Raw genomic sequence first — 72,089 nt, 5'->3', positions numbered from 1 at the left:
ATACACTGGTGTTCGTACATTTATTTTGCATCAGCAAATATGTTTGCAGAAGTAACACTGCTCTACCTGTACCCCACAGCATGTCTAACCACAGCGAGGCTCCCACCTTTTCCTCCATTATTGATCAATTACACTTTCAGTCCCAACACACTCCTCGCTTGTCCTTAGCCAATCCCCATTCCTTCACCTCATTTGACAGTTAAACGTTTGCCCCGACATTCCACCATCTATCATTGGCCGTCATGCTATCCACACAAGTTTCAGAAAAGCTGGAAGCCAATTGTTAAAATAGTCTTGCTTTTCCATTCGCCCATTCCAGTCAGTCAGATCGGTCTTCGCCCAATTCAGGCAATTTCTGGAAAATCCATTCGTAAAAATGGAGTAACCAAAAGGAGCTGGTACTGCCCTCACTCCTCCCCCATAATCCACGAGGGAGTGAGCAACAGGAGGTGGGCCTGCCCTAACCGCTCCCCATCATCCACAAGGGAGTGAGCAACATGAGCTAGGACTGCCCTCTCCTCTCCCCCAATCATTCACAAGGTCGTGTGCAACAGGATCCGGGGCTGCCCTCTCCCATTCATCATCCACAAGGGAGTGAGGAATTTCTGTGTGGGTTTCCAGTCTGAGGCATGTGTGTGAGTGTGTGTCAGCGTAGGGAGGAAGGGAGGGAAGGGCCAGTAAGTTGCCGTCCATACTCAACTGTTGTGCTGATTTCTCTCTCAACAGTTAACCGCCTCCCACCCTTGTCGAGCCCACCATGCACTCATCGGGACCGTTTGGAAGAATACAAATTTAAGGAGTACATTCACATTTATTCTGCAAGAGAAGCAGAATCCAGTGGTCTCAAGGCAGATACAGGGACGCAGAGTCTACAGCACTTCAAGTAGCTGACTGACACACCATCACTTTTCATGGATAAAGTTAAGAATCACACAGCATCAGGTTATATAGTCCATCAGGTTTACTTGAAAGTATTAGCTTTCAGAGTGCTGCCACTTCAGGTAATCAGTGCAGCAGGGTCCTAATACACTGAATTTATGGTAAACTATCACAGTGGTATGCAATTGAAATGATGTATTAAACGAACATAGATTGTTATTAAGTCTTTCACCTTTTAGAATGTATTGCAGGTTTCGCTTCATTAATATGTAAATCCCAGGACTTCGTTTAAGTAACATTCTCGAGATAACTTAAGGTTTTAAAAACAAAATGACATCCCAGCTCAGACAATGTATTAAATCTGTCAGGTTCGAGTCTGTCTGAATCCCAAACTTGAGTCAGACTGGTTCAATTTCTCGAGTGGGAATTTATAAATTGTGGTAGGATTTGACTGTGTGCTTTCTGAGCAAAAATGGAATGTATCTGCATACATATATACATTATTTTCGAGATAATTAGAGATGGACATCCACTTCTGGCCTCACCTGTCACACTCCCATTCAAACATTTTCCAAAATCTTCAGACATACTCCCTGTGTAAAAGAAAAACAAATGCATCACACTGTGCCCGATTTCATTTAAATATGTGCTTTACCTGGTCATCACTTCCAGAGCCTGTCTGCCTTCTGCTGCCTCACTGTGTGTGGAGATTCTCACGGATTACCCCTGCTCATCATTTGTCCCCAGGGAACAAGAATCCTGCAATCTTTGCCGGGACAATCAATGTTTAAAGATACTTTCAAATGCTCCTAAGTAATGCGAGGGTGGTGTAGTGGATCGCACTGCTGCCGCATAGCGTCATGGATGTGGGTTCGTGGTTTGGCCTCGGGCAACTGTGTGGATTCTGTATATTTTCCATAGGAATGCGTGGGTTCCTTCCTGGTGCTCCGGTTTCCTCCCAAAATCCAAAGATGTGAGATTAGGTGAATTGGCCATGGTAAATTTTCTCGCCTTCAGGGATGTGTATGGTTGGTAAATCAGTTGTAACTATAGGGTAACAGAATGGGTCTGTGTGGGTTACTCTTCAGCGGGTCGGTGTGGATCTTTTGGACCAAAGGGTCTGTGGGGATTGTATTCGAACTGAAAGATGCACAGCACCAGAGTTGACACTGTTTAACAAAAGTGAACTTAATTATGTGACTGAAAGGTTAAACGAAGAAACATTCAAACAAAACAATGTTTGCTTCAACATTCTCTGCAATGTTTTGAATTTGTTTTACATTTACAGCCCAGGATGTTTATCTCATGAAGCCTTGAAGGTTCATTCACTTTCTATAGAGATCAACACCAACGTCTGCCATTTCCCACTTGAACTTCCGTCCATTTCTTCCCAGTTTCTCATTCTGATACTGGAGATTTACAGAGCTCTCTCTCTCTCCACAAATGCTCCACTGTCTGTTTTGTCAGAGCTCTTTGGGTAAAAGCAGTTTGTCTGTCAAAAGACCGCCAACTCTATCACAGTTGGTTGCAATCTTCATTGGTGACATTGCTCCAATGCATTTTTATACTTAATAGGCTGTTTTGAATTTTTCCTCTGATCTTCATTCACCATAAATGTTAGTTAACTCTGAGTCAACAGCTTCCTCAATTTGTCTCTACAGATTACCTTTCAACACTTTGTTTCTTCCACACCATGTTGAGGTTTAATTTGCTCTGTTCTGAACTGGTAATTGATTGTTTTATTCAGTATTAATTCAGTAGTGGCGGGCAATTTAACCTTTGATGTTAGGAATGCACAGTTGCTAATGCCTTTGTCTAGTCTTTGAAATTTTTTACTTTGCGATTTTCCCGATAGTTTTTTCCAGATTCTGCACTGTCCAATACTTCAATTTCTCGAATTTCAAGTAAGTTCCATGCTGAGCTGGAGTCCAAATGTAGAAGACTTTTCACATACAGACATAACTTCAGAACTGTGACTCTCCATCCAAGGGTGGGAAAACAGTAAATTGCCCATAAAATCATTTCCCTTTGTTGAATTCACATGATTAATAAGTAACGTGCAAACAAAAACAACAAGAGACTCTACTCACAGAATAAAATGTCAATTCACTCTGAGCAACGATCAATAAGACATAGGTACAGAAGTAGTCCATTCAGCCCATCAAGTCTGGTCAGCTATTTAATCAGATCACCGCCATTGATCGGATTGCCCTCAACTACAATGACTTGCCTTTTCTGAAAAACCGTTGATTGCCTTCCTGATTAAAATCTGTCCATCTCAGCTTTCAGTACACTTAATACACCAGGCTAAATAGTCCTCAGAGATAACAAGAAATTAATCCTCATCTCGTTCTTAAATAAGTGAACAAATATTATGAGACCATGCACTGTGGCCCGAGACAGGAGGCCTGTGACCAGTGGAGTACCACAAAAATTGTTGTTGGGTACACTACTTTTCGTCATTTACGTAAATGATTCAGATTTGAGCATAAGATGCATAGTTAGTAAGGACAAGGGACTAGTTTGCAGGACTTACACACTTAATGGTAATCTCCTAGGGAATGTTGCTGAACAAGCAGAACTTGGAGTGCAGGTTCATAACTCCTTGAAGCTGGAGTCGTAGGTTGATAGGATAGTGAAGAAGGCGTTTAGTATGCTTTCTTTTATTGGACAGAGTATTGACTACGGCAGTTGGGAGGTCATGTTGCGGCTGTAGAGGCTATTGGTTGGACCACTGTTGGAATATTGCATGCAATTCGGGTCTCCTTTCTATCGGAAAGATATTTTGAAACCTGAAAGATTTCAGAAAAGATTTACAAAGATATTGCCAGGATTGGAGGTTTTGAGCTATAGGGAGAGGCTGAACAGGCAGGGGCTGTTTTCCCTGGAGGGTCGGAGACTGAGGGGTGAACTTACAGAGGTTTAGAAAATTAAGAGGGGCATGGATAGGATAAATAGACAAAGATTAGATTAGCATATCCGTTCGGCATGGACGGATTGAACCGAAGGGTCTGTGTCCATGCTGTACATCTCTATGACTGTACATAGATCTTGTCCCAGAGAGTCTTTCCAAATAATTCCCCTCCCATCGATGTGAAACTAACAGGCCTGTAAAATCCTGGATTATCCCTGCTATCCTTTTGATATGATGGGACTATGTCATGAGCCAGTTTTGGACTGGGGTGGATAAAGTTAAAAATCACACAACATCGGATCATAGTCCAACAGGTTTAATGGTAAACAATAGCTTTCAGTGCGCTGCTCCTTCAATCGGTGGTTGTGGAGTGAAACATCACAGGACCCAGAATGCATAAAGTGTCATGATACATTGAACAAAACTGGAATTTTAATTCTTCCATCTTTTAGCATGCTTTGCAAGTTTCGATTCATTAATCAGTAAATTGCAGAACTTCTTTTAAGCCACCTCCATGTGCTAACTTAAGGTTTTCTCACAAATGGTGACATCTCAGCTCAGACAATGCTTTAAAAGTGTGAGATCAGAGTCTGTCTGTATCCCAATCTTGAGCCCGAATGGTTCTATTTGCAAAGGGGAATTTACGAGATATTATATGTGTTGATAGCCTGTATGGACTATGCGATCTATACACCAGACCTCTGTGAAAACACCTGTGGCTAAAAAGGACACAAAGATATCTGTCTGTGCTCTAGTAATACGTTTTGAGAAGATTTGTAGCTCAGGTTGATTTTTTTGGATGTAGGTTTGCTCGCTGAGCTGCAAGGTTCATTTCCAGATATTTCGATACCCAATGAGGTAACATCTTCAGTAGGTCTCTGGTGAAGCAATGCTGAAAATTCCTGCATTCTGTTTATATGTTTGCATTTGTTTGGTTTGGTGATGTCATTTGCTGTAGTGATGTTATTTTCTGTGGTGAAATCACTTCCTGTTCCTTTTCTCAGGGGGAGATCGATAAGGTCGAACTCAAAGTGTTTGTTGAGAGAGTTTTTTGATAGAATGTTACAGTAAATTGCTCTCTTGCCTCACTCAATACTCTGGGACTGATCCCATCAGAACCCGGTATCTTGTCTATCTTAATATGTTTTAAAACGCACACCTCTTCCTTTTTAGCAATAACCTGGCTAAGAAACTTGCTATTCCCTTCCCTGAGGTCATCCTCCACCAATTCCTTCTCTTTGGTGAAAACTGACATGAAGAATACGTTTATGACCTAAACTAGCACTTCTGACACTGCACATAGAACCCCTGCTTTATCGTTGAGTGGACCAGCCATTTCCCTGGCTACATCCTTGTTTCTTTTATATATGTGTGAAAAGCTTTGGGATTCTCCTTAATACTGTTTGCTGACGACTTTTCGTGGCCCCGTTTAGCACTTCTAATTCCTTTTATAAGTCCATTCCGACTTTCTTTCTTTACTTCAAGGGCATTGTCATTTCCCCTTCTCCTAAACCATTGGAAGTGAAAAATCACACAACACCAAGTTATAGTCCAACAGGTTTATTTTTAATCAATAGCTTTCTCCGCACTGCTCCTTCATCAGGTGGTTGTGGAGAATATGATCGTAGGACACGGAACGTGCAGCAAAAGTGTACAGTGTGATGTAACTGAAATTATATGTCGAAAAAGACCTGTTTTATTGATAAGTCTCATCTTTTAGAGTGGGCATGTTGGATTCATTCCTTTCATATGTAAATTCTAGTAGTTTCTTGAAGTTACAATCTCCAATGAACTTTAACCCTCGGTGCAATATCGCCCCAGATAATGCATTGAAGGTGCAAGATGCCCTGAGGCTGTCAGTGCCCCAATGTTCAGACTGATTCTCATCTAAAAAAGGATTATACAGCATCTTACATGCAGTTAAGAACTTTTCGAGCAATATTAAATGTAATTCTGCAAGCGCAAATTCTCCCCACAAACTGATGTGTGTGTGTGTGCGCGTGTGTGCATGTGGACTTGGGGGAGTGGGGTTGAGTGTCTGTGAGAAAAAGCGTGCCTGTGTTTGTGTGTGAGTGTGAGTGTAAAGGGGTATAAGTCTGTGAGAGGGTGCTTGAGTGAGTGTGGGAGTATGTGTGAGCTTCTGAGAGACAGCTTGCATATGAGAGAGGATTTGCATGAGTGTATGAGTTTGTGGAATTGTGTGTAAATTAGTCTGTAGGTGTGTGTGTCTCTGTGTGTGTGTGCGTGTGTGTGTGTCTAATGTAGTGGGGTCACCTGTACTGTGAAATGAAACCACGCCCCTGGTTGAGGCCAACCCATGGGTTCCATACTTGGCTATCAGCCTCTGCTTGGCCACGATTCGTTGTGGACTGTCCTGAAGTCTGCCTTGGAGGATGGTCACCCGAAGGTTTGAAGTCGAATGTCCTTGGACCGCTGAAGTGTTCTCCGACTGGGAGGGAACATTCCTGTCTGTTGATTGTTGTGCGGAGACCATTCACCGTTGCGGTAGCCTCTCTTTTTCTCACCAATATACCATGCCTCAGGGCATTCTTACCTGCAGTGTATGAGATAGACGACGTTGACAGAGTCACATGACTACATGACTTCCTGCCATGCACTCAGGGGGATGGCCTCAACCGGGACCTTACGTTTATGTGATCCTACAGCTGAGACACACACACACACACACACACACACACACACACACACACACATGCACACACACACACACCTCTCTTAGTTTGTGGGGTGAATGCTTACTTTCAGAATTACATTTGATATTGCTCAAAAACGGCTTAAGCCCTTGTAAGATTCTGTAGATCCTTATTTTAGATTAGTATCATTCTGAACACTAGGGCACAGATAGCCTCACACAGGGCACCTCACACCTCCAATGCATTGTCTGGGCCAACGTGGCACCGAGGGTTAAAGTTTCCGAGAAAATGCAACTTTTATTAAGTTCCGAAATTTGCATATGAAAGAACTGAAACCATCATGCCCATTCTAAAAAATAAGAGAGTTAACAAAAAATGTGTATCTTTTCCAATATATAACTTCAGTGATATCACGCTGTGAACATTTGCCCTTAATTCAGTGTCTTACAATCTTATACTCCACAACCACCTGATGAAGTAGCAGCGTGCAGAAAGCTAGACCAACCAATTCAACCTGTTGGTCTATAACCTGGTTTTGTGTGATTTTTAATATTGTCCACAATACTCCAATACTAGCACCTTCAAATCAAACCTTAGCAACGCTTTCTTTTTCTTTCTGACCATGGTCTTAATATCCTTGGTTATCCGAAGTTCATGTATCTTGTGATTCGCATCCCTCATTCTCCCAGGAATGTGGCACTCCTGAACTCTTATCAACTGCTTTTTGAAATACTCCCACATCTCTGATGCCTATTTACCCTCAAACAGCCGGCTCCGATCAAGAATGTTCTGTTCCAGCCTTGTTGTAGTTCCCCTTCCTCTAATTTAAAGCCTTCACCGGAGGGCTGCTAATCCACGAGCATCTTACGGTATTATAGTGGCTACTCCCAAAATACACCACCTCCCCCACCAACCCCCGCCACCCCCCAATGTGGCACGTTGGAACAGCGGTGGGGTAGCACGGTGATTCAACGGTGAGCACTGCTGTTCAATGGCGCTCGGAGCCCAGGTTCGATTCCTGACCCCCACTGAAACTTCACTCACCTGTCCAGGCTCATTTCCCAAATTCAGGTTCCATATAATCCCTTCCATTGTCGGGCTGTTTACATATCATGTCAAGAATCCCTCTTGAATGATCCTTACAAATTCTGCCCCATCCCATCCCCGAGCACACAGTGAGTCCCAGTCAATCTACAGGAAAGGAACATTACCCAAAACAGCAATCCTACTAATGTTACGTCTTTCCAAATCTGTCTACATGTTCTCTCCTCTGTCTCCCGCTGGCTGTTGTGTGGCCGGTCGTATACCATTCTGGTTTCACCTTTCCTATTCCTGACTTTTAAGCGATTAAACGCTGCCCTTGATCATTTATATTATTCCTCGAATTGTTGTTTTGACAGGAGCTTAAACCTCCTCCCTTCTAGCGATGCACAGCAAAGACTCGGAATTTCTCCAATCACGGCCGAGCACTGCTTTTTCTAATTTCACCTGGTTTGGGATGTTCAAGCTCCATGTGGGGTAATGTGGACCTCAGTCTCTATCTTGGACCTAGTTCTGAATATAACAATTTCATCTAATGTGGCACGGTGGATCAGTGGTGAGGTGGCACGATGGTTCAGCGGTTAGCACTGCTGCCTCATGGCGCTAGGGACGCAGGTTGGATTCCAGCCTTAGGTCACTGCTTGTGTGGCGTTTCCATGTTCTCCCTATGTCTCTGTGTGTTTCCTCCGGGCGCTCCGGGTTCGTCCCCAGTCCGAAGGTGTGCAGATTAGATAAACTGGCCATGCTCAATTGCCCACAATGTCCAGGAATGTGTGGGTCAGGTGCATTAGTCAGGGTAAATAAAGAGTACGAGTTTCGGGGAATGGGTCGATGGGTGGGATACTCATCAGAGGATCAGTGTGGATTTGTTGGATCGAAGGGCCTGTTTCCACGCTATCAGTATTCTATGAATTAATGTGGGACCTTTGAAGCCCTATGCTGAGAAATTTAGGCCTCAGGCTTCATTATCAGCATAGCACTGCATTTAATAACTCCATCCAATGTGGGAAATCTGGAGACACAGACTGGGTAATGCACGTGCAGGCTCAGTCTCAGGCCAGCTTATATCTTGGATTAATACTTCCGAGTTCACCAATCTCATTTTTAACCAGAGAGAGTAAAAACCAGTAATCCTTGGAAGTTAATGTACTGGTCCTCTCTTTTGAAGTAGACCAGGTGACCCAGATCAATATGCCTCATCTGCCAGTTCTGCTGACATTTCCTTCTCCAACTGACCAATATCCACAACGTAAGCAAACGTAAACTTGGTCTTCATCGTGTGCATAGTGCTAGCTGATCTGATGGAATAATGTGGAAACAAGGTTCCTTACCCTCCCAGCTATATATATGTGCACACAGAGCAGGAGAGTCTCAGTCTCCATTCTTGAGCACATCCCTACACTGATCTCACACTCGATGATGTGGGATGAATCGAGAAGCACAGTGTGGGGAAACCTAGGCCTAGGATTCAGATCCTGAACCAAATATTTACTGCTAATCGCGGGCTAGTTCAAACCCACAGATCAGGAAGATGTAGCCCAAGTCGAATCTTGGCCGAGGACTCGCTTAGCCAATTTCACTTCCGGTATCAGATCAGTGATTATCTCCACCATCCATACACCCAGAGCTAAAGCTGTATCTTGCTCCTCGTCAGCCAATGTGATTCATGGTGGTGGATTAAATGAGCCATATCCCACTCCTACCCTGGCCATGATGAAGGTCCAGGTTGCATCTCAAGCCTAATGCTGAGTTCGTCAATTCGCCAATATCTCCACAATGGAGGAAAATATCGGCTCAGCATGCGTCAAGGGGCGAGAGCTGGGTTAGCCAATTTCACACCCAGTTATGGATTAAATGTGGGGAAATATAGGACCAGACGGTATCATGGGCCTAATGCTGAAAGAGCCAATCCAAGTGCAGGACTTATTGAGTAGCTCAGTGCAGGGGCATTAACACTGAGGCTTCATTTTCACTTGCTTCATAAATCAGCTGTGTTTATGACTGAGGCCTCGACACTGTCTAATTGGCATAGGGGGCCACGACTGTGCCACGGGTGAGTGCAGCCTCCCCATCCCTGAGAACCATCATCCTTCCCTCCCAGCGAGTGGATCAGCAGGAGTCACCAACGATCCTTCAGGATCCCCAGATGAACAACTCCAGCTACCTATACGCGCAGCCCTCACAACGATTTGGATGTTTGGGAGCCTGCCGTCCACCTGTGTCAACATCGTGCCCCCTGCCATCACCTGGCTGCCCTTCTGCATCGTATCCTGTGTGAGTGGGGAGCTGAACAAGGCCAGGCAAAACCTCCACCAGTAGCTGCAGTGAACAATTACAGACCTCCAGGGCCTGGATGCCAAACTGCGCTGCATCGTGACCTCCCTGCGCTTGGCTTCCAGCAACCTGCTAAGAGTCAAGCAGCCCCAGGCCATGTCAACGACTGCTACATCATACACACTAGATGGGCTGAGGTGTCAAGGATCTGGAGTGACTGTAGCCTGAAGCCTAGCTCCTAGTCATCAACTGGACTGATCACAAGGGATAAAGGTGGCCAAAAGGCCTGGGCCTAGCTCCTAGTTATTAATAAGACAATTTGCATTCATGAAAAGCCGAGAACCTCGCACTTTTGACCAGTCGGCCGAATTGGCAAGGGAGTCTTAAAGTTGAGATTTGAGATGTCCCAGTAAATTTCTTGTGGACTCAGACATGCAAAGTCTCCCTCGAGGATCGTCCCAGAGATCACAGTCTTTGGAAGTCTGGAATAAATCGCTCTCACGTGCAGTTTATTTTAATTTTAGTCATCCACTTTATTTACCAATAGCTTCGCTGTGACAACATATCAAAGACACCAAGAAGTTCAGCTTATTAGTTTCGAAAGGGTGCAGAGGAGATTTACTGGGATATTGACTGGTATGGGTGGAAGATCATACGAAGAAAGGCTGAGGGACTTGAGGCTGTTTTCGTTGGAGAGAAGAAGGTTGTCTAGTGGTGAGGCAGCAGCGGTGAAGGAGGCCCAGGACCTCCATGTCCTCGGCAAAGTGGGAGGGGGAGTTGAAATGTTGGACCACGGGGCGCATGGAGACGCCTGGAGGAAGAACGCTTCATCTTCCGCCTCGGAACACTTCAACCCCAGGGCATCAATGTGGACTTGAACAGTTTCCTTATGTCCCCTTCCCCACCTCACCCTAGTTCTAAACTTCCAGCTCAGTAACTGTCCCCATGACTTGCCCGGACTTGTCCTACCTGCTTATCTTCTTTTCCACCGATCCACTCCACCCTCTCCTCCTTGACCTATCACCTTCATCCCCTCCCCCACTCACCCATTGTACTCTATGCTACTTTTTCCCCACCCCCACCCTCCTCAAGCTTATCTCTCCACGCTTCAGGCTCACTGACTTTATTCCTGATGAAGGGCTTTTTCCGCAAACGTCAAGTTCAAAGTTATTTGGATGCTGCCTGAACTGCTGTGCTCTTCCAGCACACTAATCCAGAATCTGGTTTCCAGCATCTGCAGTCATTGTTTTGACCTAGTAACAAAGGAACAGGAGAATCGACGTTTCAGACCTTCTTCAGGATTCCTGAAGAACGGCTTATGCCCGAAATATCGATTCTCCTGCTCCCTTGATGCTGCTTGACCTGCTGCGCTTTTCCAGCAACACATTTTTAAATACTTACAAAATGCCCAGCACTTCCCTGTAAAATCTGACACATTTCCCTGGACCCGCCTATTAATACCAACGCACTCCCTTGGACTACCATTTAAATACTAACACAATCCCTGGCACTCACCCCTGGAATAACTACATACTCCCAGGTACAGTCTCATAACACCGACACAGTCCCTGTGACCCATCCTGTTATGACTGTCTCACTCCCCACGATTCACCTGTAAATACTGAAACACTCCACGGGAGCCCCATATTAACACTGACATGCTCCCCGGGATCCTCACTGCATAAACTGGCACAATCCACAAGAACACCCAGTAAATACTGACAATTTCCACTGGGACATCCCTGTAAATCCTTACACTCTCCATGTGCCGTCTCTGATAAATACCAACTGTCTCTCCGGTAACCGACGCAGCCCAGGACACCAATAGATACTGATACATTCCGCGGTACACCTCTTTTAATGCTGGCACACTGCTCAAGAACTCCACTGAAAAGACTAACATATCCCCTGTTCCCCGAATAACTACCGAACACTGCACGGGAATTCACATCTGAATACTAACACATACTGCGAGGCTCCTCAATCCCCCCGTAAATACTAAAGATCTCCCGGGGTACATTCTTGTAAATGCTGACACATGCGCCGGTGCACCCCTGTAAATGCTGTTACACTGCCCAGGAACATGGATACATTCCCTGGAAACACCTATAAATACGGACTGCTGCCTGGAAGTTTCCCACTGAATACTGACACACAGCGCAGGCCCTGTGAAAACTCGAAAAACCAGGGGAACCTTCCTGTAACTCCTGACATACTCCTCGGTGCACACCTTTAAACGCCATCACAGTGCCCTGGAAACCCTCTGTATACCTTGGCACACACACCAAAACACGACCCTGTCAATAATGACACACTTCCCAGAAACTACCTGAAAATAACGACACACTCCCCTGTATACCACCCCCCCCCACCGTAAGTACTCAATTACTGCCCAGAACCCCCGTAAATACTGACCCTACCCCCGCGCTACATACCTAATTTCTCCCTTGGACTCCCCTATCAATACTGACACACATCATGAGACACACTCATAAACATTGACACACAACCCGGATTCCTCCTGCAAATACTGACACTTCCCCCTCCCCCCCCACACACACACACCTGTAAATACTGACACAATACCTGGAAACCATTCTGTTAATACCGACACAGTCCCCAAGACACCCAATCCGGAAGTTCAGCACTCTCCTCAAGCACATCTGACACACACAACATGATCACCCCGTAAATGCCGACACTTTTCACCGGGACACCACTGTGCATACTGTCATTTACCCAGTAATTCTCTGCAAATACCGACACACTCCCTCTGACCACCTCTGTAATTGTAGGCACACTCCATGGTATCCCCTATAAAAATGAACTCTCTCCCTCCAGGAGCCCTGTAAATGCTGACACATTCTTCGGCACACCCTTGTAAATGTTGTCACACTGCTCTTTTACCTCCCCGTCCATAACGACTGACACTCTTCCCGTAAATAATGACACATTCCCGGGAAACGCCCCTGTTTTTAGCGACATACTCCCCTGCACACACCCCTGTAAATATTGACCTACGCCCTGGAACTCCCACTAAATATTGAAACACTCCACGGGACACAACTGTAAATATCAATCCACTCCACGTGACTCCCGTTAACACTGACACATTCTCCAGGACCACCTGTAAATTCCGACACTTTCCCCGCCATATCCCAATAGATACTGACACATGCCCCTTTACCACCCTGCAAATACTGACGAACTCTCTGGGACCAACCCCCAGGAAGTAATGGCACCCTCCCTGAGACCACGCCTGTAAATGCAGACACTGTCTCCGGGAACCCAGCTGTAAAGATTAGATTCCCCTACAGTGTGGAAACATACCCTTCTGCCCAACAATTCCGCACTAACCAGCCAGATCCATTTCACTCTGACCAATACGCCTAAAACTACAGGCAATTTACCTTGGCCAATCCACGAATCCTACACATGTTTGTACGGTGGGAGGGAACTGGAGCATCTGGAGTAAACCTACTCAGAGACGAAGAGAATGTAGAAACTACTCAGACAGTCAGGATTCGAACCTGTGCCACTGGCCTGTGAGGCAGCAGTGCGAATCACTGAGCATTCTTGCTGCACCAAACATCGCCATATTCCCCAAGAACCCCTATAAATTCCGATACTCTCCTCTGAATCCTTTGCAAATACTGACACACTCACCAAGAAGATACCAGCATGTTGTAACACAGTTCCTGTTACGATCCTGTAAATACTGACACACTCCCCAGGATCCCCCTGTGAATAACGACACATGACCTGGGACAACCCCTGTAAATACAGATGATCTCTCTGTGACCGCACCTGTAACTACTGGCACACGCTACGAAAACACCCTTGTATATTCCGAAAAAATACACTGGGACACTCCTGTAAATACAAATACAAACCCCAGTATCCCTTGTAGATACACTCGCTGGGAACCCACACCCCCGTAAATACTGATGCACTCGTTGGGACACCCTTATAAATACTGATACTCTACTCTGGAACCCACTGTAGATACTAACGCACAGCACAGGTGTCCACTGTGAATACTGACACATTCCCCGGCATCACCCTGTATACACTGACACACTCGCTGGGCGTCCCCTGTAAGTAATGGTACGTTCTACGGGAGCACCCTGTAAATACTGAAATATTCCCCGGGAGACCTCCTGTAAATACCGGCACAGTCCATGGGAGCACCGTGTAAATACTGACATACTCCCCAGGACACCCCTGTAAACACTGACACATACCACAGGACCACACTGTAAATGGTGACACACACCCCGCATGCAGCCTTTAAATACCAATGCACTCCCTGGCGCCAAGCCCTGTAGATACTGACACACTCCACGGGACACCCCATAATTACCAATACTCAAATTGTGGAATACATGTCAATACAGACATTCTCCCTGGTATCCCCCTGCAAATCACAGCGCACTACCCGGGATGCTGTGTGTAAATACAGACACTCTCTGTGGGATGCCCCCTCTAAATGTCAACACACTTGCAAATAAGGACATCCTCACTGGGACCCCCTGTAAATACTGACACAGTCCCTAGGTCTTGTCCTGTAAATAGTGACACACTCCCCAGGACACCATCTGTAAATACTGACACACTTCTGAGGAGCCTCCTGTGAATCCTGGCAAACTCCCCAAGATCCCCCTGGGAATAACAATACCCTGGGTGGGACCCCGTCCCCGCCCAATAAATGCAGGCACTCTCCCCGGGACCACTGTGTAAGTAGTGACACTATCTCAGAACGTAACCCCTGTAAATACTGACTCCCCCAGAGACACCCCTTCTAAATACCGACACACTGGCCAGGACAAACCTGTGAATCCTGGCACACTCCCCGGGACGCCCCTGCAAATAATGAAATACTGCCTGGACCCCTTCTATAAATACAGACACTACCTGCGGACCCCCTTTTAATACCGACACTCTCCCAGGACACAACCGCTGTAAATGCCGACTCAGCCCCAGGGACACCCCGCTGTAAATATCAACACAGTCTCCAGTACTAACCTGCCAATACTGACGCGCTTCCCGGGCTCCCATGTAAATACTGACCTGCTCCACTTGACGTCCCTGTAAATACCGACAGACTCCCCAGGTCTCGCTGATAATACCGACACACTCCCCGGGACCCCATTGACTCAATACATGGGACCCCTCATGAAAATATTGATAGACTCTGCACCACACCCCAGTCAACACTGAAACACACCCCGGGACCACCCTGTAAATACTGACACATTCCCTGAGACCATCCTGCAAATTCTGATGCAATCCTTGGAACCCCACTTGAATACTGACACACTCCCTGGGAACCGCCTGCAAATACTACCACATTCCCCAGGACCCTCTTGCAAATGCCAACACACTCCTCGGGGCACCCTGTATATATCGACACACTTTCCAGGACACACATGTTAACACCGACATACTTTTCAGGGCCCCATGTAAATAAAAACACACTCCCCAGGACCCACTTGAAATACTGGCACACTGCCCAAATCACCCCTATAAATGCCGACTATGTCCTCAGGACACCACGATAAATCCAAACACGCTGCATGGAATCGCCCTTTAAATGCTGACTCATTCCCAGGCACCCCCTGGTAAATACCAACACACTCCCTAGGACCTGTATTTCCCAACACTCTCCCCGGGTCTTGACTGCAAATATTGACACACTCCCTGGTATCGCCCTGTTAATAATTACACACACGCTGGGACGCTCGTTGTAAATTCAGACACTCTACCTGGTACATCCCTGCAAATACCGACACACTCCACAGGATTCCCCTGTAAAAGTTAGATTAGATTCTCCACAACGTGGAAACAGGCCTTTCAGCCCAACAGTTCCACACCGCTCGTCCAAAGAGAAACCCACCAAACCCATTCCCCTACCCGATATTGACCCCTGACTAATGCATCTAACCCTGTGGGCACTTCAGCTGGGCCAATTCACCTGAGCTGCACATCTTTGGATTGTGGGAGGAAACCGGAGCACCCGGAGGGCACACACGCGGACCAAGGGAGAATGTGCAAACTCCACACAGACAGGAAGGAATCAAAAGAAAGGACCCTGGTGCTGTGAGGCAACAGTGCTAAACACTGAGCCACCGTGCCTCCTATACTGTTACACACTGGGATCCCCTCTAAATACTGACATGCTCCCCGGTCACACCTGTGAGTACCATCACATTGCGCCAGAACTCCACTGTAAATACTTCACACTTCCCAGGACCCCCGTTATAAATGATGAAAACACCCCAGGAAATTCCATGTGCATAATGACCACCATTCAACTAATGACAATCTCCCTGGGAACACACTGAAAATACCGCTACTCTCCCCTGGACCACCCACATACATTTCGATGGTGTCCCCCTCAGCCCCACTGTAAATACTTACATTCCACACAGGATCTACCTATAAATACCAACAGTCTCCTCTGAAACCCCCTGAAAGTAATAATGCACTGCCTACGTTAATGCACTTGCTAATGCCGATACTCAACGGAGCATACCCCCCCAACCCGTAAAAACTGACACACTCGCGAGTAGGCCCACTCCCTGGGAACCTCTGCACATGCCTCCACTCTTCTCAGAAACACCCTGTAAATACCAGCACACTCCCCGGGCACAGGGCTTACATGCCATCGCGCTCCCCGGACACCGCGTAATCACTGACACTCTCCAGGACGCCTCTGTCAATACCAAAGCACTCACCAAGACACCCTGTATACACCGACATGCTCGTCAGAACCCACCTGTAAATATGGGCAGACTTCCAAGAACCCTTCTGTAAATATTGATTGACTCCCCAGGAGTCCCCGTTAAAATGTGATACACTCCCGTCCCACACTATCTCATCCTCTCTCTCTAAGTCACCTCTCTCTGTCTCTCTTTTCCATCATCCCTGTCCCTATTTCACTCTTTATCTCCCCACTTTCGGTCTCTCAAACCCACTCACACACTCTCTCTCGACGACCTCCCACTCTCTCTCCCTACATCATCCCAATCACGCCCTACGCTCTCTCTCTCTACCCCCTCTCTTTACCCCTCCATCTCTCGCTGCAAGTATCTCCCACTCTCCCCTTCTCTTTTGCTGTACCCGTCCCACTATCTCTACCCTAATGCTCATCTCTCTCTTTACAACCTCCCACTCTGCCTGTCTCTAAACCCTCCCTCTGTTTCTCTCTCCACTCCCACTCTCTCATTGACTCCCCACTCCAACTCTCACTCTGTCTGTATACTCCCCTCTCTCTCTCCCCAATTCGACCCTCTCTCTACGCGCTCCCAACCTCTCTCTTCCCTACCAATCTCGTTCTCTACCCCCCTCACTCTCTATCGCTGTACCCCCACCCACTCTCTCTTTGCCACATCCTACTCTCGCTCTCTAAAACCTCCCTCTCTCCCTATTGCCTTCCACACTCTATATCCCCTCTCTCGAAACCCCCGACTCTTGCTACACTGAAATATTTCCCATTCTCACTATCTCTCTTTCTCTACCCCGTCCTATTCTCTCTACACTCCCCCAATTCTCTCGCTACCCTTCTCAAATCTGCCTCTCTCTATCGCCTCCCCGTCTCTCCCCACGTCCTAATCTCTCTCTCCACCTTCCCACTCTCTCTAAATCCCTCCTACATTCTCTCTACGACCGTCCAACTCTGCCAAAGTAACCTATTCCCTCTCTATTCTTACCTACCCCTCTCCCTCCATCCCACTCTTTCTATCTGCCTCCCTCCCACAGTCTCTCTCCTCCTGCCTCGCACTCTGTCTCTATCTACGACTTCGCACTCTCTCCACCACACCAACTCACTCTCTTTATCTCACTATCCCACTCCCTCTATGTCTCCTCTCTCCCTTACTCTGTCGTTTTCTCAATCTTCCCTACTCCCATTCTCTTTGTCTACCCCCCACCCATTCTCCCTCTCTCTCTTTACCCCTTTCCACTCTGTCACTTCACCCCCTCCAATTCTCTCAGCCCTCTCCATCTCTCTCTCTGTCTCTCTAATCCGCTCCCTTTCTCTCTTTCTCCTACTCTCTGTCTCCCTCCCTTTCCAACTGACAGAATCTCGCTTCCTCCCTCTCTATCTGACACACACTCTCTCGCTGCTCATTCCTCTCCCTCGGCTCCAGAGAGTAGGGAAGAGTAGGTCCGGCGGTGTTGGGGGTGGTAGCGAGGTTAGAGGGATATGGGGGTTGGGAGTTGGGAGAAAATGGAGGAGAGATGGAAAGGCGAGATGTAGACAGAGGTAGTAGGAGAGTGAGGGAGAAATAGAGGGAGGGTGAGAAGAGTTGAGGCAGGTGGAGCGAGGGGGTGAAAGTCATAGAGAGTTGGGGCAAGAGAAACTGAAAAGGAGAAGAGCAGAGGAAGAGGAAGATTGAGGAGAAAGAGAGAGGAATGTAGCGGAGAAAGAATGGGAGAGGAAATGTGGAAATCATTCAAGAGACGGGGTGAGGGGAGGAATTAGAGTGAGGGTTTGAGGTGAGAGAGAAAGAGAAGGATGCGATTGAGTGGAGGTGGCGGAAACGCAGTCGAGAGATGAACTTTGCCGAAGGCCAGGTAGGAATGGGGGCAACCTCGAGGTGAAAGCAAGGACAGGGGGAGTTACACCCAACTCCTGAGCTCATGTTTCAGTTCTCTCTGCTTCCCTGAGAACCAGGACTTCGAGCTGAGTCTGTCTCTCTCCATCTCAGCTTCTTCAACACAAAGACAAACAAGAACATCATTGACTGTGCTGCTCGTCACATTTAATGAACATTTTTATTGTTTCCAAACTGAAGTAATTGATACAGTCAGTGCGATGGCGCCTTTTCTCACTGGCCACTGAGTTGTGAGAAACATTAAAATAAGTCCCCGTGTCCCTTTAACCACACTGCTCCCCACCCGTAGGATAAGAATGGAGAAACCAACGCTATTCTCCGTCTGTTCCAATAAGGATAGGCTGCTCCATCGCTGAAACACTGAACTGAAATGAGAAAATCCTGGATGGATTGATTAATGAATGAATTTACTTGATTGGTTAATTTGGGTGAAGGGATATTTCAGCACATTCTTCAGCTGCTGTCTGAACTTAGTCTGGGTCACAGCATAAATCGCGGTGTTTGTGCAGCAACCGAGGAGCTGCAGCATGAAGCCCAATTCCTGAACGAAAGGATGGGGAATCTCAAGAGTATCCACAATCCAATACATTCGGTTCCACATAGAAAACATCATTAACGTTGACCATAACAGGATGAAATTAGCCGAGATCACAAACAGTAAAATGATAGAAATCTTTCGGTTTTTCATTTCAGTGTCAAACTGAGCGTCCCCATTGGTGTGAGCCCGGAGTCTCCTGCGGGCTCTGCTGGTGAATAAAATGTGTCTGACAGTAAACACGTTGAGCAGCAGAATCAGGACAAATGGGAGAGCCGGGGTTAGAATTTGGTGGATGAACTCATTTGTGATCCAGAAACGGGAGGAATGAGCGTCGTCTATTGCAACACAAAACCAGGGGTCATTTCCCAGCCGATACCGAGTGGTGAGCAAAAAATACCAGAAAATGTTCATTGAGCAGCTCAGCACAGCCACTGCTCCCAGAACCACAGCCGCCGTTTTCACGCGGCAATATTTACTTTTCAGCTTTTGGCAACAAATGGCCACAAACCGATCAAAGGTGAAAGTGACGGTGACCCAGACAGAACAGTCAGTGGCTGCATAAAGCAGGACGGCGTGGACATTACACACAGGGATGGAGTACAGGAAATAAAACTTTGTCCGATAAACAATGGGAATGTGTCTCAATATCAGGTCGAGGATAATAACCAATAGATCCGCCGCTGCCATAGACCCCAAGTAACATCTGACACATGGAGACAATCCACAATCTTTACATAGGAAGACGTAGATCGTCACTATGTTAACTGTGAGGAAGGAAAAGAAATATATTATCCATCTGCCTGGAGGAAAAGTCACCAGTTTGATTGAAGAGTCAGTGAGACTTTTGAAATGTGTCACTGCATTCAGAGATTAACATAAATAATTGGAGCTGAAATAACAAATGGGAAGGTCTGTGTTATGACAAAAATGTGTCATAGAACACAAGAAACCCTCCCTTCCCAAGCACACAGAGGCACATCCATAAGAACAAATGGTTTCCAGAACATTCCGACACACTCGATCACTCCAGAGCAGACCCAAGTCACTGGTTCGAGATCCTAATACCGAGGTTGAAAACGGTGCTGTCCTCAGGGATTCTCTCTCAGTTCCTTGAAGGCAAACGGAGGTTGGAAATTTCTGTCTTTCATCGAAACTGTATTTGATCCAAGTGAACAAATGGAAATACAATGAAAACGTATTCACATCTTTAACTGTCTGAGATGACTTTGGAACAGAGTCTCGTTCTCTCTGGAACGGGATCTTGTCTTTTGTTCAATTCACTGACGTTAGGCCTTTCACAAATAATGTCAGAGATGGAATGGTCCAGAGAATGTCGGTTCTAGAATGCACGGAGAGAAAGTGACGACTGCAGATGCTGGAGACTCGAGTTGAAAAGTGTGGTGCTGGTACAGCGCAGCAGGCCAGGCAGCATCCCAGGAGCAGGAGAATCGACATTTCGGACATAAGCCCTTCTTCAGTCATATGCCCGAAACGTCGATTCTACTGCTCCTCGGATGCTGCCTGGCCTGCTGTGCTTTTCCAGCACCACACTTTTCTCCTATAGAATGTACGGTACAGAATGATCTGGGGATGTGTATTATAGAATGTTGGGTACAGTATGTTCCCGAGCATTCCAGTTATGGATGGTCGGGTAGAGAATGTTCTGGGTCATATAAGTTATGGAATGTTGGATACAGAATGTTCCTGGGAATATCGCTTATAGAATGTGGAGCACAGAATGTTCCAGCAATATCATTTATAAATGTTGGGTAGAGAACATTCCTTGAAATCTATCAGTGTCTACACCGTCACGATTCCTCACCTTTTCCTCTGCTGCATCGATGACTAAATCGGTGCCACCTCATGAGCCCAAGAGGAGGATGAACAGTTCTTCAACTTCGTAAACACATTCCACCCTGACCTTAAGGTCACTTGGATCATCTCACTCACCTCACTCCCCTTCATGGATCTCTCCATCTTCAACTCTGTTGACTGACTAACCACGGACAACTACTGCAAGCCCACCGATTCCCAGAGCTACCTGTACTTCATCTCCTTCCATACTGTCTCCTGTAAAAACACCATTCTTTATTCCCAATTCCCCTGCCTCCTCCTCACATGCTTCCAGTTTGACTAATTTCACATTACATAATATTAAATTGACTCCTTCTTCCTTGACCACAAATACCTTTCCAACGTGGTCGACGATGCCATCCAGCGCATCTCCTCCATTTCCCATACTTCCCCACTTGGATACCACCGCTCCCAACGAAATAAGGACAGAAATCCACAGTCTGCACCTTCCAGCTCACCAACCAGCAGATACTTCGCCTCATACTCAGCCACTTCCGCCAACGACAGACCCCACCGCCAGAGATATATTTTCTCCGTGCAACAACAGTGTTCCCTAGACAACATTCCCTCCATGACTCTCTTGTCAGATGCACGCTAATCCACTATTCCACATCCCATTCCCGACACCTTCCCCTGCCAACGCAGGAAGTGCAAAACATGCGCCATCACGTCTCCCCTCACCTCTGTCCAAGGCCACAACGGATCCTCCCACATCGGACAGAAATTTACCTGAACTTCAACAAATCGCATTCACTGCATAAGTTGCACTCAAAGAGGTCTCCTGTTCATCCGGGCGACAGGATGCCATCTCCTGGATCCTTCCAGAGAAAATCTCTGGAAAACCCGCACTAACTAACTCCATCGCCCCGTGGCTGAACACTTTAACTCTCGCTCCCACTCCATCAATGACATTGAGGTCCTGGGTCTTCGCCAATCACCAACTCCTAACCACCCGACACCTGGAGGAAGAACTGCCTTGGGACCCTGCAACCACATGCGTTCAATGTGGATTTCAACAGATTCCTCATTTCACCACCCACTGGATTTATTCTAGATCAAACCCTACAAATCAGCACCTCCTTCCTAACTTGTCGATCACCTTTCCCATCTATCTGCTCCATCCTCCTCTCCGACGTGTCACCAACACTCCCACATTCATCGTCTATCGTATTCACATCTACCTTCTACCCAACGCCACTCCCTCCCATTTATACACTAACACCACGACCCCAAGCACTAATCCTGATTAAGGGGTTATGCCAGAAACGTCAATTCTGCTGCTCCTCGGATGCCGCCTGACCTGCTGTGCTGTTCCATCGTCATACTCACAGAATGAGACCTGCTGGATAATATTTCATGAAGCCGCATTACCACCCCGTGTATACCCTGTCACACCGTCACCGTGGAATACATTTAGTAACGGAGTTACCCTGGAATTACGCAACATTGATTTTAGAATCCGGGCAATCTCATGGTAACAGGTCAAAGTTGGTCAAGAAAATAGCCTGATGATGTACATCTACTGCCCTCCTCACCACCCCTCGTTGATAACTCAGTTCCCCATGACGTTGAAAACAATCAGATGAAGCAATGAGGCAGACAAGGACAAAGAACGTATTCTGAGTGTGGGACTAAAAGGTCCATCATCAAGAGGGTCTCTGCAGGTCCATCAAAGACTGAGCAAGGCGAGGCGAGAAATATACAGTAGCCCGACTTTGTGAAGTGATGCAGGAATCAAAAATAAGGAATCATTCTCACAAACTACTTGTCACAAATGGATGTGTCCCTCACGGTATCTGTAGGATCGGGAAGCGCACAGTCCTGAGCGCGGGGACGTCTCAGTCTCCTACTGAATATACCGTCCACTGTATTATGTTGCACTACCTCCTGTGAAGTAGGGCATACCTCTAATAGGAAGATAGAAGGTAATGTGGGCATCCATGAGGCACTGTGGGCTGTCGACAACTGCATCATCAACGGCCTTCCGTCCATGATAAAGTCAGAAATGGGCTGTTCACTGATGGTTCCAAAATATTCAGCACCATTCACACTATACCCATACTGAAGCAAGGTATTCAGGACATCAAGAGTAGTAAGCAGGGATAGAATAAGGCCATTCATCTATGCGAGGCAGTTTCTCAGCAACGTGAGCAGATCTTTTAATCTCTCATGACTGTTACACAGGAAATGGAAGGTAACATTCATCCATTCAAAACAAGCCACAAACAAATACGTTATGGACTGATTAGTAAGGCAGGTGCAGGGTTAAATTTGGTTTAAATCAGTCTTTATCAGATGAACACACATTAACAACTGCAGTGATACAGTGACCCGTGCTGGGGCCTCACATATTTGCAAACAATATCATGGTTGCCATAAGTGCAACAAACGTGCTCTATGTAAATTTGAAATGACACTAAGCGAGACAGGAACTGAAGTTATCAAGAGGAGGTAGAGAATCTCTAATTGGATAAGCAATGGACAACAATTTGACAGCTGGAATATAACGTGGGTAACCATGAATCTGTGAATGTTTCAGGCAGAATGAAACGTTGTATACTACATAAACAGAGAGAGATTACAGGAATCAATGATACAGTGTGTATCGGGGGTGTACTCTGACACTTTCAGACATTGGAAGTGTTGCTTCATCTCCCTGATGGTCTGCTCACCGATCTTCCCGGGGTCCAATTGCTCTCAGTACACACGTGGTAGTTTGAGGTGATTGGTTAACGACTGGGACTCAACCTTATTTCCTTTTGGAAAATAAGACAGTGTATGTGATTTAGCAGATACACCGATATCATTTTGGAACGAGTGAATGTCATTCCCTTAGTTTGACAATAGTTCTGGAAAAGGCTAGACCTTGTTCACAAATTTGAAATTATGGGCAATTTTGATGGCATGAGGCAGGAAAATACAAAAGATAATCAGAGAAAAACTGTTTGAGTTTGAAGGACGTCTGGGATTGGGCATCTTTCAAAAGCGAGATAATTAAAGTCCAGGGACAACGTGTTCCTGTTAGTGTGAAGAGGAGTGCTCGCAGGAGTAGGGAATAGCACATGACATGAGATGTTGTGCTTTTGTCAATGAAAAAGAAGGAGGCACATGTCTGTTGTAGGAAGCGAGGATCAAAGGAATCCCTTGAGTGTCCAGGGTGTTAGAGAACCCTTACGGCGGAAGTCAGAAGGGCAAACAGGGAACAAGCGATCATTTTGACTGATAAGTTTAAAGAGAATGGAAAAAAATCCTGCAAGTATATCAAGCGCAAAAGACAAACTAAGGAGAGAATAGGGATGCTTAAAAATCAAACTGCTATCTATGTATAATCTTACATAAAGAGGTAAACCCCACCAGCTACAGAATCTTAAGGAAAAGTGGAATAATAAAAACACCAAAGTTAAAATGTAAAACATTGCAACCCTTCATTTAACAGTGGAAATATAGAAATACAGTGAACAGTGCAACAACACAGTCCATAAGCGCTTGGCCATGCTGGGTACTCACTCCTCATAAGGACTGATAGTCCCAGACACCTCTGCCTTACAGCCTGCTCCTGTTTCATAAGTGAGATTATATACAAACATACACCGCATCAATATTTACTGTGGAGAAAAAGATGGAAGTGAGGCAACTCGGGGAAATAAATCCATGCAGTGATCTTTTGAAACGAGATCAAATTACAGAAGAGGAAATGGTGTAGTTCTTCAAATGCATAACCGTAGATAAATACCCAGGACCTGTTCAAGCGTATCCCAGATCATTGTGAGAAGCGGGGGAAGACATTGTGAAGCCCCTAGCGGAGATATTCGTATTATCCTCAGAGTTGTGATGAAGGGTCCCTGGACCCGAAACATTAATTCTGTATTCTCTGCACAGACGTTGCCAGACCAGCTGAAATTTACCAGATAATTTTTGTCTTGTTTCCGATGAAGCATTTGCAGTTCGTTCAAATTTTATTTGTATCATTGAGAACCATGGGTGACGTGATGAAGGGCTCGAAGACAGATAATGTTGCAATATTAATTTGAAAACGGCAGCAAGGAAAAGGCAGGGAACTACAGCGGGGTGAGTGTGATGTCAGGGGTGTGTAATTATTTGGAACAGATTCTCAGAAACAGGATTTACATGCAATTGTAGCGGCAAGTACTGATTTTGGAGTTATCACGGTTTTGTGTATGATAAAATGTGTCGCGCAAACTTGTTTGAATCTTTTGAAGACGTGACCAAGAACATCGATAAAGGGAAAGCAGCATACGTTGTCAAAGTGGACGCGAGTGAGGCCACGAAGGTTCTGCATGGTAGTCTGGTTAATAAGGTTAGATCACAGCAGATTAGGGAGAGCTAGCCAATTCGATAAAACAATTAGCTTGACAGCAGGCGGCAGAGTGTGGTTGGAGAGATTTGTGGTCCTAACTGAAAACCTGTGTCAGGCGGTGTGCCACAGGACCAGGCAGGTGCTGTTTGTTATCTTTATAAATGATTTGGATTAGAATATATGTACCATGGATAGTACATTTGTGGACAAAACTAAATTTTTTTGTTAGAGTGGAAGGTTGCAGGGCCATTTCAAATTAACAATGAGATCTTGATCAACTGGATCAGTGGGCGATGTAATGGCAGATGGAGCTTTATGCAGATAAATACGAGGTATTGCATTTTGATGGACAAATGAGGGCAGAATTTAATAGTTAATTGTAGGGCCGTAGGGAGTGTTGTCGAGCAGACACACCTTGAGCAGAGTTAGAAAGTTGCTTGAAAGTGGACCAGCAGGTAGATAGGGATGTGAATAAGGCGTTAGAAATTCTGACCGTCATCGGTCAGAGCATTGAGTATAGGAACTGGGACATCATGTTGTTGCTGTACAGGAGAATGATAAATCTACTTTGGGAGTATTGAGTACAGTTCATGTCACCCTTCTATCCGAAGGATGATATGAACTGGAAAGAGTACAAAATATTTAAAATGATGTCACCGAGTCTGGAAGTTTTGAGACATAAGGATAGGCTGGGATTTTGTTCCATTTGCGTAGGAGGCTGAGGGATGACCTCACAGACGTTTATAAAATCACGAGGGGCATGGATAGAATGAATATCCATGGTCTTTTCCCCAAGGTGGCGGATTCCAAAACCAGAGAGAATAAGTTTAAGGTGAGACTGAAAACATTTAAAAAGGAATTAAGGGGCATTTGTTTCTCACAGAGGGTTCTGTTTATATGTTGCGGAAGTGGTCGTGGTGAGTACAATTGCAGCATTTCAAAGATGATTGGATGGGTGCATGAACAGGAAAGTTTTGGAGAGGCATGTGCGAAAAGCAGCAACGTAGAACAAGTTCAGCTTAGCAAACCCAGTGAGGATGGGCGATTTTGGCCGAACGATGTGTTAGCATATTGCATGACTCTGAAAATTTTAGAATCTGTAACACCTCTTTCATCACTAATTCTTCACTGCCCCCAATTTACTTCCAGGTCAAATATCGTCTGTAAATGCTTTCAACAATCTGACTCTCTGAACTTCCTTTAATAGAGTATTTCTGATATGGATGTGATGCTGCAGACCACAGCAGGGAAGAATCAAAATTGTATTCAACCACAATCTGCAACTTTTCTGCAAGGGATAATCTCTCAGTCTACCACGACAATCAAGCCAATCTGTGCTTCAGTGACGAGTGTGGGTGAGCATGCCTGGGTCAGAACTGTGTGTACCCACAACGGATGACAACTCGTTAAATCTACGACACTTGACCGGTTACATTCCAAACAATATCAATTTGAATCGCTGCACTTTGACATGAAGAAACAGCAGAAGACAGTAAATACGACAAATACAATGGGCCCTGACACCATTGCTGCAAAAGGACTGAAGACTTGTGCTGCACAGCAAGCCGTGTTTCATTCCAGCTCCAACGCTGACATCTCCTTGGCAATGTAGAAAACTATTCTTCTATGTCTAATCCTTAAGAGGAGAATAATTACAATCTGACCATTTACCATACCCTCAGAACCATCACAAGTGTCAAATGGGTGGAACTTGTTTTTGACAGAGCTGTCAAGCAACACAGAAATAACCTGCTCCCCGTGGTTTCCGATAGGTCGCCATGTGGAGATGGTGCTGTTGTATGCATGCCACTTGATTACTAATCCAGACCTGGCTAATCCTCTGGCAGCTGGTGGAATTTAAAAGCAATTAATAAAAAATCGAGATCTAAAGTCTTGTGTCAGGAATTGTGACCCTGAAGCCAACGTCGTTCAAAAAAGTAAATTTGCTTCCACAAAGTACTGTCAGGAATCAAATCTCTGGTGCTTTCCTGCCCTGGCTAGAACTGACTCCAGACTCACAGACATATGATAAACTCTTCAATGGTCTCCGAAACGGCCATGAAAGACCATTAATTGTATCAAACAGCTCCGAGGACTGAAAGGATAAAACCGAAAAAAACACACGTCAATCGCCTCTATTTTGGAAAAGGGAATGGGAAACACATTCTTGTCGACTCTGCAGAGACGTCCTTCCTAGAATTTCAGAACTTGTGACAATGTTGACAGAGCTTTCCCACAGACTGCACAGAAACATCAGGAAAGGTGTAGGCCGTTCAACACATTGGGTTTTCCACATTCTCGTTCATGGCCGAACGTCTCCTGGATAAAATCCACAATGTACATATCCCTTAACTTGACTGACTTTGGGAAAATTTAAAATAGGAACTTTGGTGGGCGCTGTGTCCGTTGACGTTTCTATCGAATGCAATACAATGATGGCTGACCCATTATTACCACACCGATACCCTGCTCTCTTTCTCACCTTATGTGGGCGAGAATTACCGAGGTTCACCAGACATTTGTTGTCATCTCAATGCAGAGCGGCCTGCCTGTACTTAATACTGTCACACCGTGTTTTAGACTTCCCAGTCAGGGGAATTATCATTCCTGCTTCCAATCCCTCTCGCCCTGACAGACTTATATATATTTCACTGAGATCACCACTCATTTGCCTAAACCACATGTCCCAAACTTTGCTCCAAAACACGCTTGTCCTCCTAGAGATCAGACAAGTCATCCTTCGCTGCACTCACTGAACGTCAATTTTTTCCTTCATTAACTAAGGAGAGGAAAACTGCATACTATACTGCACAATGGTCGAAATGGGGGCTCAGCCAGGTCCTGTACAGCTACTTACTCCTGTACTCAAGTCCCGTTACGATGAGGGTCAACAGACCATTTATGTTCCAAACTACTTTCTGTTCCCGCAATATTGCTTTCAGTGACTGGTGTGCAGAGAGATCCAGATCGTTTCCAATGTTACTGCTACTCACTTGGTGCATGCATGTTCACTGCTCAGCATGACAATGCTATTCCCACTATTGACTTCAGGTTTCTAAACTCATTGCCATGAATGGACCTTGGCGACGACACAGAAGGAAACAAAAAATGAGCACCGGTCCCTTTATAGATCAACGTTTTACAAACAATCCATTTTCAAATGGTAGGCTGCCGTACTCTATTTACGCAGAAGTGCCCAATGTCACATCTACCTCCATTGATCTCCATCTGCCACATATTTGGTAGTGGAATGAAGCCTTTTTTAAGCCATTCTCAATGGTGTCTTGCACCTCTGAGACAGCAGACCCATGTTCTCTCTGGAGGCCCGAAGCTAGTGAGGAATGTCTAACTGTTTCAGAATTCAGGTATTCAGGCTGCTGACAGGATTGTGAACAATATAACGTTGAGTGTAGGGTCACATAGTAACTGAACATTAATGTGTTCAGAGTTCAGAACTCTGTCAATTGACATGAGGTCTCTGCACAAGCACGTTAACTGTCGGGAATGGAACATCCTCGGGAAAGTATGGAATTTCTTAACTTATCAATGGCTGCTACAGACATAATGAATGTGCGTTCATAAGCATCACTTTTTAACTTCTTATTCTCGCACAGACCGACATATTAAACACATAATTAATGCATTCTGTCTTCATGGCAACATCATGCCAGCGTTAAATGTTGCGAAGTTCCTTTGCTCTGTCTCGGTTCATGTCGATAATTATTTATCAAGCAGATTCGGTCTGTACGAATGTATTACTGACTCAACAGAAAACTACCATCAAGTCAGATACATTTACACTGATAATTTAAATACTTTGCTTGGAGGACCACACATAATTTGCAATTAAAATTACTAACTATCCCGTATGAATTGTGTTCGTGACTTCTCACCAAGGACATCCAGGTCCTTTTCCCCAACAGCACTTCCTGACCTCTCACCATTTAATAAACATAAATGCGAATGGTTCCATTTGTTGTTTCCATATTAACCATTTTTATATCTTGCGAACAGCTATTGCCCAAACACTGGTCCTTCTGATAACCCACAAGCCTTCTGTCCAGAGAAATCAACACTACTCTCTTCATTCTATCCATTATCCAATTTTTGATTCATATATGATATTTTCCACCCCTACATGCCTCAGAAAAACAATCAGTAATTCGTTCACCAGCTCTATTGTCACCTCTTCAATACACTGACATGTAGTCATCAGATGCAGCAAATTACCAAGCTTCAATTCAATTCGATTTTGAAAAACGTGCTCTTCATTAATTCTAACTTTCTGACGTTCCTCATTTTCACCAGTCCCCAATCCCGAGTATTTCTGGAAGTTAGATTATGTACCTTCCTCGGGGGATATAGAACCAAGGTATTCCTCTCAGTGGGCAGATGGCTTCTGTCAACTCGTGAATACATCCACGAGTTTTGCTGCCTCGAAAGTTTCAGAATCAATCCATTTCACTTCATGATGAGTGTCAGCACAGTCTTGTCCCTGGTGTTAGACTGGAGGTTTTACTGAAGAACGGGACACAGTTCTGTGACAACCTCATGTTTTAAAGAAGCTGGCTTCACACTTCGCACCTGAAATTGAAAAATATTCATGGAACTCTGTGGGGGAAAGGGCAGTGGCCTGCACCTTCCTGTGTAAGAACTTCCCATCTGTATAGACTCAGGTCCAGCTGTTTACCATGGACCCAGGTACACTGGAAATGTAGTATCCAGAGTGGGGTGACCAGACCCTGGAGTTTCCCTGAATGAACGCAGCAATTGACAACATAAAGACGAGAAAAGCGACCAATGAACTTCCTCTTAATTTACAATGAAAGGAGCAAGTCAAATAGTCCCTCACATGGTACACCCATTCAGTATTCAAAATGCCGCCCTCTCCTCAGTTTCACTTTCTGTGGAGAGAGCCTTTAGGTCTTTGCAGGGCACCACCATAACTGTTCGTTTCTCCAAAGGAACAGTTGACAATGTAAAAACGCATTTCTCTGTATCTCAGCAACGGCAACACTAGTATTGCCAATGCTGTTTATCACCACGTTCAGAGAAGATAGATAGAGGGAATATAACTCAATTTGAGTAGGGATATACCTAAATATACGTGATCTTCAGGAATATGGGAAAAGGGGAAATGTTAGAATAAGGTCCAACACTTTCAAGCGCTGGAGAATTTTACTTCCGATCTCACAGCATTCACAGTTCCTTTGTTTATTTAATTTTTCATGTTGTTGTTTCGTGGATTTCAGCATCACTGTCAATGGGAGCATTTGGGGTTCTTCCTAATTGCCCTTGACTTTGTGGTCATTTATCAAAACGGTATGCAACCAATCACATTACGCTGGGTCCTCAGTAAAACTTAGTCCATACTGTGCAATAATGTTTAGTTCTTTTACCAAAGGCTGTCAGTTAAATAATATATTAAACTCTGATGGTTTATGGTTACCATGAGTGAACTTTGGATTCATTCCAATTTTGTTTTTGAATTAAAGTTCTCTCATCCGCTGTGGTGGGATTCGAACCAATGACTTTAGAGTCATAACCTGTGCCTCGCAAATACCTGTCCATTGACATTATTACTCTCATGCAGAGTAATAAACTGTGAAAAAACTGAAGAGGCAAGAACAACACTGTGGTCAAAATATTTGTAACTGGAAGAGTGGTCAGAATAGAACTGAAGCAGTAACGTGTGATTGTAATAAAGGGGCATATAACGGTTAATTCAACAACAGTACTCTGTCAGAGCTGAAGATTGGGGATATTGTAGAGGTGGGTGTGGGCGCATTTGATAAGAGTGAGTAGACGGCGACATAGAACAGTTCAGGTAAAAGGGAGACTCAAGTTTCTGAACAGGCTTATTCCTTCTTAAATTTTTATGAGTGAGAATCCTGAATTTCATGGAAATGAGGTGAGGGTTTTGATGGAAACTGAAGATTACAGTAGAATATTCCAGAAATACTCGTGAACTGGGGGTCTGGTGAAATTGAGGAACTTCAGGAAATTATGATTAACGAAGATATGTTTTTCAAAATCGAATTCAATTGAAGCTTGGTAATTTGGTGCAACTGATGACTACGTGCCAGATTATTGAGGAGGTGGGAATAGAGCTGGCCAAAGAATTACTGATTATTCTTCAAAGCTGGTAAAATTCTGAAAATGATCCTGCAGCCCTGACCGCAGCTATTCTAAATCTAAATATTTAAAACAGGACGGAGAGTTAAAACAGAAATCTGGGACCTACATGGTCCGTAACAAGAAGGGCAGATATTCGCGTTTTCTTTAGATCATTACTTAATGGGCAACATATTGTAGAAATATTGGATTTGACAGCGGACTACGCCGAGCTAGAGGAGCGTTAATTCTGGATAAATCGTCGAAATAGCAATATACTTCACCATCGTTGATAGAATTAACAGAGATAGACTTACCTGGAACACCAACAATAACAAGGGTGAGATAATAACCTGCCTGATTAATCATCAGTACAGCTTCTGTTTACAACTCTAAACATGGCCATTGCTGAAAAAGCCAGAAGAGGTCCAACAATAAACTCCGATCCATTGTTGGAAAAAAAACAGTCGAATGTTCTCAGATTCGGATCATTGTTGGAACATTCCAATCGAATGTTCTCAGATTCTGATCCATTGTCGAAACATTCCAGTCTAATGTTCTCAGATTCCGATCTAGTGTTGGGACATTCCACACAATGTCCTCAGATTCTGATTCGTTGATGGAACCTTGCAATCAAATATTCTCAGATTCTGATCCGTTGTCGAAACATTTCAGTCTGTTGTTCTGAGAATCTCTTCCTCTCCCTGTCTCTATGGCAGCTGAACACAATCATGTTCATGATGACACTGCCCCTGATATAATGGGATAACATGTTGAAGGAAGCCCCTTAGTAATAGGAGAGGAAACCCTGCAGTCACGCAGTTAGGATCGGTGCAGACTGATAGCAATCACAGTCACTGAACAAACAACTCAAGTTAACTCCTTTCACTAATACTCTCAAGTGTCACAATAATGGTTAGCCTGAGTGGGATGTTGACATCGCTGACTATCGGGTTAATGGCACATCTCCAATCGTAAAGCTGGAGCTGAGAGAGACTGATGACGATTTCCGTTCACAAGCTTGATGATTCGACTGTGTTTTGGAAGGGTAGGAATTGCTCGACTCCCGAAGCCATCTACATCTGATCACCAGGCCTGCTGCATCATTTTGTTTTATCTATTTATGTTTAACTTCAACGTTTATTTCAACATCATTTAACGGCTTCAGTGGGCAGAGGCATTTTTTGAGAAGTTCCCACAGTATCATCGGCGGTGTGGGTTTGGAACGTTCCGTGTAGGCATGTGGCCATGTCCTGGTGAGTGTTGATCTGCTTCAGTGGAGTGATGATTAAGTTCTCATAGCACCAGGATTCTGAGTTTTACCTTTTCTCACTTATTTATTGTGTCTTAGCAGAATTGGAAGGAAGTAAATTACTCATACCTTCTTCCTTCTGTATGAAATTTCTCTCAGAATAGTCTATTAATGTTATTTCCTCCTGGATTGGAGAACTGCAACTCAGACAATCTGTTTGTGTGTATTTATGGTATGTTAACATATTGGAGCATTTACTAGTTCAATGAACGATCATTCTGTTATATCTTCCAATTGAATCAAGTTTTTTTCAAGTTCGTCTTACTGTTGTTATGTTTAATCTACAGTATTTGAATACATTGTGTTTTTCTTACTGTATAATATTTTGAAAAAATCGTATTGTTTCTGAAACTCATCAACTCGCATCTACCTTGAAACTAAAAAAAAAGTTCGTGTCGAATCTACCTTCTCCATTTATTTTGAAGGAGGCTTCCGTGGTCCATAACCAGAGAGGCAGACCGTAATGTTTTAATTTGATAATTCTTCAATTTACAACACGTGTAGAAATATAGGATTTGAGAGCGGAATGGGACGAGCTGGAGGAGTGACAGTTATTAAAGGAACTTTATCAGATACACAATCTAGCTAACAGACCCAGCCCGGGCACATATAATCCCTAAACAATTATCTGTTCATCATGGAACACTGTGTAGACCAGGCTCAATACAAGCTGGCAAACTGTCACGGATGGAAGACTGTGCAGAGCGCACAATTCCACGAGTTATCTGTCCTACATGGGGAGCATAAACATAGATGAAACGGTCTATCCAGCATGGGGAGATTTGTGGGTGCCACCACTGCCTTGCTCTCTAAACACGGACAAGGTACCTGTTCAGTATGGGGAGCTGAGCAGTGAACAGGACTTCATTTTGCAGTCGCAGCGAAAGCGGTGCGAGCGAGGACCGGGGCACTGCCAGGAGGGTAAATTAACTGCTATATTTGCTATAGTGTGCTGAACCCAACACGCTACATGTCTGGTATCTCCCACCTACTCTCCACCTCTCACCGTAAAGACTGTGATGTTCTGAGAAGATAACTTTTTTTTTTGTATTTCAGTTTTATAGCGTGATTGGTAAGAAAAATTACTTCATTCCCCTATTTCATTGATCTATTAGTTGACTATTTGAAAAAGGGCATAACCAGTAAGTATTAGAAATCAATGAGCTCATAAATGCATATACGTTAATAAAGTAATTCATTAAGTAGATCTGGCTGGGCACGTGAGGTGCTGTAGTTGTATGATGTGGGAACTGGATGATCCAAATGCAAACGACAGAGACCACATTAGTGGAAAATGTTGATTGTTGGAGGAATTTCGTCTCTGTTTTGATGAGATGGAATCTGCACTTCAAATACTGCAGCACATCCAGAAGGTGGAAAGTTACCTGGACGCTTTGGTTCAGCAGGCAGTCACACCTAGTAGATTAATAGTTCAAATTCAGTTCATGACCAGGCAGATTAGTGTGTTATTGCAAGTGAGGCAGGTAGGTGGATCTTGAGGTCAGGAATGGAGGAATTTATCCACCTTGTACGAGATGCATGCTCCCGGTATTGTTGAGGAAAAGGGCTGTGGGAGGATGAACGAGCTGACCGCGTCATCATGGTGCAGGAGGCCATTCAAGAGTGGGGAGCTAAAAAAGAAACACGCGGCAAGTTATAGGGATTCTATAAGGAAGGGGAGAGATAACATATTTTACAAGCTGGATCATGTGTCGCACATGGTGTGTTGTCTGCCCGGTGCCATGAGGTAGAACATCTCTGACCAACTTAAAAGGATATTGGCAGGGGAGCAGGAGGATACAGTGTTATGGTCCACGTTGAGACTGACATTATATGCAATATCAGGAAGGAGGAACTGTTTGGGAATTGTGAAGCACTGGGTACGAAATTAAGGATCAAGTCCTCGAGGGTTAAAATCTCAGGAGTAAGGCACGAGGCGCGTGTAAATTGCTTTAGGAAGAAGAATATTATGGGAGTGAACCCATGGCTCAGGGAATGCTGTGAGAAAGAGGGTTTCCTTTTCATTTGGAATTAGCATCAGTTTTGGAGCAGGAGGGACATATACCGATGGGATAATCTCCACCCGAACCGATGTCGCACGAGTATATGAGCAAAACCGATTTAAAGGGTGGTCACTCGGACTTTAAACTAGTGATGGAGGAAGCGAAAAGGATAACGACAACGTGTATGATGGTAAATAATAAGGTAGGCAGGAGGTTTACATTCGTGCAGAAGAATTACGTTCAAAACAGTCTATTAAACAAGTAAAAGTAGCGTAACTAGGAAATATTCCTCGGGACGTTGGAAATCGTGCAGTTAAGAAACCTGGATAAGGTCACTTTACCTGAATGCTTGAAGTAAGGTCAATGAGTTAACGGTGCAATTTATCGTGAATGATTATTATTGAGGAGGCATTACGGAGACATGGTGGCAGGATGGTCATGACTGTGTGACAAAAGCTGGTCCTTCTTCTAAAAGTTGTTCGTTTTCTCGAGGATATTTCGTCGTGTTTCTTTTTTGTTCAGAGTGGATTTAAACGGCTCCCGGCTCCAATTAGCCGAGTTTGATACAGAGATGAATAGTGATTTGACAGTACTTTTGTTTATATGTAAACAGATGAGACTTCAGGCGAAAGTGATCATGTTTTAGAAGTGACCTGCATAATGAAATGGGAGTGCTCAGGTTTCCAGCTGAGCAGCTCATCCAGAAACAATTAAAGAGTTCAGTAGTGGAATGTGTGAAGAAAGGCCGCTACACGCTCTCTCCTTCTGCCCTTTTAACTTCAACCTGTAAACATTTATTCAATTTTCACTACAGTTTCAAGGGGGTTTCTTATTAGGACTGTTGTGTATATTCGCAAGAGCATAATTAAGTCTAGTTTGTTTAGACTGAATTCGGTCAGGTTTTTTTATTCTGTTCTGTTTGTTTAATTGTGCAATTTTGTGAATAAATTTTGGCAACTTTAAAACCTGGTAGTCCACCCAGCTAACTTCCTTTGGGTCATTTTCACAGTGCATTTACGAAAATAATTTGAAAGTTTATGGTCTGGGCTGTCTGCTTCAGAATGTGTTGAGTGTTTAGCTTAGCCCGTAACAACTGGGAGTTAAATATCCAATGGCATCAGACTACAGGGAAGAACAGACTGGAAGGTATGGGAGCTGGTGTCGCTGTGATACACAAGTGCGAAATCAGGGCGTTGCTGGAGGATGATATAACTTCTATGGAGAATAAGATGTAATCCATTTAGTTGGAAATTAGAACATCAAAGAAGAATTTAAAAACTGTTAGGTGTAATCTATCATCCACGATGGGTCATGTGTTAGCATGGACAGAGGGCTGGTTGTCGAACAGGAGGCAAAGAATAAATGATAATCAGTAACTCGTGGTGCGCCTCAGTGATCAGTGTGGAATCCACCATTATATAGGTGTTTTAACGTTGGAGGTCACATGCAGTGTGTAAAGTTTGGGGATGACTCTATAATGAGTGGCAGATTAAGTGTGCAGAGACTCTGAAACTTTGTAGAGGAACATAGATACTTTGAATGAGTGGCAAAGATCTGGCAGATATAAAACCATCTTAATAAATGTGATATCATGTATTTTAGCATTCACAGAAGGTTGGTCTGCAGGGACAACAGGTACTGAGGAAGGCAAATGAAATTTTGTCTTTCATTGCTAAAGGAAATAAGTCTAAAATCAGGGAGGTTATTTTGCATTTGTACAGGGTTCTGGTGAGGTCATACTTGCGGTTTTCATCTCTTTACTTACGCAAGGATATACTAGCAATGGAGGGGTGTAGAGGAGATTCAATAGCTTGATTCCAGAGTTGTGGGGGTTGGCTTATGAACAAAGATTGAATAAACTGGGATCATGTTCATGGGAAGTCAAAGGAATGAGGGGGTATTTTATGGGAATATATGAAATTATGAAGGGAAGAGATAAATACAATTGCAGATGATGTTACCATTGGCACGTGAAACTAGGGTAAGAGGGCATTGCCTCAAAATTAGATGGAACCGAATTAGGACTGAATTAATAAGGAACTTCTTCACCCAGAAGGTTGTAAATGCATGGAATTCGTTGCCCCAAAAGTAGTTAACGTTAGTTCAGCGAACGTGTCCAAAGCGAAGATAGATTTTTTTAAACAGTAAACGAATTATAAATACAGTGAAAGTGCGATTACTTGGAGCTGAGTCCACGAAATGATCAACCATGAACTTATTGAATGTCGGAGCAGACTCGAAGATGCAGATGGCCTACTCCTCCACCTCGTTCTTATGTAGTTATGAACACCGATTAATTGATCTCCAGATCAGGAGCAGTTATCCTCCCTGGGTGCTGAGCTGTATACACCATCCCAGTGCATTGCTTGGTAACAACGTGTTAGATCACTGACCATGCAGCCAATGTTGGAAGTTACAGGAAATTTAGCTCCCATCCATTTACAGTTCCAAATCTCCAGTCTGCCATGACAATGGGTGCTGTCGGTGTGAAAAGCACTGCCAGAGAGAGACGGTGGTAGTCTCAGTTGAAATAACAACAAATGGGAGGGATCTATGATATATGGAGAGGAGGAGATTAAGAGACACTATCATGGAAAGATATGTTCACAGGTTTAAGAATGTTGAAATGCAGACATGTCGTTAGCATCCGGTAGTATGAACCGGTATTTCTAGAAATGTGGTTGAACAGGTTACTGGTGTGATGTCAGATGATGGAGAGATTTCAATGAACATTTGTTCTGCAGCTTTGTAACTGGGGGTGGGGTCAGCAAACAATTCGACTCATTGGACTGACTCTAAGCATAACTTGTGTCAGTGCCATTTTCATTGAGAATATCAAAGGGATCATCTGCACGAGGCTGGCCTAGTTCCCTGGTGTTACCTTATCGAACTCACCTCATTAACTAACTACTCCACCCGATAATAAACCTCTAATTCAATGCCAACCCAATTCCCCCAACCACCATGGCTGAATAGACTCACCATCGGACGGATGCCCCTGAATATTCCGTGATCCGTGGCACTAGTGCCATCTTTGAAAGATCTATGGGCACATGGTTGAAATTTCTCAGTTCAGACGGGCGCTGCACAGTTTAGCCCGAGCATGGCAGATAAGGGAGAATTACATCACGATTGATTGATAGTGGCACGGAAGTTCTGATGGAGGGGTTTTACTGAGGGGGACCATTCTCCATCCAGACAGGGCAACAACACCAGTCTCATCGAACATGCTCTGAGATCACCACACAGCTCAGTGCACTATCTGCGGTCTGAAGAAATGTACAACAATGCAGGATAAGCATCAGTAACCTTCCCCACTCTGTCAGGATAAATGTCACCATACCCTCGCTGCTCCCTCACACTCACTGCATATCTGTAACAGCATCTAAACCGAAAGAAGATTCATGCTCCACCACTCTCACAACTGCATCCAGGACCTTCCTCTGTCTCTCTCTCTCGTCCCTCCACTGTATCCCCCACACTATTAACATGCCATGGATCTAGACTCTGGACTGACTCCCTCTGGATACCTCATTATTTCCATTAACAGCCCAGCTAGTCTAGCACGAACAGCAGGCACACTCAATCCCACCTTCACTTGCTTTCTCCCATTACAGGCGAAACACCCTGGAATTGGACAGACACACACACACACACACACACACACACACACACACACACACACACACACACACACACACACACACACGGACACAAGGACATTCACATTCGGAAGACACTCAGACAAACAGATACACTCTCACACATAAACACAATCACACACACGCAGAAAGACATACGCAAACACACGCTCTCACACAGCAACACACACACAAACACACACACACAAGCAGGTACACAGACAGACACATTCAAACACACACAGACAGAAAAACACAGGCATGCACACACAGACACATAGACGGCTCGTCGAACCAGGATTGTAAATATACCATATTCCCAGGAAATTAAATGAATGTTTGGCCATTCTGTACCTCATTATGTTTTTTAATGCTGAACATTTACCACGTTAATGATGGAAAATTCCTGAGACTGGCCCAATAGTGGTAGTAACATATGAGGAACAATATTGGTCAGTAACAGAAGAAGCTGTTGTGCACTTCCAAAGATATTATTTGGAAAACCAAACAGCCGTGCAATGTTAGACATTCTCATTAATTTGGTGTTTTCTCAGAGAGAAGGAAAAAAATCTGCCGCTCATGCAGTCGTGTGGGGAGGCCAACGGAGGATAGTGTTGTACGAATCTAATCACAACACGGACAGACAGAGAGCGAGCAGCTGGGCGACTTTGAATCAAATTTCAATGCATTTTCTCCGAAACAAGATTGCACAGAAATGCAGACAGAGGCTACACGAACATAGATACTGACACTAATACACATAACATGCGTAAACACAGATACAAACACAGATATGGACACTTTCACAGAAATGCATGAACACATCATTCCCCGGACCCCAACACAGGCCATTCCGTTCAGCCCCTTAAATCTGCTCAGGACAAGTTGGAGACCATTTGCTCCTGGTACCTGATGCATAGAAACAGAGGAGACCACTCAGACACTGCAGGCTGTCGACATTTTTTTGATGAGGATTGGAATACTTTATTGGGAAAAGAGTGGGTGTTCCTGTGAAGTATGCACCTTATTTCCTTTCGCGAGTTCTGAGAAGATTTGTAGCTAAGGTTGAAGTTTTGGATGTAGGTTTGCTCGCTGAGCGGCAAGGTTCATTTACACAGGTTTCAGTACACAACTAGGTAACATCTTCAGTGGGCATCAGGTGAAGCAATGCTGAAAATTCCTGCATTCTGTTTATATGTTTGTCCTTCTTTGGGACAATGATGCCATTTCCTGTGGTGATGTCATTTCCTGTGGTGAAGTCACTTCCTGTTCCTTTTATCAGGGCATGGAAAATGCAGTCTAACTAAATGTCGAACTAAATGTGTCTAACTAACTGTGTTCAGGTTGGGATGCTATGCTTCTACGAATTCTCCTGCGTGTCTTTGTTTGGCTTGCGCTAGAATGGATGTGTTGTCCCAGTCGAAGTGGTGTTCTTCCTCATCCGTATGTAAGGATACTAGTGAGAGTTGGTAATGTCTTTTTGTGGCTAGTTGGTTGTTCATCTATCGTGCCTGTTTGTCCAGTGTAGTGTTTATTACAATCCTTGCAAGGCATTTTGTAAATGACATTGTTTTTACTCGTTGTCTGTAAAAGGTCTGTCAAGTTCATTACCTGTTGTTTTAGTGTATTGGTTGTTCTGTGGGCGACCACGATGCCAAGGGGTCTGTGTAGTCTGGTTGTCATTTCCGAGATGTCTTTGATGTCGGGGAGAGTGGCTAGGGTTTCTGGAGGTGTTTTGTCTGCTTGTTTGGGTTTGTTCCTGAGAAATGGGCAGACTGTGTTCTTTGGGTACCCACTCCTTTTGAATATACACCGTATAGGTGATATTTCTCTGCTCTGCGTAGTTCCTGCAGTGTCTGTTGGAATAATGTTTTTATGCATCTTCGTTTGTGGGTGTTGGGATGACTGCTTCTGTTTTTCAATATTTGGTCCATATGTGTTGTTTTCCTGAAGCCACTGAACACAGTCCGCCGGTTTCTTAGCACCAAACACCAACAATCATACAAAACACCGCCAGAAACCCTAACCACTCTCCCCGACAACAAAGATCTCTCGGAAATGACTACCAGACTACTCAGACACCTTGGCCTCATGGTCGCACACAAACACACCAACACACTAAAATAGCAGCTAATAACAATGAAATACCCTACTCAGACAACGAGAAAAACGAATGCCATTTACAAAATACCGTGCAAGGACCATAACAAACTCTACATTTGACAAACAGGTGGAAGGCTAGCCACCAGTATACTTGAACACCACCAATCACGAAAATACATGACCCACTCTCACTATTATCCTCACATACGGATGAGGAAGGACACCACTTCTACTGGGACAACACAACCATCCTAGGACAAGCCAATAAAAGGAACGCACGACAATTCGTAGAATCATGGCATTCCAACCTGAACTCTATCAACAAACACATCGAGTTAGAACTCAGCTAGCAGATCCTGAGAAAAGAAAGAGGAAGTGACCACCACAGGAAATAACATCAATTCAGGAAATGAAACCACCAACACAAAGAAACTCAAACATATAAACAGAAAGCAGGAATTTTCAGCATTGCTCTGCCTGAGGCCCACTGAAGATGTTACCTAGTACAGTAATGAAACGTCTGGAAATGAATCATGCAACTCAGCGAGCAAATCAACATCCAACACCTGCTCTCTGTTCACAGAAGTTCCCGTCTCCATTTATTCACCACATTGCAGACCCCGATTCGCAGTGAGTACTGCGCCCATACCGTACCCAGGCATTGTTCACAAAATCTACTGGTGTCCCTGACTGCGACATGCGTTCACTGAACGTCCATGAAAATAACAACGATGAACCTTCCCATAACAGAATGAAAGAATATAAGAATCAAGACCAGGTCATTCAGCCCCTCTAGTCTGCCTTTCCCTCCAATGAGATCATGGTTGATCTGCTCGTGGCCCCAACTCCTGGAGTGCCTGAGATGTCAAACATCTTTTGATCTCTGTCTTCCAAACATCTGTGACCTATCTCGTCTAACTCTCTGGGATACATAAGTTCCGACGGTCACTCCCCTCTGTGAGAAGGAAACACTCTCCACATATACACTGTGATGTATTGAAAGCAACAAAATATATGAACGGAAGGCTGCTATCAAGACAGAACTTCACTGAAGATGGCATCAAGGAACCCGAAGAAAATCGAACTTAATGAAATCAGAAGGAATCTCCCCACTGGTTGAAGTGGTTAAGAGCACGAAAGAGATACTTTATGCTTTGTAGACATCTACTATCTGAGTCCCGGGACATCTCTGTCGGTGATCCTCAGGGTAGATTTCTCGGCACAAATATCTTCAGCTGCTTTAACAATATATTTCCCCCACCATAAGATCAGAAATGGGGATGATCACTGAAGAATACAATGTTCATAACAATGTGATCCCCTCAGCTGATGAACCTGTCCGTGCCCATGTGAACCAAAGCCCCGACACAATTCAGACTTGCCCTGTTTAAGTGTCGTATTTCACATGTAACAACACTGTCTGACACGAATCATTTCCACAGTAAAAGGAGGAGCTCATTCAGCATCTCAAGGTTGATTCATAAGAATATGGGGAAGCCATTCAGAACAACGAAACGATCAGATAACGAGATGGAAAGCTGATTCACACCCTCCTGGCTATTACTCAAGAAGTGAAAGCGCCTCGTCAAAATATTGAGCTGTTTAACAAGAAGCAGAAGTCATCCAATCAGGTCATTGAGCTTCTTCCATGAGATCAGGAGGCAGCCATTCAGGCCCTCAAAACCCTCAAGTAGACGGGTGATATCGACGCCCCGAACGTGACAAACCAATGAAGCAGAGACTGTACGGATAGACTGCTTCATATTGTTCGTCCTGGCCCCATTGTTCATGGCACACACGTGTTACATTAACATTATTTGCTAATGGAGTGGAGGGACGGATGGCTTGTGCCAAGTCTCAAGGAGGCATCTTCCACCTCTGAGAAAACAGGCTAGTGTTCTCTGTGGAGATCAAATGCTGCTGGGACTTGCTAACTCTTTCAGGAATAAGGCAGTGCAGCTGTTAACAAATTTGCGAACATTGCGGGATCACACAAAAACTACACGTTGAGGCAATGGCAGTACATTCAGTGTCTGGAGTTCTCTCCCAACCTACATGAGACGCCACAATGCTACGTAAACTGTCAGGATACGCATATCATAGGGAAAATGCAATTTCTCACTGTATCGATGTCTTCCACTGGATATAATGGGTGTTCGTCCATAATCTTGGAGTTTCAATACAATCACCTCTTATTCTCAGTGCTACAGAGTAAATACTCATTTCCTACACAACCTCCTCATGGTATCATATCCCAGAGATTAGTCTAGTGAAATGTCTTTACTGTCTCTGTGACATGAAGATTATTGCTTATAAAGTAGAGAACGTCTGTCCACAATGCCCAAGTACTGCCGCAAGAACACCCTAAAATGCAGGAAGGTGTATTTACTCCTACGCCTGATTGTTTTTATAATGAAGGATAGCACTTCATTTACTATCCTAATTAATTGATGCTCAAATGAATTCTGGAGTTGACTGATGACCAACGACACGCAGGTCCTATTGGCCAAAAGCACTTCCAAACTCTCTCCTTCTTATAAATACAAAATGAAAAAGACTGTATTTGTTGTTCACATTCAAATCATATCTTTGTGTTGCGAGTTGCATTGTTCCAAACAGTGATGCTTGTGATATCCAATGAATAATGGCCTTCAGTTCAGAACATGACCCTACTCTCTGCATTCTCTCCATCATCCAATTCTCAATGTATTTAGTTTGTATCCCATTACCAATCTCTGTTACATTCTTCACTCAGCTGTTTGCAACCATGTCAAAAATGTTCGTAAAAGTCGCATGCACCATTTCTATGATCGTCATTTTTCGAATGTCGCAGTCATGGACACAAGTGGAGTTTGTCAACTCCATGTTTATCAAAGATAATTTCCCTGTCCGGAATCTGGGCTGGCTCTGCTAAACCATATCATTATTCCCCTAGGATCTTGTTATCATAAAGTTAAAAAATGCAGATATACACCAGTTGATGTGGTGTATATGGATCACAGCAAGGCGTTTGATAAGCTTCCTTACAGTGGGCTACCGTACAAAATGCAGTGGGTTGGGATTGTGGAAGTCATAGCAGTTTGGATCAGTAATTTGCTTGCTGAAAGAAAAGAGAGGGTTACAGTTGATTGAACATGTTTATCTTGGTGTCCAGTTACTCGCGGCGTACTGCAAGGGTCGGTGTTGGGTCCACTGTTGTTAGTCATTTTTATAAAGGACTTGGATGAGGACTAAGAAGGGTGGGTTGGTAAATTTGCGGACGACACTAAGGTGGGTGGTGTTGTGGATAGGGACGAAAGATGTTGTAGTTTGCAGAGAGACATAGATAGGATGCAGAGCTGGGCTGAGAGCTGGCAAATAGAGTATAATGTGGAAATGTGTGAGGTGATACACTTTGGCTGGAGTAATCGGAATGCAAAGTACTGGGCTAATGGTAGGATTCTTGGGAGTGCAGATGAGCAGAGAGATCTCGGAGTCCATGTACACAGACCCCTGAAAGTTGCTACCGAGATTGACAGGGTTGTTAAGAAGGCACACAGTATTTTGGCCTTTATTAAGAGAGGGATTGAGTTCCGGAACCAGAAGGTTATGCGGCAGCTTTTCAAAGCTCTGGTACGGCCACACCTGAGGTACTGTGTACAGTTCTGGTCACCGCAGTTTAAGGAGGATGTGGAAGCTTTGGAAACGGTGTAGAGGACATTTCCAAACATGTTGCCTGGTATGAAATGAATGTCTTACGAGGAAAGGCTGAGTGCCTTGAGGCTGTTCTCGTTAGAGAGATGAAGGTTGAGAGGTGACTTAATAGAGGCATAAAAGATAATCAGAGCGTTCGATCGTTGGACAGGGAGGGCATTTTTCCAACTATGGATATGGCAAACACGAGGAGACACAACTTTAAAGCGAGGGGAGATAGGTATAAGAAAGATGTCAGTGATATTTTCTTTACTCAGATTCGTTCGGGTATGGAATGCTTTGCTGGCATCGTTAATAGATTCAGCAAGTTTAAGTGCCTTTCAGTCGTGATTGGACAGGAAAATCGACGTACATGGAATAGTGTAGGTGGAATGGGCTTCAGATTAGTATGGCAGGTCCGCGCAATGTCGAGGGACGACGTTCCTGTACTGCGCTGTAATGTTCTATGTTCTATGTTCTATAACTGACATAAAGTTATAAATTTGTTTGGTATCTGTTTAATCTCTTTTTGCCGTCATAGTATCTACTTTCCAGTCTGCAGGATCCTTTCCATCATCTCAACAGTTTGGATGAACTTTGACGTCACTAATAGAATTAAGGAGTTGACAGGGAAGCCACTGACCTATCGTGACTCTACCGGCTCCCAAAAAACTAATCCAGCAAGCTCAATACTCCAACCCTATCTCTGTAGCCCTCAAAGGCATCTCACATCACCTCCAGCAGTTTATCAACTTACAAATCAATGCGTTTTTCCAATATTTCAACTTTAACTTCTGATTTCTTTATGTTCCTCACTTTCATCAGTCAACCTGTTCTCCCATATTTCCAAGAGATGTTCTAATGCTGCCTCTATGGAGACTGAACGCACCAGGAAAAGATGGCGTCTGTCACCTCATGAAGCAGAATCCAAATAATTGATGGGCAATTTCAGTACAGTCCTTACCCTGGTCTGAAACAGCAGGTTATGCTGTAGGTGGTTACACAACTGTGTCCTCCTCATTTTTGAAATAAACTGGCTTCACACTTTGCACCTGGAAAAGATAAAACATTGGGAAAGATTTGTGGAAATCTCAGAAATGCTATTTCCGTGTCCTGCTCCTCCCTGTGCAGTCTCTGCAGACCCAAATACATTGTAAAAACTGTTGCTGTACCTTCTGCAGAGTAGGACGCCAGACCGACAGTGCTCCCTGAATGAATGCAGCGGCTGACAACACAAATCCGAGAAAACCATGCAGATGCTCTCAATTGACAATCCCGTGACATGAATAAGTCCAATCCCTGTCGTGATGGCACTCCGACGCAGTGTTGATAAAACCTACCTCTCCTCAGTTTCAATTCCTGACTGACAAGCCGTTACATCTCTGCACAGTCCCAGTGACGAGAAATATGAATAGTTCTGCTCTCCATGGAAGTAGCTTACAATGTAACTGCACAATTTTGTGTACCTCAGGATAATAGCGACACTGCTTTTGCCAGTGATGAAGGTGCGGAGTTGATGGTCAGCGGTATTAACTCCAAACAATAACTTCAGTGACCCAGATAATGACCCACACCCAGTCTTCCATCCAGCCACAGCGGATGCTGGAATTTAAATTCAATAGAATATTGTCAAAACTAAAAGCATCTGGCTCACTCGTGTCCTTCAGGGAAGGAAATTTGCTAACTTCACTGGTCTGGCCTACATGTGACACCAGACCCTCAGCAATGGCAGACTCTCAAATCCCCTTAGAAATGGACACGCCAGCCATTTCATGATATCACTACAAGGTTTCAAAGAAATGAAAACAGACAGACGTAAGGACTGGCAGCCTACAGCAGGTCGAAGTGCAGTGGTTCAAAAGTCAGTTCCCCAACACCTTCTCAAGAGCAACTAGGAATGAGAAATAAATGCTGGACCAGCCAACAACACCCATGTTCAATTAATAAAAAAAGAAGATGATCACACCCATCAAAGAGCGATAGAGAGGACAGAATTCACTTGAATTATGGTCTCGGTTATATGCGTACATATGCGTGATACTCAGGTTTACAGGAAAAGGTGAAAAATCAATTAGATTGTTCCCACGTTTGTATTTCCATCCCAGCTGGTTTTCAACAATCCATACCTTTCCGTTTCTTTATCTCTCTATTTCCCCAAAGTTTCAACTCACTCCATCTACATGCATTGCATTCGTTCCCAGCTGATTTCAGATTCGAGGCATGGTCAGTGGACTCAAAATGGTGAATCTGTTTTTTTCCCCTCGTAGCCTGCTAAAACTGCTCCGTTTCCCCAGCATTCTGTTTTGTTTTGTTTCAGATGTCCAGAAACTTTTGTTTGATTTAACCTTTTTTGTTGTTTTTGGGACATCGACCCATCGAGTCTACACCGACCCCCTGAACAGCATGACACTCAGACTCACCGAATACCCTATTCCTGCTTTTCCCATTGCTAACCCGCGTCCTTCCTTAACCTTGCATCGAACATAGTTACAATACCTAGCTGCACACGGTGGGCAATTTAGCATGGTCAATCCACTGAAACCGTTGGACCGTGAGGGAAATCTGGAGCGCCTGCAGGAAACACTTGCAGACACGGAGAATTGGAAAACTCAATACGAACATTCCTGAAGGTGGAAGCAAAGAGGGTGCTTGATGCTGTGAGACAGCCATACTAACCGCTGAGACAGCACGCCACCCCCGTCCCCAACTGAGTCACTGTGCTTGTTAATACTAGGGAAAATGTAAATCTGAAATTGAAACAGAAAACAATATCAAAAGACAACAAATATGTCAGGATCCTGAGATAGAAACAGAGTTAGCATACTGAGTCTGATATGATCCCCTTCTGAAAAACTTGTACTGGACTCAAAAAGTGAATTTTGTTTCTTTCTGCTCAGACCAGCTAAGGTTTTCCAGCACTTTCAATTAACTTTTATTTTGGACTGTGTATCTTTGTCTGACCTGAAGGGAACAGTGAAGTTCCCATTTCTACTGAGTTTCAGGTATTTGGTGACGAAGCATGTTCATCACCAAATCATCCGCCGACATTTCTGCCACCTCCAAACAGACCACACCACCTGGAATATATTTCCCTCCCCACCCCTTTCCGCCTTCCGCAAAGACCGTTCCCTCCATGACTACCTGGTCAGGCCCACGCCCCCAAACAACCCACACTCAAATTCTGGCACTTTCCCCTGTCACCGCAGGAACTGTAAAACCTGCACCCACACCTCCTCCCTCACCTCGATCCAAGGCCCTGAAGGAGCCTTCCACATCCATCAAATTTAACTTGCACATCCACTAATATCATTTATTGTATGCTTTGCACCCGATGCGGTCTCCTCTACATTGGGGAGACTGGGCGCCTCCTAGCAGAGCGTTTTAGGGAACATCTCAGGGACACCCGCACCAATCAACCACACCGCCCCGTGGCGCAACATTTCAACTCCCCCTCTCACTCTGCCGAGGTCGTGGTCTTCCTTCACCGCCGCTCCCTCACCACCAGACGCCTGGAGGAAGAACGCCTCATCTTCCGCCTCGGAACACTTCACCCCAGGGCATCAATGTGGAATTCAACAGTTTCCTCATTTCCCCTTCCCCCACCTCACCCTAGTTCTAAACTTTCAGCTCAGTAACTGTCTCCTTGACTTCCCTGGACTTGTCCTTTTCCACCGATTCACTCCACCCTCTCCTCCTTGACCAATACCTTCATCCCCTCCCCCACTCACCCATTGTACTCTATGCTACTTTCTACCCACCCCCACCCTCCCCGAGCTTATCCCTTCTCGCTTCAGGCTCACTGCCTTTATACCTGATGAAGGGTTTTTCCCGAACCGTCGATTTTGCTGCTCGTTGGATGCTGCCTGAACTGCTGTGCTCTTCCAGCACCACGAATCCAGAATCTGCTTTCCAGCATCTGCAGTCATTGCTTTTACCTCGTTCTCCTACCAGGTGTCGGGTAGTAAGGGAGTGGCTGTGGAGTCGGCACAGGACCTGAATGTCCTCGGCAGCTGGAGGGCGATTTGAAATGTTCAGCCACGCGGCGGGGGGGGTTCATTGTTACAGGTGTCCCAGAAGCACTCTCCGAGAAGACGTCCAGTCTCCCCAATGTCAAGGAGATCATTTTGTTCACGAGAGACGTAATAATTGACATTAGTGGAAGTGCAGGTGAAACTTTGATGGACGTGGAAGACTCCTTTGTGGCTTTGGATGGAAGTGAGGCAGGAGGTGTGGGCGCAGGTCTTGCAATTCCTGCGGTGGGAGGGGAAGGTGCCAGGAGGGGCGGATGGGTTGATGGGGGGAGGGTGGCGAGAACCTGACCAAGTAGTCACGAAGGGAACAGTCTTTGTGGAAAGTGGGTGGGGAATATATCCCTTGTGGTGGGGTCCGTTTGTAGGTGGGGGATTTGCCAGCGGATGATGCGGTTTCTGCAGACGTTTGTGGAGTTGAACATGTGGAACAGCGGGGTCTGTCTTGTTGCGGTTGGAGGGGTGGGATTTGAGGGTGGAGGTGCGGGACCTAGTTGAGATGCATTGGAGGGTGTCTTCAACCACATGGGAGGGGAAATTACGGTCTTTATAAAAGAAGCAGGACAACTGGTGTCGTCCGTGATAGAACTGGTCATCCTGAGAGCAGAAACGGCGCAGAGGTAGGAAATGGGAACACAAAATAGCATTTTTGAAGGCGAATAGGTGGGAGGAGGTGTAATCTAGGTTGCCGAGGGAGTAGCTGGATTTGTAAAAATGTCGGTGTTGAGTCAGTCGTCATTGACGGAGATGGAGAGCATCAAGGAAGGGGATGGAGGTGTCAGAGATGGTCCATGTGAACTTAAGGTCGGGTGGAATGCGTTGGTGCAATTGATGAATTGCTCAAACTCCTCGTGGGAGCACGAGGTGGCGCCGATGCAGACATCAACGTAATAGAAGAAAAGGTGGGGAGTGGTGATGTTATGAGGTTCTGGCTTTATAATCGTCAAATCTTAGAAGATTGTCGGGTGTCTAATTGAAACATATAGAATAATGAATGCCTGGTCTGGGCAGATATTGGGAAGATGATTTCATTGTTAATAGAGAAAGGACACAGAGATAAGAGGAGATCATGCAGAACGGAGATAAAGGGAAACATCTTCAGCCAGAGAGTGGTAAATCTATGCAAAGAGTGGTAGTTTCCTTCCATAAACGATATGAATGAACCAGGTGAGTTTTTCCTGGCAATCGAAGCAAATATCACAATCAGTCTCTTAATTCATGATTTGAATTCAAGCGTCACCATTCCCATGACAGGATTAAAATCCTGGTCACCAGTATATTATATTGGTTACTCGATTAAGAATTCAGCGATACCACTGGGTCCAATCCTTCAGATTGTGACTGACACGTAATCTATGACATTCCCTAGTTTTTGCCTTCATGTTATCCATGAATTCCTTGACAACACAAGGATGATTTTTTGCCGTTATGCAATTTTTATTCGGTGTTTTGTATCTCCCTTAGTACTTGCCAAATTTCATCATCTGTCCTGCCCCTGACAGTTCTTTTTTTTTCACCACAATCCACCGAGACCAAATCCTTCCGTTGGTCTGTACAATTATCATTACCCATTACTAAAACTCGCTATTTCCCCTTTGGAGGGACGGTGGCTGAAAATTACTCTTCCCAAGTGGTTTCATCCTTTCCTTTATATTTGCACTAAGACTGGTTGGAATTATTTTGTATTGGCACAAAACCCTTTGAAATGGTCTGACGTTTCACTCACATGACCATCTGTTAATCGTTTTTGTCATTGACTACATTTCAGTTTTAATGTCATTCATTATAAAAATTGCAAGTGAATTTAATAACACAAAGCATTTCGTATTCTACGGGGCATGTCAAATTATTGTTATTGATAATTTTTTGACAAATAGTTGAAGATCACACATTTCAGTCCAGAAATTAAATTGATTGATTTTATTTAAATGTGTAAGAATGCTGATTCTATTTGATTGCTCGTCGTTTGCTCTCTCTGAATTTCTAATCATTCTTAGGCCAACCACTTTGCAAACGACACTGCAATGATATATGCATTTGAATGCTCTAACAGTCAATGTATAACTATGATCACCAGGATAGTTAGGCATGCGCGTTTTTCGGTTCAAAATAAAATGTGCTTCCTTTATTTTTGTATCATATAATGTTGATAGGTGTTTATATATTAGTTCCATAAAAGTAGATTTTTGTTCAGTTGAATGATCATAATTCATATCTAACGTTTTTCCAATTCACAACATGGCAAACACCTGATGACTGTACGGGTCAGTAAATTCGTCACTTGCAAACATGACCTACATTATAAATGGATTCCTGAAGGCCTGAATTCAAACACTATTCTATTAAACTTCACAGCTGATTGTGATACTAAGTGATGCACTGGTCTGCACCTGATTCTGTCCAGAAAGTTGCCAACTTGCATTCAAACATTTCTTCGCAACAGATCATTTGGAGTTCATCTTGGGAAGGGGTAAACTAGCCGACAGACTATCACCAGTCTCAATGTCCCAACAAAGGCTGTTCAAATTAGATACCAATGTCTGACCAGCAACCATGTCTTCCAAATTCCTCCTTAATCAGAGTTTGGCCCAGCCAGACAGATGTATGGACAGGAGTTTGGGAATCACACCGCAGAAGGTATTTTATGGTGTTAACATCTGGCTGCCCCACCCCCCCCCCCCACCACAGACGCTATTCATCAGCACCCTGGACGAGACACTGACCGACAAACTGACCGTCTTCTGCAGCACATTGAGCCACACAGTGAATCCTGTAAAACCATATGCAATGAATGTCGCCTTGACATTCAACAGTATCAAAACAAAATTACACATCTCTGTGGATGTATAGATATTAATACATGGATCAACCAACAGAATGTGTATGTAGAAAACAGGACCAAACATCAAGCCAAGAAACACTTGAATAGCGGAACTTGGTGGATTTTGTCTCGTGTAGGTAAACACGCAGATATTTGCCTGGCACTGAGTTAAATGTAATAATGTTCTCCATAACTGGAAGAATCGGCCTAACACTGCTCGCCAGCTTCCTGACCTCAAACACAACACTCCCACACATGTTCACCAATTGATAGAATCCACAAACTGGGAGACACTTGAGGCATGGAACAGTACAGCACAGTGCAGACCCTTCGGCCTTGATGTTGTGCCTGCCTTTTGTCCTACCCTAAATTCAGACTACCCTACATATCCTTCATTGTACTACCTTCCATGTGCCTATCCAGCAATCGCTTAAATGTCCCTAATGTATCTGACTCGACTGGACTGTCAGCAGTATAATCCACCCACCCACCAACTCTAAAAGGACCAAATCCGATATCTCCCCTAAACCTTTCTCCAAGCACCTTAAAGTTCTGCCCACTCTTGATAGACATGTCTGCCCTGGAAAAATAAATCTTGGCTATCCACTCTATCTATTAATCTCAACATCTCATACACGCTATTAAGTCACATCTCATCCTTCTTTTCTCCAATGTGAAAAGCACTAGCTCACTCAACGTTTCTTCATAAGACATGCCCACCAGTCCAGGCAGTATCCTGTTAACTATGCTCTGCACGCTCTCTAAACTTCCACATTCTTCGTATAATGAGGCGTCAGAACTGAACACAATATTCTAAGTGAGATCTAACCACGGTTCGAAAGAGCTGCAGCATAACAACGCGGCTTTCAAACACAATCGCCCTGGTAATTAGAAACACTACAGCGCATTTCGGCCTTCGGCCCTCGATGTTGCGCCGACCAAAGCCTACCTAACCCACACTAGCCCAATAACCTCCATATGCTTATCCAATGCCCGCTTGAATGACCATAAAGAGGGAGAGTCCACCACTGATACTGGCAGGGCATTCCATGAACTCCCAACGCGCTGAGTAAAGAATCTACCCCTAACATCTGTCCTTTCCCAACCTCCCCTTAATTTAAAGCTGTGCCCCCTAGTAACAGCTGACTCCATACGCGGAAAAAGGTTCTCACTGTCAACCCTATCTAAACCCCTAATCATCTTGGACATTTCTATCAAATTTCCCCTAAACCTTCTTTTCACCAATGAGAACAGCCCCAAGTGCCTCAGCCTTTCCTCAAACGATCTTCCTACCATGCCAGGCAACATCCTGGTAAACCTCCTCTGCACCTGTTCCAGTGCCTCCATATCCTTCCTATAGTATGGCGACGAAAACTGTACACAATACTCCAGATAAGGCCGCAACACAGTCTTATACAGCTGCAACATGACCTCAGGAATCCGGAACTCAATTACTCTACCAATAAAGCCCAGAACACCAAATGCCTCCTTCACAGCACTATTTACCTGTGTGGCAACTTTCAGAGATCTGTGTACATGGACACCAAGATCCCTCTGCTCATCCACACTACCAGGTAGCCTACCATTAGCCCAGTAATCCATTTTCTTATTACTCTTACCAAAGTGAATGACTTCACACTTGGGTACATTGAACTCCATTTGCCACCTTTCTGCCCAGCTCTGCAACTTATCAATATCCCGCTGTAACCTGCCACATCCTTCTTCGCTGTCCACCACTTCACCAACTTTCGTATCATCCGCAAACTTGCTCACCCAGCCTTCAAGCCTCTCCTCCAGGTCATTTATAAATATGACCAACAGCAATGGTCACAAAACAGATCCTTGTTAAACACCGCTAGTAACTGCACTCCAAGATAAACCTTTACCATCAACTACTACACTCAGTCTCCTTTCAGCCAGCCAATTCCTAATCCAAACCTCTAATACACCCTCAACGCCATACCTCCGTAATTTCTGCAGTAGCCTACCATGTGGTACCTTATCGAACGCCTTGCTAAAATCCATATACACCACATCTACTGATTTACCATCGTCCACTTCCTTGGTCACCTTCTCAAAGAACTCAATAAGGTTTGTGAGGCACGACCTGCCCTTCACAAAACCATGCTGACTATTCTTGATAACATTATTCCTATCCAGATGTTCATAAATCCTATCCCTTACAATTCTCTAAGATTTTGCCCACAACAGAAGTGAGACTCACTGGCCTATAGTTACTTAGGGCTGTCCCTACTCCCCTTCTTGAACAAGGGGACCACATTCGCTATTCTCCAGTCTTCTGGCACTATTCCTGTAGACAACGACGACATAAAAAGCAAGGCCAATGGCTCTGCTATCTCCTCCCTAGCTTCCCAGAGGATCCTAGGATAAATGCCATCAGGCCCAGGGGACTTATCTATTTTCACCCTTTAGAGTATTCCCCGGACCTCTTCCCTACATACCGCAAAGCCATCCATTCTAATCACTTGTAACTCAATATTCACATCAGCAACAATGTCCTGTTTCTGAGTGAATACTGACGAAAATTATTGATTTAGTGTCTCTCCAATCTCCTCTGCCTCCACGCACAATTTCCCACTAATATGCTTGACTGGACCGATACCTACCCTAGTCATCCTTTTATTCCTGACATACCTATAGAAAGCCTTAGGATTTTCCCTAATCCTGCAAACCAAGGAATTTTCATGTCCCCTTCTCGCTGCTCTTAGCTCTCTTTAGATCCTTCCTGGCTACCTTATAACTCACAATCGCCCCAACTGAACCTTCATGCCTCATCTTTACATAGGCCGCCCTCTTCCCTTTAACAAGGTATTCCAATTCCTTATTAAACCACGGCTCCCTCACAAGACCCTTTCCTCCCTGCCTGACTGGTACATACTTATCAAGGACACCCAATAGCTGCTCCTTGAACAAGATCCACATATCATTTGTGTCCTTCCGTTGATGCCTATATTTCCAGTCCAAACATCCTAAGTCATGCCTCACCGCATCATAATTTCCCTGCCCCCAGCTATATCTCCTGCCCTGCAGTGCACACTTATCCCTCTCGATCACGAGAGTAAAAGTCACCGAGTTGTGGTCACTGTCCCGGAAGTGCTCACCTACCTCCAAGTCTAACACCTGGCCTGGTTCATTATCTAGAACCAAATCCAGTATGGCCTCACCTCTTGTTGGCCTGTCTACATATTGTGTCAGGAAACCCTCCTGGACATGTTGGGACAAACACCGACCCATCTAACGAACTCGAGCTATAGCTTTCCCAGTCAAAATCTGGGAAGTTAAAGTCCCCCATAACAACCACCCTACTACTTTCACACTTCTACTGAATCATCCTTGCAATACTTTCCTCTACGTCTCTCGGACAATTAGGAGGCCTGTAGAAAACTACTAACAGGGTGATCTCACCTTTCCTATTTCTAACCTCAGCCCAAACTACCTCAGATGGCAAGTCTTCCTCCATCGTCCTTTCCACCGCTGTAATACTATCCTTGACCTCCCCCTCGTTCACCCCACCTCTGACCCTACTAAAACATTTAAACCCTTTAAAAATTAAAGCCAAAACAACATAGGTCTTCTTCATACCTTATCATCTTGGGTGGCAACTCTGGGTGATCTATGTACATGGACCACAAGATGCCTACGTTCCTCCAAACCTCAAAGAATCCTGCCTTTATCCCCGTATTCTGCATTCAAATTCAACCATTCAAAACAAATCCGCTTCAAACTTTTCCTGGTTGAACTCCAACTCCCACTTATCAACCCATTTCTGCATCCAGTCAATGTCCCATTACAACCTGCAACAGCTCTCTGTACTACCCACAAGTCCAGCAACCTTCGTTTCATCGACACACTTACCAACCACACTTCCAGTTCCTCATCCAAGTCATTTATCAAATTTACAAGGGGTAGAGGTCCCAAAAATGATCACTGTGGAACACCACTGGTCACTGACCTCCAGGTGGAATACTATTCTTCTACTTCACCCCCTGTCGTCTATGGGCCAGCCAATTCTTTGTCCAGACAGCCAGATTTCCCCGTATCCCATGCCGATTTACTTTCTGAATACGTCTACCACGGAAACCTTATCAAACGTCTTGCTAAAATCGATGTGCACCACCTCCACTGTTTTGCCATCAGTAATGTGTTTTTTCACATCCTCAAAGAATTCAATCATGTTTGGGAGGCATGACCTGCCCCTCACAAATCCATGCTGACTTTGTCTCATCAAACTGTGGTTTTGAAAGTAATTATAAATACTGACTCTCTGAATTCACTCCAATAGTTTGCCTAAGACAGATGTAGGACGAGCACGTCTGTTATTACCATGATTATCCCTATTCCTTTTTTTCTGAACAAGGAAATGACATTTACCCACCTCCACACATCTGGCACTGCTGCAGTTGACAGTGAGGAAACAAAGATAATTGAGAAAGGTGCAGCAATCTCTTTCCTCGCTTCCTGTTGTCATCTCTAGAAATCTGCACTGTGCCCGAAATTGAACGAGGGATTTGTCTATCGTTATGTTTGTACTTCACCTTCACTTGTCTACTCCATAAGCTCTGTTCAAGCAACTGATAAACTGTTTTCCATTTCACTGCTATATACAGCGCTGCATTCTTGAACAAGTATCGTTCCCAATCCCATTGAATCATGAAATGGAAAATAATGGGAAGACACGAACGCCTTTATGATGAAGGCTTAGGCCTAAGACGCTAACAATTGTGCTCCTTGTATGCTGCCTGACCTGTCGTGCTTTTCCAGAGCCATAGCTTTCGACTCGGACTCTCCAGCACATGCAGACTGCACTTTGTCCATTGCTGAGGGGTGTGTCGAAGAGTGTGGTGCTGGAAAAGCACTGCTGGTTAGTCAGGATCTGAAGAACAAGGGAATCGATGTTTCAAGCACAAGCTCTTCAACAGGAATTAGGCTTGAGGCACAAGGGGGCTGCGAGATAAGTAGGAGGGTTGTGGGGTTGGGCATAAGATAGCTAAAAATGCGAAAGATAGATGACAGTGGGGTAGAGGTGATCGGTTGTCGAGAAGAGTAGAGTTTATATGTGAGAAGGAAGTGAGACAGGGAGGGCAGTTCTTTGATAGGGCTTTGCTGAATGAGAGGGTTGGATTTCGGACACTATGATGTGTGGAGAAATGAGAAAGCTGATGAAATGCACATTGAGAACATATGGTTGCAGAGTTTTAAGTTGGAAGATGAGGCGTTCTTCCACCAGGTGTCATTTCCATAGGGTTTGGTGAATGAGGAGGCCCAGGACATACCCAGGACATGGGAGGGGCTTCAAAGTGTTTGACCACAGGGTGGTGGGGTTATTTCATACGTGTGTTCCCGAGATGTTCTCTGGAAAATGCCATGCTTTTGCTGTCCTGTCTCCTGAATGTAGAAGTCACCATTAACGAGCGAGACGGGCACAGTAGATGACATGTGTGGACGTACAGGTGAATCTCTGTAAGATGTGTGACGGAACCTTTGGAGCCGTGGGCGGAACTGTGGGGGAGGGGTAACACTTCTTGCGGTTGAGGGGGAGGTGCTGGGAGTGGAGGGCGTGTTGGTGGGGGGATGGCTCGGAACTGACAAGGGGGTCAGTGAGGGAATGCAGATACGTGTGGGCAGGGAGACATATACCTGATGGTATGGTCTGTTCGTAAGTGGCAGCAATGGCGGAGGATGACGCGCTGCAACTGCAGGTTGATTGGATGGTAGAGGAGGACGGGGTGGGGGGTGGGTGTTCCATTCTTGTTGCGAGTGGAGATGTGTGAAGTGGAGGAGATGGTCTGGAGGGCACCTTCGCCCATGTGAATCAGTTTAGGATCAATCCAAGAGGTATTTTATGTATATAAGAGCAAGAAAATAGCAAGAGAGAGAATGGGACCCTTTAAGAGCCAAATTGGACATGTCTGTGTGGATACATAGCAGATGGGAGAGGGCCTCAACGAATGTTTCTCCTCTATGTTTACCGTGGAGAAAGACTAGAAGAGTTGAAAATTTGGGGAAGGTTGTTGTGATATCTTAGAGACATTCCATATCACAGTACAAAAGGTGTTTGAATTTCTCCAATGTATGAAAATGGATAAATCTCAGTCCTTACTAGATAAAGATAAGAACAGTGCAAGAGACTAGAGAAGAATTTGCTGGATCCCTGGCTGATAATTCAGATCATCATTAACCACAGGAGCCATTGCGGAAGACTAGTGGATAGCAAATGTTGTGCCCTTATTCAGGAACGGCTTGGTAAAAAAAGCTGAAAATATAGATGACTAAGCTTATTATGTGTGGTAGGTAAGTTAATTGAGAAGATTCTCAAGAATAGGATATGCATGCATTTGCTGAAAAATGTGTTGACGGAAAAGCCCAGCAAATCAGGCAGCATCCAAGGAGTAGAAGAATTGACATTTCGGGCTTATGCCTGAAACGTCAATTCTCCCACTCCTTGGATGCCGCCTGACCAGCTGCACTTTTCCAGAAACTTATTTTTCAGCTCTGATCTCCAGGATCTGTAGTCCTCACTTTCTCCCATACATGCATTTGTAATGACAGGTCTTGATTAGGAAAAGTAAACATGGCTTTATGCATGAAATTTCAAGCCTAACGTTTGTATTATTACATTTTCTTTGATGAATTGAGCAGGAAGCTTGACGAGGGTATGGCAGTAGAACATCCAACATAGAACAATACAACGTAGCACAGGTCCTTCAGCCCTCAATGTTGCGCCGACCTGTGAACTATTCTCAGCTCGTCACCCGACACTATCCCATCACCATCCTTGTTTACGCAAGGATTTTAAAAATCTTCCTAATGTGGCTGGGTGAACTGCATTAGCAGGTAGGGATACCACTCCCTTACCACTCTCTAAGTAAAAACCTACCTCTGACATCTGTCTTAAATGTATCACGCCTCAATTTGCAGTTATGACCCCTCGAACAAGATGACGTCATCAACCTAGGAAAAATGACTTTCAGAGTATACCCTATCTAATCCTCTGCTCATCTTGTATGTCTCTATTAAATCCCCTGTCAACCTTCTTCTTTCCAATGAGAACAAACCCAAGTCCATCAGGCGTTTCTCGTAAGAATTTCCAAACAGACCAGGCAACATCCTGTTAAATCTCCTCTGCACCTTTCTCGATGCTTTCCATATCCTTCCTGAAATTTGGCGACGAGAACTGTACACAGTATTCCAAGTGCGGCCGCACTAGCGTTGTGTATATTTCCGCCATGATATTGCGGCTCCAGAACTCAATACCTCTCCCAATGAAACCTAAAACACCGTAGACCTTCTTAATAGCACTAACAACCTGGGTGGCAACTTTCAGGGATCTATGTTCATGGACTCCAAGATCCCTCTGCACATTGATACTACCAAGAATCTTTCCATTGACCCAATACTCCGCCTTCCTGTTCTTCTTTCCAACGAGAGTCACTTCACACTGAGCTGCATTGAACTCCATTTGCCACCTCTCAGCCCAATTCTGCAGTTTATCGAAGTCCCCCTGCAACCTGTAACATTCTTCCGAACTATCTAATCCTCCAACGACTGTATTGTCATCTGCACATTTGCTGATCCATCCACCTATGCCCGCGTCTAATTCATTTATAAAAATGACAAGCAGCAGTGGTCCCAAAACATAACCTTGTGGCACTATATGAGTAACCGGACTCCAGGTTGAAATGTTCCATCAACCACCACTCGCTGCCTTCTTTCAGAAAGCCAGTTTCTAATTCAAACTGCGACATCACCCTCAGTCTCATGCCTCTGCACTTTTCCAAAAGGAGAAAGTGAGGACTGCAGATGCTGGAGATAAGAGCTGCAAATGTGTTGCTGAAAAAGCGCAGCAGGTCAGGCAGCATCCGAGGAACAGGAGAATCGACGTTTCGGTCATGGCTTATGCCCGATTCTCCTGTTCCTTGGATGCTGCCTGACCTGCTGCGCTTTTCTAGCAAAACATTTTCAGCATTTTGTCCAAAAGCCTACCATGTGTAATCTTATCAAAGGCTTGATTGAAGTTCATGTCTGCCACGTCAACAGCCTACCATCATCTACAGGCTGGGTCACCTACCCAAAAAACGCATTGAAGTTTGTGAGACACCGCCTGCCCTTGACGAAACCATGTTGAATATTTGAAATCAAATTGTTGCTTGCAAGATGATTAGAAATTCTATCTCTTATAATCATTTGCAAAACCTTTCCTACAAAAGAATTCAGGCTGTCTGGTCTATAATTACCTGGGTATTCTCTACTGCCCTTCTTGAACAAGGACATAACATTTGTAATCGCCCAGTCCTCTGGTACTAAACCAGTCGAAAATGACGACTCAAGTCTCAAAGACAAAGGCTCTGCAGTCTCCTTCCTCGCTTCCCAGAGAATCCTCGAATACATCCCATCCGGCCCAGGGGACTTATCAACTTTCACTCCTTCGAGTATTTCGAACATCCCTTTGTAACTAACCTCGATCCTTTCTCGTCTAATATCTCGTATCTCATTCTTCCTCTCTACATAAAAACCTTTTCCTGAATGAACACCGATGAGAAATGTTCGTTTAGCACCTGTCCGATCTCAACAGGGTCCATACTCAACTTCCCACTTCTGTCTTGGACTGGCCCTATTCCTACCCGAGTCTTCCTTTTATTCCTTACATACCTATAGAAAGCGTTAGGGTTCTCCTCTATTCTATTTGCTGAAGACTGCTCGTGTCCTCTCTTTGTTCTTAACTCTCTCTTTAAATCCTTCCTTGGTGAACTGTAACTCTTCACCGCCTCATCTGAAGCATCTTGCCTCATCAACACATCAGCATCATTCTTCCACTTTAGAAGAGATGCAATTTCTGCAAGAAACAACGGTTCCCTTACCTTGTCACTTCCTCCCTGCCTGACCGGGAAATACCTATCAAGGACACACAATATCTGTTCCGTCAACCAGCTTCACACTGCCATTGTCTGCATCCCCTGAATTTTGATACCCAATTCTCTGCCCACTTATTCTGGCCGAATTGAATTATAATTGCCCTTGGCCTATCGACAACTCTTAGCTGTGTTATGTACCTATCCCTTTCCAACGCTAAACTAAACGTAACTGAATTATGGTCACTATCTCCAAAGTCCTGACCAACAACTAAGTCAAACACCTGGCCTGGTTCATTACCAAGCACCAGATACAGTGTTGCCTCCCCTCTTTCAGCCCTTCGACATACTGTGTCGGGAAACCCTCCTGTTCACATTGGACAAAACACTGATCCATCCGACGTGCAATAATTGTAGAATTTCCAGTCAATGATGTTTATGTTAAAGTGTCCCATAATGGCCAACCTGTTTATTTCATTCCTACCCAGAATCATGCAGCCAATCCTGTCCTCCACATCCGCGGAACTCTGTGGAGGCCTATAAAAAAACTCCAACAGTGTGACCTCGCCCCTCCTGTTTCTAACCTCAGGCCACACTTCCTCAGTACACGAGATGTCGTTACAAGTTCTTTCAGCCACCAGTATACCATCCATTACAAATATGTCCACATCAACCCCTGTTTTGCCGCCTTGCCTATTCTTCATGAAAGATCTAACCCTGCAACCTGCACCATTCATTCCTCACTCTGCCCTATACATGTCTGCTAAATAGCCAAAACTTCGAAATCCCAGGTATCTATTAATGTTGCAAGCTCACCTACAATATTTGGGATTCTTCTGGCATTGAAGTAGACACACTTCAAATCAGCTTGCTGTCTGCCCCCACATTCCTGTGACCGTGACATCCTGTCCCTGTTCTCCCTACTCTCATCCTCCTGTGCACTGGAACTACACCTCAGGTTCCCATTGCACTGATGAACTTGACGTCGGAATGTGAGATGCAGAAGAAGCACATCAAGTCAGGCAGCATCCGAAGAACAGAAGAATCGACGTTTTGGAATGTCTGAAATTTCGATTGTCCTGCTTCACGGATGTACAGCTGCTGTACTTTTCCAGCGTCAGAGTTTTCTTCTCCGACCTCCAGCATCTGCAGTCCTAACTTTTTCCCAGGGCTGGCGATTTAGTCCATATGGATTTCAGGTACATTAGAACAGGATGAGGCTGCTCAACGTCTGGAGCCTGACATACAGTTACGGGAGCAGGCCATTCAGACTCTCTACCAAAGTCGGCCATCCAGCACCAGCCTTCGCATGCAAAGAAGAATCCTTCGCCATTTTTTCCAACTCCAACACGACGCCACAACTAAACACATCTTACCTTCCCTCCCCATGTCTGCATTCCGCAGAAATCATTCCCTCCGAGACAACCTAGCCCCCTCCTCCATCACACCTAACACCTCTCCCATCACACACGGCATCTTCCCATGCAACCGCAGAAGGTGCAACACCTGCCACTTTAGCTCTTCCATGCTCACCATACAAGGCCACAAACACTCATTTCAGATTAAGCAACGTTTCACTTCTCCCTCTTTCAATTTGGTCTATTGCACTCGTTGCTCCCAACGTGGTCTCCTCTTTATTGGAGAGACAAAACGCTGAATGGGTGAACGCTTTGCTGAGCACATTCAGTCGGTATGCTCTCAGGTCCTGGATCTTCCCGTGGCTTGCCACTTCAACACACAATCCTGCTCCTATGCGCACATGTCTGTCCTTGGCCTGCTGCAATGTTCCAGTGAAGCTCAGTGCAAACTGGAAGAACAACATTTCATATTCCCACTAAGGACGTTACAGTCTGTCAGTCTCATCACTGAATTCAACAACTTCAGATGGTTATCCCATCTCGACTACTCTGTTTTCACTCTGCTCCATAAATTTAATTATGTTATTTATTTCATTTATGTTATTTATTTTAAAATACTTTTTCTCTGTTCTCTACCTCTTATTTCTTGATTGTCTGTCTTTCTCTCTGTGGAAACATGCATTACGGGAAAGCACGTTATATTTCACACAATCAATGTTTTGTTTTGAAAATCATGTGATGGTTTTAACCCTCAAGTTTTGATGCAATCATCTTTGATTCTTTTGTATCGATAAAGATTATTTCTTTCACACTCTCCTCATGGTATTATTACCGCAGGGATTAATCACGTGAAACTCCTTCACATTGTCTCTCTGTGGCAAGGAGACCTTTCCTTATGAATGATGGATAAACTGTGCACAGTGCCCCAGGTACTTTCTTAACAGCACTCTACTACTACAGGAAGGTGTCTTCACTGTTTCACATTAATCAATTTGCAATGATGGAATGCACACGATTTCCTGTGCTGATTAATTGCTGCCTGGTATGACTTCTGTTAATAACTCATGACAAAGGACATCTAGCTCATTTTCGCTAAGCGCTCTTCTAATCCTTAAACCTTCTAATAAATGTAAAATTAAGAAGGATGGTGTTTTTTTGCCAAAATATTTCTTTGCCTTGCAAACGACTGTGCTTCAAACGCAGCCATGCCAATTGCAACATCCACTATCGATAATGGAGCTGCTTGGAGATACTTGGGAAGCGTCGATCCCGCACTTTTACATCCAGATTATCAATGCAGCGAACCAGGTAATGGTGCAGAGATCAGTTTCGAATCCAACAACGGCAAATGGTGGAATTTGAATTCAGTTTTAAAAATAACAGTAATTAAGTATCAAAGGAGTTCACCATAGTTCATAAAACCATTGGCAAGTGTCCAAAAATCCTACCTGACACTCTCGTATCCTTCAGGAAGGAAATCTGCGGTCTTTACCTGGTCGGACTTACATGGGAATCCAGACTCACTGTCATGTGGTTGATTCTAATGTGCCGTTTGAAATGGCCAATACAACCACTCAGTTGTATGGCTCACGACAAAATCCCAAAGGAATGAAAGTGGACGGACCCAAACACTGACTCCTTACACCCCACGGACGGTGGTGGGTCAGGAATGCAGCTCATCGACACTTTCTCAAGGACAATGGGAAAGGGAATTAAATGCTGTCCCAGCATTCTTTTAATGAATGAAAGGCGGTTATTACACGAACTCACTTGAAACCGGGAATTTGATGTCTCCCCTACATGTTCATGACATTCATTAATATGGGAACAGGAGAAAAATAAATAAGATTAGTCCGTTATTTCGCTCCATTCCAGATGATCTTCAACAATCGCTTGGTTTGTTTTTTTCATCTATTTCTCTTTCTCTATCAGTTCAACTCACTCCTTCTCCTCGTCACAGCAGACATCCCTGTCACCAACATTAAACAAACCATTTCACAACTGTGTTCAATTCTGATATATGGTCAGTGGGCTGGAAATGCCAATTGTGTTTTTCTCTCGACCCGAAGTTTCCATATCTGCTCAGTTTCCCTGACACTTTCTTGGTCTTTTTGTTTCTGATAGCTAGCATTATTCCTTGTTTGTTTAAACGTTAATTTTGTTATTGCATGGGATATTTGCATTGATGACAAGGGAAGAATTTGTTGACCTCACTGATTGCCCCATACTTATAGTAGTACAGAAGCAAACACATGGTTGTCGGTCTGAATTCACTCTTAATACAAACTAGGTAACAATGTTAGATTTCAAGGTCATCAGTGAAATAGAAAAGTTTATAAACAAAATGCTAGTCGACTTACAGTTGCATTAGTAAAATTCGCTTATATTTCCAATCTGTGACATGTGAATTTAAATTCTGGAATCACCTCTGGTAGGATTTGGTGCAGAGTTTTTCGTGTAATAACTTTACGAAATGTCTCAAATGGCTGTGAATTACATGTCCAGCGGTGTTACTACTCTGACACAATGTCCCCATCATGAAGTTATTTTAGACACAACAACAAGGTTGTGATTGAAACATTTGTAACTGAAAGAGCGTTCAGAACAGGGCTGGAACCGTAATGTCTGAATTATACCAAGGCATAGATAATGGTTTACTTAACAACAGTACTGGTACAGAGATGGAAACTGAGGATATTATGGATCTGACCGTGGATAGGTTTATTAATGGAGAGAATACCGAGATATAAACTAATTCAGGGCAAAAATAGATCTCAAGATTGTGAACAGTCTTGTTTTCAGATGTTTGCTAGTTGAGGGGGAGGACTTAAGTATGTGGGTAATGAATGGAGGTCGTAATTAAAACAAAGCACAACAGTTTCCGTCTTTGCCAAGTATAGATAGTGGAAATAGCAATGAAGTTCACCCTCGTTTATCGGATTAATAAATGAAAAGCAATGGAGAGACTTACCTGGAACACCCACAATGGCGAGAATGAGATAGTAACCCGCCTGAATAATCAGCAGCACACCATATATTCGCCGTGGTAATGTTAAGTTTGACAAGGATAAATAGTAAAGTCCCTCGGATATACTTCTGTTCATTGTTCTAATATTGCAGTCTATTGTTTTCAGAATCTGACACGCTATTGTAACTTTCCAGTCTAAAGTTATTAGATTTGAATTTTCCTCTCCCGATCTCTGCAACTGCTGAACGCTGTTATTGTCTGAGGTGATGCATCTGCTGCTACAATGAGATAAAACTTCGAAAGAACTCCCTTACTAATACAAGAGGTAAACCCTCCAGTGACTCAATTCGTATCCATGGAGACAGATACCAAAGGCAGTCACTGTACAAGCAGTTCCATTTAACTTCTTTCAGTATGGTACTTTCAGTTCACAATAAAAGCTGGAGTGGAATGGATATTGACAATTTTGGCTATTGATCTAATCCCTCATCATTAATTGCTCTAGTGAAGTTCGTTGTGAGGAAGAATAATAGACGATTACTTTTACCAGGCTGAACGATTCTGCTGTGTTGGCCATGTATAATGCTATAACTACTGAACCCCCACACGCTCCCTAAAAAAGAATCACAATGAAGAGATTTTTACTGTGCTAATCTCTCCTCCTCCAACACATTTGCCAAACAATAGATTATCATGGGGCATATTCGCCCTGACCATACACAGGAACTGTGGATGTGTCTGGACATTGATCTTATTAAGGCTAATTTGGATCTCCAACGCCGAAAGTGCTTCAGGAATTTTAAGGTAAAGTCACAAACATCTGAAAACAACTCATTGGCTTTACTGCAATAAGACTTACACTTTGTGACTTCAGTTCAAAATTCAAATGTGACATCTACAATAACATTGGTTTTTTTTTAAATCCATGATTAATGATTCAGGGAGATTGCTTATATCTGTACAGCATATTAAAATTTAAAAACAGACACAGATAACAAATCTGGGGTGTTACAGGGAGTTGCAGCAGAGTAACAGAAAGTGCACAGTTCTTTCCGTCTGGTGTAGAGATGGTTAGCTGCGTGACCACCATCTTCACTTTAATTATTCTGAGAAATATTTTAAAAACCTTCAGAGTCTGAGAAAACAGGTTCATTCATAATGGACAGACAATGTCATTATCAATAGTCTATTCCCGTTGTTTTGTTTAGTGTAGCCGCCTCTATCGTGTCTTTTAAATCAAAATCAATTTGCTGCGGCTCGCGCAGTTAAGAAGATATTGACAATGAGTTTTCTTTTGAAATTTAAATAAGGAACATGTTCCAGTGCAATACAAGTGACACTGGCACACGTAATGGCAACAGAAACGGAGCATATCGTCCAAATATAAACAGGTTCAACAGCTAGAACCATCAAGAACAGCAAAATACTAGAGACAATGGAAATCTGACTAGCAAGCACAAAATGGTATAGGAATGCAACAGATAAGGCAGGCTATCCAGAGAGAAGCAGAGCTAACACATCCACTCTGATATGAACGTGTTCGAAACAAGTCATATTGAATTAAAATAAAAGTTAATTATGCTCCGATGGTGCCAGAAATGCTGGGTACCTTTCCAGCACTTTCAAATTTCTTAATTGCAGGAGACCGAGAGTAATGGTGTAGGGTTGCTTTTCAGTATGGAGGCTTGTGACCCACAGTGTTCCACAGATGGTGGTTCTGGGTTCTCATTGTTTGTCATTTATATAAATGAGTTGGATGAGAATTTACACAGCATGGTAAGTTTGCGGACGACACAATCATTGGTGATGCAGTGAACATTGCAGAAAGTTTTCGAAGCTTACAAAAGGATCTTGATCAAATGCATCAATGGGCTCACAAATGGCAGAGAGAGTTCAATCTGAATGAATGCGAGATGCACGCAATAGCGTGTATTTGCCGCTGTCTGATGCATCAGGAACAGGATGGTTGTGATCCCCATCTCCTGGAGTTTAACACAAAGATGTCCTCCATGAATCTTCAGAGGCCATACCCTCTCCCTAGTTCTACTCTTGCTATTCGAGTAGTTGTGGAAACTCTCTGGTTTATCGTCATTCTTATCTGTTCATTCACTTTACTGACACCTTCCACCCGAACTTAAACTTTTCTGGACCGTCTCAGAATCCTCTCTCCCTCTCCTAGACCTCTCCATTTGTATCTCGTGCGACCGACTCAACACAGATATTTACTACCAACCGACCGTCTCCGACAGCTGCCGAGATTACACGTCCTCCCACGCTGCCCCCTGTAGAAACGCCATCCCATGTTCACAATTCCTCCGCCTCTGCCGCATCTGCTCCCAGGAGGACCAATTCCACGACCGAACAACTCAAATGGCCTCCTTTTCCGAAATTTCCCCTCAGACCTGGTCGACGACGCTCTCCACCGCATCTCCTCAACTTCCCGCACCTCCGCCCTTGAACCCCGCCCCTCCAATCGCCACCGGGACAGAACCCCATTGGCCCTCACCTTCCACCCCACCAACCACTGGATTAATCGTATCATCCTCCGTCATTTCCACCACATCCAGAGACACCCCACCACCAGGGATATATTTCCCTTTCAACCCCTATCAGAATTCAGGAAAGACCACTCCCTCTGCGATTCCCTCGTCAGGTCCACACCGCCCACCAACCCAACCTCCAATTCTGGCACATCCGCCTGCAACCGCAAGAAGTGCAAAACTTGCGCCCACACCTCCCCCTCACCTCGCTCCAAGGCCCCAATGGATCCTTCTATATCCATTGTAAATTCACCTGCACCTTCACACACATCATTTACTGTATCCGCTGCACCCGATGTGGTCTCCTCCATATTAGGGTGCCAGGCTGCATACTTGCGGAACTTTTCAGGGAACACCTCTGGGACACCCTCACCAACCGACCCAAACGCTCCGTGGCTGAACACTTCAGCTTCACCTCCTACTCTGCCAATGGTATGCAGATCCTTGGCCTCCACCATTGCCAGACACTGGCCACACGATACTTGGAGGAAGAGCACCTCATCTCCCGCCGAGGAACTCTCCAACCACGCGGGATGAATGCAGATTTCTCCAGCTTCTTCATTTCCCCTACCCCCACCTTATCTCATGCCAAACCCTCGAATGCAGCACCGCCCTCTTGACCTGCAATCTTCTTCCCACCTCTCCAAACCCATCCTGTCTCCAGTCAATCACCCTCACCCACACCTCCTTCCACCTATCGTGTCCCCAGCTCCCCTCCCCCAAATTCCCTACCCCCTACCTTTTATCACAGCCCGCTTGGCACACCAGCCTCATTCCTGAAGAAGGGCTTATACCCGAAACGTCGATTCTCCTGCTCCTCAGATGCTACTTGGCCTGCTGTGCTTTTCCAGCACCACACTTTTCAACTCTGGTACTCCAGCATCTGCAGTCGTCACTTTATCCTTCGCCATTCTTATCTGCCAATGCTACCTGATATGCCCTTTTGGTCTTCCTGATTTCACTCTTAAGAGTCACCCACACTCTTCATATTGGTTTACAGATTCAATTGAACAATGTTATCTATGGATAAATTAAGATTCTCCTTTATTTTTGATTATTACATCAATAATTTAATTCATCCGTCGTTCCTTAATTTTACCAGGCAAAAGTGAGGACTGCAGATGCTGGAAACCACAGTTCAGATTACAGTGGTGCTGGAAAAGCACGGCAGGTCAGGTGGTATGCGAGGAGCAGGAAAATCGATGTTTTGGGCAAACGCCCTTCATCATGAATGGAGGCAGGGAACCTCCAGGGTGGAGGGATAAATGGGGGCAGGGGCAGGAAGCCTATAGCAAAGAGTACAATAGTTGAATAGGGGTGTGGATTGAGTTGATCGGTCAGAGAGGAGGGTGGGAGAAGGTCGCAATGTGTATAATGGGTAGATGGAGGTGGGGGTGAGTGTGATAGGTCAGAGGAGAGGGTGGAGCGGAGAGGTGGAAGAGAAATCGGCAGGTAGGACAGGCCATGAGGGCAGAGCTGAGCTGAAAGTTTGGAACTGGGGTAAGATGGGGGAGAGGAAATGAGGAAACTGGTGATTGCACGTTAATGCCTTGTTATTGAAGTGTTCCGAGGTGGAAGATGAGCCGTTCTTCCTCCAGGCTTCGGGTGGAGAGAGTACCGCGGTGGAGGACGCCCAGGACCTGCATGTCCTCGGAAAAGTGGGAGGGGGAGTTGAAATGTTGGGCCACAGGGCAGTGGGGTTGATTTGTACTGGTTCCCGGAGATGTTCCCTAAAGCGGTCTGCGAGGAGGCACCCAGTTTCCTCAATGTAGAGGAGACTGCAGAGGGAGAAAAGTATACAATAAATGACATTGGTGGATGCGCAGGCATTGAGGAAGCAAATGTGGCTGTGGTAGCGAGACTGTTTCAGTACATGGGTGAAGAGCATCAGGGCAGAGGAGGTTATCCCCCATCCTCCTCTTTGTCCTATCACCTCCATCCCCACCCCATTCACCGAATATACTCTTTGTTACCTTCTCCCCAGTCCCACACCCACCCATTTATCTCTCCTCCATGGAGGCTCCCTGCCTCCATTCCTGATGAAGGGCTTTTGCCCAAAACATCGATTTCCTGCACCTCGGATGCTGCCTGATCTGCTGTGTTTTTGCAGCAACATCTAGTCTAAACCCTTAATCTTATCACCTGTACCCTTCACTCTACCAGCAATATGATGTCTCTGAACTCTCGTCGTCACACTGTTGAACTCATTTCACTTTTCAGAGATCCTTTTCCCTGCGAACAGTCTTCTACAGTCAAACTTTGATAGTCCCTGTCTCATGGCATTAAAGTTTGTTGTACTTCAATCATAAAAATGATTTTTAAATGGAAGGCTTATTAGTTGAATAGCAGTTTTCAAATTAATGGAATCATGATCACCAGATCCAAAGTATTGCCCTATTTTTACTTAACTCACTCGAACTGCCTCACTGCCAAATGAAGATCGAAATTTGTTCCTTTTCTCAGAGGAACATTTCCGTCTTGATAAAGAAATAAGTTCTTGAACACATTTATCAAATGCTTCATAATCCAAACCATTAGCATTTTGTTAGTACCAGTCAACGTTGGGGTATGAAGTTTCTCCATTCGTACAACCTTATTATGCTTCCATATATCTGAGATGTCCCTCCATATTTGTTTTTCAATTTCTTTCTTACTGTTGCGAGTATGTAGAACAATCCCACCAAAGTGATCTTTAGTTTCTTATTTTTAATTTCTGCCAGTGTATTTTTAAGAAATGAGGATATAGTACAATCCCAGCAAAGTGATCTTCACTTCTGTATTTTTAATTTCTACCCTGATATATTCACTGGGCAAGTTTTCAAAAATAGCTTGCCTAGTTTCAGCTTTAATTTATTCCTTAATCAAAAACGCCAGCTCCCAACCCATGTCTCCTTTTCTATCCTGCATAACACGTAGCACCTGGGACATTGGATTGCTACTCTTGAACATCTCTCTGCTAATCAATATAAAGTCTCCCTACATTCAGTGAGAAAATCTTCCTGCTAAGATATTGGTCGTTTTCCAGTTTAGATTCGACCAATCCTTTTTGAACCGGCCTTTTCTATTCCAATTGACATCCCAATTTCCAAAAACCTGAAATCCTTGAACAATACATCAGCTTTTCAGCCGTTAATTTTTCTCGATAACCTTTCGTTCCTTCCCGCGATTGAGGCTTTTTGCATTGGGAGTAAATCAGAAACTAAGAATTTTACTGAAGAACTTTTGTTACTCATCTACCTCACCTCGTACATTCACTCTGTCCTGCTTGAAGCTTTTCCCTAAACATGTCATTCCTACCAATATGTACAATAATTTTTGGCTTTGCAATCTCACCTTTAGCAATATGCTTGAAAAGTTCAGAGACGTTCGTAAACCTCACACCGGGAAACAAACAATCTATTCTGAATCTCCGTTCAATGCCATAGAATGTTATATTGATACCCCTGACAGAAGACTCCACTGTAGCAACTTTTCTACTAAATTTTGTCAAACGCCGCCGAAGATAAGAATCATTCCAAGTGTCCAATGACTGGCGCCACTTCCATTTTCTTCAGAGGAACTACGACCTACAACTGTTCCAAAGACTGAATATCCATTTGATGGAGAAATAGCCACCGAAGACATTTGAATGACATTCTTAACTTTCCTGACAATCTCCCATCTATCTGACTGCTTTTGCTGGATAATAACTTTCCTACGTCGTTCAGCCATCTTTCTCTGTACCTTATATGTGGCTTTAATATGCTACTATTACTAATATTAGCTATCATATCACAATGGAATGCATTTACAAGTATAAATTCATTTACGTATAATCATTAAATAAACCAACCGTTTAGCTAATTAACTAAATAAAAAACTTCCTCTTCAATAAATACCTTGAAGAAAAATGTCTCCTATCAAGGTGAGTATGTGTAGGGCTCTCCGTAATGAAAGCACAAACTTCTTATCTAACAAAAGAGTGATATGTAATTATGTTGGGATGGAAGTCATTCGTGTGTAGAGGCGGGATGTGGTACAAGATAGGCAGGCGTTGGAGGCTGGAGGTATGTAGAGAGATAGGAATGGAAGTGGTTTTAGATCAGGAGGTGGTTAGTGAAACAGGGAGGGGTATCGGGGCTGGAGGTGCTTCGAGAGATGGGGAGGGAGGCAGTGTTTGGAAGAGTTTCGAGAAATGGAAATCGCTTTGGGTGCTGGAGGAGATTAGAGAGATAGGGAAGCGTGTGGGTCTGGATGTGGTCAGAGATAGTGACGGTTGTAGGTGTTGGAGATGTTTCGGGAGATAGGGCATTGTATAGGTCTTTAGAGGTTTAGAGATAGGGAAGAGTGTTGGGTTTGGAGGAGGTTAGAGAAATCAAGAGGGAAGTATGTGCTGGAGGTGGTTAAAAAAGGAAGTCGTCAAGATTCTGCAGGAAATTATAATTATACAGCAGTGAAGGAGCTGGAGAAGCTTAGAGAGACGACGAAGGGCGGAGCACTTTGTAGGGGCTAAGAGAGATAGGTAGGGTGCAGGTGTTGGAGGAATGTACAGTGATAAATCGGGCTGCTGTAGCTGCTGAAGATTGTGGAGAAGCAGAATGTTACTGCGATAGAGATGGTTGTAGCAGCTGAAGTTGATGACAGGGAAAGATAAAGGATACAGATGGATAGCTGAAACACAGATTTGCGCAGTGATTAACAGATAACACATTGTTGAAATCTGTAGAACAGAAAAGACACTGGGAGGAACTGGAACTGAATGACTGAGACCAGGCGTGGTCCAATCACAATTGCCGTTGAGTCAGTGTGAAACAGCACAAGACAAGCCCCTCGGTTGACAGTAACAAAGTAAAAAGCCCTGTGGACCCAGCAAAGTCCTACTTCCTAACATCCCTGAATTGGGAGAGCTGCCCAACAGACTGCTCAAGGAACAACGTAACATAACGAAGCCTCATGGTGTCAGACCAAACATTGACACAGAAACCTCCTGCTGACTCGCTTCCCTCAGCCTCATGGTGTCAGGTCAAGCATTGTTACGGATACATCCTGCTGACCCCCCTTTCCCTCAGCCTAATTGTATCAGATCAAACGTTGACACAGAACCCTTCTGCTGACTCCCCTCCTTCAGTCTCATTTTGTCAAATTAAACACTGACATTGGAAGCTCCTGCTGACTCCCCTCCCTCGGCCTCAGGGTGTCAGATTAAACACTGACAGAGAAAACACCTGCAGACTCCACTCCATCGGCCTCATGCTGTCAGTTTAAACACTGACACGGAAATCTTCTGCTGACTCGGTTTCCTCAGCCTCATGGTTTCAGATCAAACACTGACAGAGACACCTCCTGTTGACTCCCCTCTCTCAGCCTGATGGAGTCAGATCAAACACAGACATGGAAGCATCCTGCTGATTCTCCTCCCTCAGCCTCATGGCGTCAGATTGATCACTGACACAGAAATCTCCTGCCGGCTCCCCTCCTTCAGCTGGTGGATCATTGTTACCACCACCACCCCCAACAAACACACACATTTAATAATGCTTGGTGGAAGATTTGAGAGGCTGATAATGTTGGAGGATGTAAACTGGGTCGG

Source organism: Chiloscyllium punctatum, chromosome 51, assembly GCF_047496795.1.
Source record: "Chiloscyllium punctatum isolate Juve2018m chromosome 51, sChiPun1.3, whole genome shotgun sequence".
Taxonomy (NCBI): domain Eukaryota; kingdom Metazoa; phylum Chordata; class Chondrichthyes; order Orectolobiformes; family Hemiscylliidae; genus Chiloscyllium; species Chiloscyllium punctatum.
The sequence above is the reverse complement of the archived record's forward strand: the minus strand, read 5'-3'. Positions refer to the sequence as shown.